At 36.7% G+C, this 71445-nt stretch overlaps 6 protein-coding genes across 8 annotated transcripts in view; 1 reads left to right on the forward strand and 5 right to left on the reverse strand.

Moving 5' to 3' along the window:
• The window catches only part of LOC103430120 (uncharacterized), a 1188-nt gene extending 153 nt beyond the window's left edge, over positions 1-1035 (reverse strand). Inside the window, exons 1-2 of the mRNA XM_008368253.4 lie at positions 410-1035; positions 1-136 (exon numbers count right to left, since the gene is read on the reverse strand). The exon at positions 1-136 is cut by the window's left edge and continues 153 nt beyond it. Coding sequence (XP_008366475.1) covers positions 85-136; positions 410-720 — 363 coding nt within the window. The 5' untranslated portion in view covers positions 721-1035 and the 3' untranslated portion in view covers positions 1-84. The remainder of the gene's footprint in view (positions 137-409) is intronic.
• Positions 1036-7316: 6281 nt separating this feature from the next.
• LOC103413251 (organelle RRM domain-containing protein 2, mitochondrial-like) lies at positions 7317-10425 on the reverse strand. 2 transcript variants are annotated; one of them, XM_070808218.1, is made up of 5 exons: positions 10199-10425; positions 8805-8873; positions 8614-8720; positions 7626-7700; positions 7317-7574 (listed from the first exon to the last, which is right to left on the reverse strand). In XM_070808218.1, exons 1-5 carry the CDS (start codon positions 10350-10352, stop codon positions 7566-7568), a joined length of 414 nt encoding a protein of 137 aa, XP_070664319.1. In that variant the 5' UTR covers positions 10353-10425; the 3' UTR covers positions 7317-7565. The 2 variants fall into 2 exon arrangements, with proteins under 2 accessions (XP_070664319.1, XP_008349953.2); XM_008351731.4 differs by having other exon boundaries at positions 7317-7700; positions 10199-10421.
• A 6598-nt stretch (positions 10426-17023) lies between these two features.
• On the forward strand, positions 17024-21537 carry LOC103423005 (mRNA cap guanine-N(7) methyltransferase 1-like). 2 transcript variants are annotated; one of them, XM_008361072.4, is made up of 12 exons: positions 17024-17421; positions 17896-18035; positions 18126-18194; positions 18275-18346; positions 19209-19310; positions 19481-19537; positions 19657-19795; positions 20060-20124; positions 20245-20358; positions 20534-20657; positions 20744-20805; positions 20915-21537. In XM_008361072.4, the coding sequence occupies exons 1-12, from the start codon at positions 17346-17348 to the stop codon at positions 21008-21010; spliced, it is 1116 nt and encodes a 371-aa protein (XP_008359294.1). In that variant the 5' UTR covers positions 17024-17345; the 3' UTR covers positions 21011-21537. The 2 variants fall into 2 exon arrangements, with proteins under 2 accessions (XP_008359294.1, XP_008359295.1); XM_008361073.4 differs by having other exon boundaries at positions 17087-17421; positions 18147-18194.
• A 912-nt stretch (positions 21538-22449) lies between these two features.
• LOC103423006 (uncharacterized) lies at positions 22450-24699 on the reverse strand. The gene is made up of 3 exons (XM_008361075.4): positions 24079-24699; positions 23194-23380; positions 22450-23058 (listed from the first exon to the last, which is right to left on the reverse strand). Exons 1-3 carry the CDS (start codon positions 24441-24443, stop codon positions 22672-22674), a joined length of 939 nt encoding a protein of 312 aa, XP_008359297.2. The 5' UTR covers positions 24444-24699; the 3' UTR covers positions 22450-22671.
• A 6497-nt stretch (positions 24700-31196) lies between these two features.
• On the reverse strand, positions 31197-32983 carry LOC103448557 (uncharacterized). Its single transcript, XM_008387817.4, has 2 exons — positions 32447-32983; positions 31197-31465 (listed from the first exon to the last, which is right to left on the reverse strand). The coding sequence occupies exons 1-2, from the start codon at positions 32895-32897 to the stop codon at positions 31413-31415; spliced, it is 504 nt and encodes a 167-aa protein (XP_008386039.1). The 5' UTR covers positions 32898-32983; the 3' UTR covers positions 31197-31412.
• A 7271-nt stretch (positions 32984-40254) lies between these two features.
• Positions 40255-42424, reverse strand: LOC103448558 (multiple organellar RNA editing factor 9, chloroplastic-like). Its single transcript, XM_008387818.4, has 5 exons — positions 41910-42424; positions 41032-41129; positions 40880-40945; positions 40624-40800; positions 40255-40535 (listed from the first exon to the last, which is right to left on the reverse strand). Exons 1-4 carry the CDS (start codon positions 42254-42256, stop codon positions 40625-40627), a joined length of 687 nt encoding a protein of 228 aa, XP_008386040.1. The 5' UTR covers positions 42257-42424; the 3' UTR covers positions 40255-40535; position 40624.
• Positions 42425-71445: the final 29021 nt, after the last annotated feature.

Consider the following 71445-nt stretch of genomic DNA (forward strand, 5'->3'; position numbering starts at 1 on the left):
TGGTACACACTCTCTCGCTTCATGATCCCAACCCAGTTTCGAACGTGAATAACTGTCTGTTAATGCAAGTTTCATCCCATGATTTCAAAACATAAAAGGCGTCGGAGAGAACGCCGGAATCGCAAATGAAGCTTGCCTGAAAAAAAATCCCATACAAAATGTAACCATTCAATTTTACAACCAATAATAACGGAAATGATAATTAATTTAATTTATTAAATTTCAATCTTTTTCAAGGATTAAAGTTATAAAAAAATTATAAAAAAAAAAACCCTTATTAAATCTCATTATCTGAAAAAAAGAGTGAAGTATATGGGAAAAATGGGGGTGTGGTTAACATTTTCCTAATAGCAAAACATCCGAAGATTTTACTATTTTGCTATTTACTATATGTTTACTATTTACGTACCCGTAATCTTCGCCGTGGCTGCGGACCTGAACTCTTGTTCGATCCTGACCGCTCTTCCTCTTTACGGCTCTCTCAATCGCAGCTGTTCGATCCACAACCTTCGCAGCAACGTTATCCTCGGAAATTGAGCTCAGCGACGGCGTCCAATCGGACGAATTTACGGAGCTCCCGCGCTTTCTTCTGCGGCGTAGTATTCGGCTGGGTGCCCTCACCAGCGATCTCGTCTCCTCTGAGAGCGGAGCCGGCTCGCTGTTGGATGTTGTGGGGCGAGTGGCCCCGCAGCACGGGACAAACTCCAACAAGAACTTCATGGCGCAATTTTTCTGTTACGATGTCGATGTGCGTTACCTGAGAATTGTGTGAAAGAGGGGCTCGGAATTGTTGAGGTTTACGGTTTGTGACGTTGGCGGGATATCACGTCCGTCATGGTTATTTGGGTTTCAGGCTGAAGAGACAGAAGAGTTTGGAGAGTGGACTTTGTTTCTGGCTCTCCTCTGGTTTTGGTGGGAGAGCGAGGATTTTAATATGCGTTTGGTTTGGGAGGATGTGTAGGGTTTTATCCGAATTCTTGTGGAAAAAAAAATATTGCAATAGAAGATTGTGGAAAGAGGAAGCATAGAAAATACATAGAGCCCCATGATTTTGATCCATATCAATTCAAATCTACTTCTTAATTATAAAATAATTTTTTTGAGAAAAATAAATAATTTTTTAATGGGTAGGAAATGTAAGTAAAATCGTATTTCATAGTGCAGTTGGCATAAAAGGGAGAAAATTTTTATTGTAATCGGAACACAGATAATACATCACATGTTTTTATATAAGTGGTTCAAAATTTTATTTTTTAAGTTATTAATTTTTTAGAACACATATCCCACTATTTATATAATAATAAATAATGTACTAATCCTTATTCCAGTTACATTGAAAAATCTCTTCATAAAAAGGAGTTTAAATGAGTATCATTTATATTTATATTTATATTTTTTTTAATACAGCGATATTTTTAGAAAATGAGATCAGCTAAACCATAAATTAGCGGCCTAATTACCATTTTTTTTTTTTTGTCAAAGCCTAATTAACAATTGAAGAATGAAAAAAATGAGTGGTTTTGGACACATCTCATAATTCTTCTTTTTTCTTCAAAAAAAAAAGGGGGGACAATTGGTGACAAACCACGATAATCCACCTCTTTTTTGAACTGGAGAGGTTATGAAAAATTTCACCCTGTGTATGATCATAGTCAAGTAGACTCACCAACTTAAAGCATCGAACAGAGAGCTCTTGTACCTGAAAAATCAATGAAATTACTATGAGCAGTTGTTTATTTCATATTCAAATTCTCCATATTAAAAGGCACGGCAAATCAATTAACATAATAACATGTGAAAGATTTTCGAAGTTAAAAGACATGTTTATTTTTAAATGACACAACACGTATATTTATATTTATATACATGTAATGAACCTTTTAAATACTTCGTACAATTACTTACAAACAACACGAACATATATAATTTATTAAATTTTGTATATTTGGAATGAGAAAGTGACTTGTAAGTGCCACTTTTCCTATTCAAAATGCGTCAGTTAATATTAGGTTGATTTGTAATTTGCTTTTATCAGTCCTGGACTCGTGGTGGGTAGTAACTATTAAGTCGAGTTATGAGCTAATAAATCAATATATGATTTTGGTTTTCTCAAAAAAAATATAATTTTGGTGACTTAATTTCTTTCCTTCCTTGACATAATCAACCCAACCATATGACCTTATTCTTTTGGCGAAATTCCCCTATTTACAATAAAGCAATTTGTACTGAACGGATTCACATGCCTCCAAGTAGCATTCCAATTCAATAATTAAAAATCATTTAAAGAAAGTCTTACGTATATTTTATTATTGAATGATGACGTATTATTAAAAATGAAACTGTTTCATATACGTCTTTCTCTTAATTACAATGCTACTTAATTAATAGGGAATGACAGGGAGTGTAGAGTGTAGTGCACCTCTATGACGACGCTGTCTATACAGAAAATATGACATTTTCAATTTGATCATGTTTTATAAAACTCTGGTGGGAAGATAAATTTCAAGATGTTCGGGGGCTACATGATTTGTTTCTAATAAAATATTGTGGAAAGAGGAAGTATTGAAAACACATAGAGCCCCATGATTGTGATCCATATCAATTCAAATCTACTTCTTAATTATAAAATAATTTTTTGTTAATGGGTAGGAAATGTAAGTAAAAAGTATTTTAGAGCGCAGGTGGTCGCTGGTTAGGGGTGTGCAAGGGACAGAAAAAATTGGCATAAAGGGGAGTTTCCATGTTGGGAGGGTTGGGTTTGTCTTGCGATGGATGAATTTGTAAGAAATTTGTATCATTTTTAATTTTGTATTTATTAATAATAAAAAAATGAAAAGATGAATGATTCTAGACATTCCATACCTTCTCATATCTAAAAAAATAAAGATATAAAATTACTATGTGCAGTTATTTATCTGATATTCACTTTTTTCATATTAAGAGGATCATACCAATAACATAATAGCATGTAAAAGATTTTTCATATAAAAACACATGTATAATTACTTTCAACCAACACCGCAAAACATGAATTTTTTTTTAATAAACACTCATAATCGCTAACTGTGATTGTGTAAAGGTTCCATCACGTCAGCTTTTCAATTTATTAAATTTTGCATATTTGGAATGTGAATGCGACTTGTAAGTGCCACTTTTCTCATACAAAATATGTGTCACTTAGTGTTAGCTTGATATGTAATTTGCTTTGATGTGGTTCGCAGTCCTGGACTCGTGGTGGGTAGTAAGTCAAGTTATGAGCTAATAAATCAATAATATAACTTTGGCGACTTAATTTCTTTCCTTCATTGACATTAATCAACTCACCCATATGACCTTTCTCTTTTGGTGCAAAACCTCTCTATGTTCCAACATCACAAAATATACGATGCTTCTCATGGCTCCAATTTTTTATACAACAGATATTACTATAGCATAGGAATGGCAATAGTTCGGTTTGGAAACAAAAATATTACATTCACCCTCATAATCATGAAAATTAACCATATTCATAACCGCAAATTAACCATCGGTTACCCACTGGGTAACGGATTTCCATCAGTTGACGGTTATATCCATCTTCATCAGTACAAAAAATATATTCGGTCAGTTGACGCATTATAATTTAGTAGATATTAACATTGATTTTGAATCAAAACTTTTGAACTTTCCCACAAATGCAACTTTTGTATTCTCAAAGTAATGAGTTCAGTGAATAATGAGTGTGCAAATATATGTGTATTATATATAAATTATATTATTTATTATTCGGATTGAATCTGAATATAGATACGAATCGGGAACCTCTATAACCATATCCAAAATCATAACAGAATAATATTCATGGTTTTTCCTCATATCCAAAATATACCTAAATTTGATACCCAAATCCATTCTAGTCGGATGGTTATCCACGGTCATTGAGTTTAACGGTTAAAATTGTCATCCCTACTATAGCATGCTACACAAAGAGAAAAAATTTTGAATTTAAAATGCAATAATTTGAAGAAGGAAACCATATCGACCAGAATGATCATCACTTACTGCTCTAATGGCTTTGTTCAAAAATTAAAGAAATACTTAGAGTGCTTCAACAAGCAATATTACTAAATGCATAACTACCAAAACCTACATAAATAAAAAAAGCATTAAACATGCCCTAAAGAAAGGGAGAGAGGGGGCCATATTTGTTCTGACTGCATCAAACCGATAGTTCCATTTCAACTAGAAATAAAGATGTAATGGTGAAGTGTCCCGCAAATTAATTAATTGATGTCAATCGAGGGGCATGCTTATCCAAAATCCAAAATTAGTGAAATGCCCTATTATCCCAGAAGCACCATTTGATTATCGTCATTTTTTCAACAAATTCTTAAACTCTTGTAAATTATAACACATAATTCAGTCTTATTTTCAACAGATGGATCATAATCTTGGACGTCGGATTGCCACATGACAAAAGGTTACTCGCAGTGCTTTGCCTGCGGGGATAAAGGACCTGGTGGACACTTTTGGTCCATCCACTACAAACTAACAAATATACTACACATTTTGGGTATATTATTAACAACTTGGCTCAATCAACAAAACGTGCCATATTAACTTGTTATTCATCGAAATGCCTAATCAGTTATTTTCACTCTTTTTAATAGGTCTTGTATTTCATAGACCTAATCGCGGTATGATTTAAATTCAACGATACTTTTTTTTCTCAATATTAAAATAAATTCAGTTATGTGTCTAAAAACCTTCATCTCCCATAAGTATATAAAATAAAACAGAATTTATGATATTTTGATTTATCAAGCTTTGTTATACACAATTGTGCAATAGTATTTTAAGTTTCATCTATGAGACTTATATTAGTCAACGATAGTTCGTCACAATGCAAGTGACTAATGCAAGGTTTCTCGAGCCACATAAAAGGTTGTATAATATGCACCTTGCTCAGCAATCCAAATTCATGATCCTCTTCGGATCCAAAGGATCTGAGCATGCGGATCAAGTGATCCGGACTGTCCAAATTTGATCCAATGGCAACAATTATTATAACTTTTAGAGGGGCTCTCTGTTTGTAGCAGTTGAATTAAATTTCGACGGTCCGGATCACTTAATCCGCAAGCTCAAATCAAGTGGATCCGGAGAGGATCCAAATCCGTCCCGAAAAATGCTTGCTACATAGCAGCTGAGAAACGAAGACGCATCTAATACTGTCGTCTTCTTATTCCCCCAATAAATTCCATCCAACAAAAAAAAGCGATTGTTTGTCCTAATTCTATGACGAGGCATTAACTTCTAAATATCCGATGTCTGGTCACTTTCACTGTCACAATTTTTCTCGAGTTGCTTCGATGGCAAGGCGGTGCTCGACGGCCATTTGGCCATTCAACGAAATTGTGTGAATGCTATTGGCTGACTCAAGCCACACCTGCCCTGGTGTAGTTAATGGCAGGAGCAGCTATCAGACTCTGGGTTTGTATTATTCTGGTTAAATTCATCTGCATTTATAGCCACCATGTGTATGCATCTACCAAAACACACAAAACTTATAAAAGTGCCAGATCATACATAATATGACACTGAAAGAAGACTAAGCAAGCAAAGATTTTGTTTAACTCTACAACAATTACCCAACAACTTGCAACTGGAAAAGGATTAGCTTCGGATAATCCAGGTCGACCAATCGCAAGATACCAAACGATCTCAACGGGGCAAGGCAGGACCCACACCATGAAAGCCGACTTGACGGGAGCTAAGATGGTTTGGATGGCCTAGTTAAGCAACTTGGCATCGAGGAGAAACACGAGAAGAGGGACCATTCTTGCTTAATCTACCGACTTGGGACTAACGGCAACAATTATAATGAGGCTGAGGACTTGGCGTCGATGGGGAAGACAATGGGGACCCTCCGCTGAACTGAGTACTAGTGTACTAGTTTAGGCTTAATGCCAATCAGTAGCACTAATCGGATATTGCACAAAGCTGACGATGGAAGCCACATAACTTAATAGTTGCACCAATGGAAAGGCCAATAACAATGAACAGCTCGCATCATAGCGAGACCCCAACCTTAGGATTGAACTCGAACTCAAAACTTCAACTAGTGAACTAAAACCGATTCAACTAGTTCTACTTCTATGTACTAGACGAGACATTAATTCTACACAGATGCCTCAAAACCCTGTCGAGGCATCAACCTCAAGTTCAGAGAACCTGAAAACCTGTCGCACAAATTGAAGATACATAACAATTGGTGAACCTTTTTTTTTTCGTCAAATGTAGAGAAACATTCATAAACAAAGTCCCAGCAGAGAAATTACAAAGAACGTAGCCCTAGAAAGGACCGGCATACAGAAAGAAAACGACACTTACGCAAACAAAGCATGAGTAATGGTTTTTTCCTACAGCAATTGCAAAAGTTGCAATCCAGGAAAAAAAAAAAAAAAAAAAAAAAACCCTCCAAAGGGCTTAAACAGTAGAGATCCAAAAGTGGCTAGTAGAGAAAGCCCAAGAAGCCTAGGTAAGGGATGACCCGTTGCAACTGCCCGGAACCCAGAAGTCGACCAACCACACCACCAATTCCACACCACAAAACAACAGTTGTTCACCCCACATCACCCTTCAAAAACCCCAAATAATAACAATTCTATACCACATATCAACAATATCAAAATAGCCAAAACAAACATGAAAATTATCACCAATTAGCCTGCAAACCGAAAAGAGCAGCCAAACCTCACAACTATATCCATTGCCAAAGGACCAGCAACAACACAGTTCCAACGCCAACGAAGTAGGACAAGAATTCAGAACAAAAGAAGGGGGTGGGGCAAAGCTCCGCACATAACCCAATGCCTTGATTTCGCACACCTTCAACTGAATGAGTGACGATTCGTTCTTTAGGTGAGCAGTGGACACTAGAGCTCAATTGGACTTCTAATTCGAAGGCGGACAAATTGACAGCAAAAGACAATCTTGAAGGCTAGATCTGTAACATGGGTTAGAGATTTGAGGTTCATTTGGGGCGAATGGAAATCTAGAACACAATGGCGAGAAACAGGAAGAATTTGGATGATAATCAAAAGAGGAGAAATCAATATTCCGAAATAAAAAGTTGCTCAGGCCCACAACCTCCAACAATCGCGGATTGAGGCAGACTAGGATCATAGTGGGATCCTCTTTGTTGGGATCTAGAAGATCAATTAATTGTGTTCATTCATTGTTCATTATGCGGTCAGAAATCATTTTCAAATTAAATATAAACAGTATCTAAGCGCTGCCTCTCTCTGACGGTGAACCACCAAGCAAAGTCATTAAAATTAAAGTTCAAAAAGAGGTTTAGAATAGATGATATATCAGAAGAAAATTCGCAACAAGTATACAAAAGCAAACAGTCTTGCAGACTACATAAAAACAGACGAATTATACTACATTTGACTTCTCTGTCTTTATTGGTCAGATTAGGACAATCTCCGCTTCATTTCAGAAATCGCAGGCAAAGAAGACCACCCAACCTCGAACCAAAAAATGAAGTATGATCAATAAATTCCAGCTGTTGATAAATATTATTAACCTGACACGCTTTCTCGCCTTGGATACAGGATTTAATAACGGCTATATGGAGAAGCCATATTGTTCTGAGGTGGTGGAGGCGGCTGTCTTGGTCTTGCGTATTCAGCAAATATGACCCAACCATCAAGAAACTATGCACAAACAAAACAAAAACTTCAGTTCCAAGATAGATAAGTGTGTATAAGAAAGATGTGCCAGAGAAAGGGTCGTATCAAAACTTGGAAACTTTCGTTTTTAAAAGGCCTTAAAAGTTAAAGTAAATTCCCAAACAGGCCTCAATAACATTTGTTTGTTCAATGCATGATAACTAAATAACCATACCATAACCTCTGTATTATGAAATACTTATTTTCACACTCCTAAAAGCTTCCTGCACTTATGAGTTTGGACAACGTGACATTATGGTGGCTAATGATCTTTGGACACTGGACCATGTGCTTTGCAGGTTAGGGGATGAACGTGCAACCAAATTAGAGATATGGAGCTTGCAGATTGAGATTTGATGTATCCTAGAGGAAGAAACCTTTTTTTAGTCTGAAAAAAAAAAGTAAACTTATTTGGTTTTTAGGATAGATGTCATTGAAAGAAAACTAAATATGCTAAAACTGCTTCAGTGCTTGGAATGTTAAGTTCATGCAATCATCAGGGTTCCGACTGGAAATTACTTATATTGTGCTCATATCAGTCATAGAGCTTCCTTCTGAATGGAAGAAAAGTAAGTGCATTCTGTTTGCCTTGAGCCGGTGGGAAGTAACTGAAAACATTTTCAAAAGGAATTTTCTTTAATTAATGTTTTCATGAAGAGTTGGCGAACTATTTTTTAGAAGCAAGAGTTTCAACTTGTTAAGCATCTTTCATTTTTACAGTTCTGAAGTTCGAAATCTCAATATATCCAATGGAAATAGACCACCCAACAAATAAGGAGAACCCTTTTGTTGGGTTGGGAGACGCCATACTGAAAATAGCAGAAATATTGTGTTTTCGTACTAATTTATCGTGTAGTGTCTAATACATCCAAAGATGCAAGGAATACTGTCAACTGACCTTTCCATCCATGCCCTCTATGCCTTTGGCAGCATCTTCTAAGGTAACATACTTTACAAAACCAAATCCCTTAGAATATCCTGATACCCGATCAGTTACCACTCTAGCTGTAAACAGCACAGAATCAGTAATCAGTATTTACAAAAGAAAATATTAAATAAAAGTAACAATTGTGCAGAATAACTACACACCATGAACTACTTCACCAAACTGAGAAAAGGCTTCGTGTAGTTTTTCTGTAGTAGTACGTTTGCTGAGCCCTGAAAACAAACAGATAAGTGACCTAATAAAATTCATAGTACATCAAAAGGGAACTCAAGTGTGATTAAGTCTACACTACTGAAGTCTGCGAGGCACTTATCTGCTAAAGAAAAAATGAAAGAAGTTAATCTAAAAATAAACAGAAGACAGAGAAATTGCTCTCAAGATAATCAATGTACACGGTTCATTTCCGAAAATCTTCAGATGATTTAACAAAAATAAATTGTTGCCTTAAAAAATAAATTCTCACTCCCAGCCATTAATAATGAAAATAAATAAATCCAAAACTAATAATCTTCAAATTTGTACCAAAAGGTGGTCAGAGCAGATCATAGAAGATACATCTGACTGACGGGTCATGTGAAACAAAACAGTAGCTCACTGATGATGAGTCGCCTATTCGTTGTTAGCATCAAGTGGTTCATGGATTTTCAAAATTCAATACCCATTAAATACATCAGTCATTTGCACACTCACAAATTACATTGACCGAGGAGTAAACAATCATTTCCAAAAGATACTATTTATTCCTTCTATTGTACCTGACATAAAACGTATAAGAAAAAAAAAAACCAACCACCTGCTAACGACTAATGTCAAGGAATGAGATAACAAAAACTCGAAAGATATGGAGGGGAAATGCATGGAAGAAACGAGAGATATGGAGGGATATACATAAGTGGAGGAAGGATGGTCAGACAGGCGTAGAAGAAATGTACAGGTACAAAAACGAAATAGTTATCAAACGGTGAAAACTAAAAACGAAATTGTTATCCTTCATTCATCTTTATTTCTTCCCCTCCCTCCCTCCACCACCCTTCTTCAAGCATCAACAGTGAAAACTAAATACAAAGTAGTTACAAACGGGACCGAACATATCCAACATCTAATATGAGTCTATAATTAAGAAGTTGCAAAATTTAACCCTGCAACACTCTGTTTGGTTTGTCAAAAAAAAAAACATAGAAAATTGAAAAACAACAGTCTGTAACTAATTAGGGTTTCTGTAACTAAAAACAAAATGGTAAACTGTAGAAGTAAGCAAACCAATCAAATAAGCGGGGGCGTTCAGTTTCTAGGTTGCAAGTATTAAGAAAATACTAAACAAAACAAAAAGGTTATGATTTCCTGTAATTATTTCTTCATTTTCTCAGCAACCACAAACTCATAAACTCCAAAATCATTGAATAAGCGACACAAAGATGCGATCTTTTTACAGATTAAAGAAAAATAGACCAAAACACCGACGACCCATAAGAGATATATCGGTAAATATGAAGGAAATGTGGGGGAAAACGGGAAAAGGGGGAAGAGAGGGACATACCGGAGACGAAGAGGTTGGTGCTCGGCTCAGCCTGCTCTCGAGCCGAGGGCGTTGCGGAGTTCATTGGGGGAATGAAACTTGTTGAGAGGAGCCGACTCAAGCCGCGAGTGGACCCCGCCGCGGCGGCCGCCGCTGCTCTCAATGTCAAAGCCATTGTCTTTGCGTTCGAGGGTTTATGCCGCAGAATAGCCTAAAACCCATTTAGCTAAACCCGCGATGTTGGCTTTCTAGGGAGAGGTTGAGGCAGATTGGAGAGATGGTTGGCGAAGTTACGATGTTGGCCTCCGTTTCTAATGGGTAACGGTCAAAAAATGGTTAAATTGGATATGGATATTTTCGTCCAACAATTATACAAATTTCAGGCCGAAGAGGCAGCCCAACAAGCAACAACCACTTCAAAGTTGGACTTGGGTTCAAGAATCCAGTACGATCTGACCGACCCATTTGTCTTTCTGATTTACAAATGAAGAAAAATATCATTAGACCGTAGTATTAAATGGTAGGTGTTTTTATGTTTTGAGCTTGCCAACTTCACCAACCAGCTCTCCAATCTCTTCCATTTGTCTACTTAGGCCCATCTCTAACCGAGGGCTGGCCAGAGGGCTCGTTTTAGCCCTCTGGCCCTCCAAGATTCTCCAAGATATTAATATTTTAATGAACAGTACAGGGCCATATTTGCCTCCATCTCCAACCGAGGGCCAGAGGGCCAGAGGGCTCGTTTTAGCCCTATCACAAAAAACCGTCTCCAACCGAGGGCCAAAGGGCCATAGGGTCAAACATAATTTATTATTTAAAAACTACAACTAAAATGTTGTTTAAGTTTCATGTTGTATAATTTTTATGTTGGTTAATTTTATTTAATGTTGTTTCATATTGTTTAATGTTGTTTCATGTTACTTAATTTAATTTAATGTTGTATAATGGCTTAGGAAGTTATAGGAAAAAAATAGAATTTAAAAAAAATATGAAACAAATTTTGTGAAATAGAAGTTATAGGAAAAAAATGGAATATAAAAAAAATATATGAAATAAATTTTGTGAAATAGAAGTTATAGGAAAAAAAAATATGAAACAAATTTTGTGAAATAGAAGTTATAGGAAAAAAATGGAATTTAAAAAAAATATGAAACAAATTTTGTGAAATAGAAGTTATAGGAAAAAATAGAAGTTATATGAAAAATTTTGTAAAAAAAAAATTAAATCAAATGCAACGGCTAGTAGCCGTTTCATTTGAATTTTTTTTAAAACAATCATGTCGGTTATAACCGACAGGAATACACCATTATTTAGTATATTAAATAATAGTATGTATTCATGTCGGTTATAACTGACAGGAATAATAAAACTATAAAAAAAAAATAGCCAGCCCTCCAGCCCTCTCTGATCCCGTGGGGCCCTCCCAGATTCCAGAGCCCTCTGGCCTAGCCCTCGGTTGGAGACAGTTTTAGGGCTATTTTCGGCCCTCTAGCCCTCTGGACCCTTCGGTTAGAGATGGCCTTACGAACCTCAAACTGACTAGAGGGGACATTCGAGAATCTTCTTCTAGCATTGTTTATAATTCTAGTGGTTAAGAAATATTTCCTCTTTATTCTATATTCGAGGTTTAGGATTTTGCATTTAGGTTCAATATGTAGCCACACTATTCTGCCTAACTCATCACTCTCACGTTTCGACAATGTTTAATGAGTTTCAATCACGGAACACCCCTACCTATTTCCCCCCGAAAACAATAAATTGATTTTATTACGAGAATATAATTCGATTGCTTTGCTTTTATAATGCCATTTAAATGAATAACAGATTCTTAGAAAATAATTATTTTTTGAGTACAACATTATTGAAGACAAACTACGCTTTTCGATCAGAGATTCAAACCTTTTGTAACTCTATAAACCCTGGGATCTTCCGCAAACGCTTGCATGCAGATATGAAGGGTGGTTGGGCGCAAAGATAGTGTAATTATCAAACAGCTGCAAAAAAGGAAAATACTGAAAAAACTTGACATTACTTCATCCACATACAGAAAAGACAACATTATGCCTTCACCTGCTTCAAAACTTTTGGCGACAACGTTAAGAACTGGATCACCTTCAACGAGCCTCATGGTAGCGTGCTCCAACGAGCTTCTATGTCATGTATTTTGTAAGAACGGAAATTCATCTACTGAACTGTACATTGTTGCGCACAACTCCTCCTGTCTCATGCTGCTACTTATCATAATTACCATCAATTTTTCAAGGTACCCTCATTTCTCTATATGAGTATACTTCCTCACTCAAACAGTAATCGTTATGCTGTATGTTAAAAGAAAACAAAGAAAATGTAACTTAGGTTTTTCTTATTTTTAATGGATTCATTGGATGTCGAATGGTATGAGCATGTACCTGATAAAGAGGAGGACATAGATGCAGCGCGTAGAGCAATTGATTTCTCATTGGGATGGTAACTTCTTTGTAAATGTTTTATGCAGCATGTTTAGGAGATTCTGAAAATTGTGTTTAAACTCGCGTAACACAGAAAAGTTAAATCAGGTTCCTTGTTCCACTATTTTTAGGCGAATATCCGCTTTCAATGAAGATACTTGTAGGTTAGAGATTACCAGAGATTTCTCAGGAAATCTCAAAATTCCTAGTTGGAACCATGGACTTTGGCCTAAACCACTACACCACATTATATACTCAAAACGACAGGACTCAGATTCGAAAGTTCGTAACAGGACTCAGATTCAAGCATCACAAAATTGATGGCAATCCGACAAAAGTACATTGCAATTTTTTGCAACCCATATTGCTTCGATTAAACTTTCAATTAACTGTGTTTCTGAACAAATGAAAAATATATAATTTCTGGAGAAAAGAACCAAGGAGCATGGCAAGAATGGAAACGATGGGGTTGGAACCGTCGCAGCCTAAGATTGTTGTCCGGAAAGAACACATATTGTAGTTTGTGTTGTGCGAAAAGCCTCAGCAAGCTACCGAATGGTGTTAGTTTTGGGCTACTTGCATAAGTTGTTGGCTTAATCCAAATAGGAGGTGTCAAGTTGCAGGAGATAAAAATCTAATTTTCCCTCACTAGTTTTGCAAGTACCATCATGCAATTGGAGCCTTAATCTACCAAACTAGATCTACATCATAATCGCTCAACTTTGACTAGAGTTTTGCTACAATAGACATTTGAGGTGCGTTTGTTGCACCGGACTATCTCGGACTGGACTAGCTTCAGGGACTAAGCTTGACTGGCTTAGATTAGACTAAATTGGACTAACTTAGTAAAGCGTTTAATGTAGTATCAGACTAAAAAGCTGGACTAACTTCTAATTCTAGTTCAATTCCTAGGCTTCCAATTAAATTACCTATTTTCCTTTTATCTTTGACATTAATACGTAGAATGCAATTAGCCAAAACATCAACCTGGAATCCAATTAATCAAGTTTATGATCTCTTATTTTCTTAGAAACCAAACATAATATACATACATATAATTAAGAAACATAATTCGCCACACAAAATGCATTTGGATAAACAAAGATTGGAGCTTTTAAAAAAATATTTTTATCCTAACTGACCTGCAGAAGATTTCGATAGCTGGACAAAAACTGAAGTTGGTGATTGAACAAGGTCGAAGTTTTACAAGGAAAGAATAAGATAATAAATAGGTGAAAATTTTCATCTTTTTAGATTAATTAAATTTTTAATTCTTATTTTGTGGACTTTCTTTTTCTTGTTTTGGGAGAAAAATGGAGCACTGTCAGTGCATGAAACTCTCTGGGATTCATGCCCCCTCAGAGCAAGTCCACTGTTGGACCTTGCTCAGGGGACAGGCGAGAGGAAATGGCCCGAGGGCCGATGGGTTCGACTCCAGCGTTAGGCAGCCCGAGTGAGGGTGGGAGCCCGAGGGCCAAGCCCATGAGGGATTGACAGCCTTTCAGCCCGAGGGGTGTGACGCCAGGCTGACGTCATGCCTGGCGTCGGTGGTGGACTATGTAGCCTGTACATGCTGTAGCATGACGATGACGACCTCGATTTTAATCCGTACGTATTGTCCGACTTGGACGAAGAAACCCACCACTCGATTCCGAAGAACTGGAACTAGAATGCATCGGGAACTCTTTCTGATGGCTGCATCTTAAATTTTTCATCTCGAAACCTGGCATGGAATATCATCGAATACGAAGTTCTCGGCAATGGGTTCGTCAATGGAACTGTAAATGGAGTCAAGAAGGGCGGAAGAGAGATGGGTTATCTTTGCTATGTCTTTTGAAGTGTCCATCTCTATTTTCTGGGAGTGATTTGATATCCCACATCTCCATTTTTGTCTAGTTTTGTAGTGGTTCAAAATAGAGAAATGGGAAATAGATGTTCTGGGTTTTTCATGATTTTAAATTATGGAGCTCTCCCTGTTATGTATGCTCGACCATTTTTCATGATGTTAAAAAAAAAAGTTTTAAAATTAAAAAAAGTTACCGTTGTGACACGTAGCACAATCTGGAGTGTTGGAATTCAATTGTTTTTAAATCCAACGGCAGAGATTAATTATCCGAAATTATAAATTTATTTAGTATTATTTTGTAAAAAAAATTAATAATATTTTATTGCATATTGCCAGGGCTATTCAAGTGCGATAGTGGAGATACAAAAGGTAATTACTATTCATTATTGCAGTTACTGTTCACAGGGCGGATTGAATAGTGGATTGCCTGGGGGGAGGGCTCCAAGGGTAGAGTTGCTCTCAATGGGCTCTGGTATGTTATAAACGAATCTAAAAAATCTCAAGCATAATAAAGAAACCCTGAATTCGAAAATGAAAACTAATTAAACGGATAACTCGCAAATGAATTAGAATGGATGAGAGATTAGACGGCGATGACAAGCTTCAACATTGAGAGTAGAGTCGCTGCCGCTTTTGCTGCTACTGCTGATCTTCAACGTTGAGGACGATGACAACCCTCCATGCTTCTCTACTGATTTTGTCGACCGATTTTCAATTAGGTTGTGGTGTTTGGGTTTTCGTTTTGGGTTTTCTCTGAACAGCGAAAAACTCGAGACGCTCTCAGTGGGATGGGTGAAGCGAGGAAGGTGAAGCAGATGGGAAGGGCGAAGTGAGGAAGATGAAGCATATGGGATGGGCGAATCAAGGATGGACGAAGCGGTCTTAGTAGCCCGCTCTGCTTCGACATGTCTCGCTAAGAACGACTAACGAAACGTTTAGTCCATTCGAGTCTCACTTTTGTCTTATTAAACTTAGTCTCTACATCTAACAAACAAGAGATTGGAGTAGCACTTAATCTAGTCCAGTCCAATGAAAGCTAGTGAAGGCAAACAAACATACCCTTAGGGATTCAAAAGTGCTAAAAAAATGTGTACATCAAAAACGCATTTTGATTGTGTTTGACATAAATATTTATGTTTTGGTTGTCATAGAAATGACTTTTATATCCAAAGAAGATGTCAAAAATGTCAAATAGACAAAAACAGACATTTTTAGTAGTAAAAGTGGCTCTAACCGATGAGCTAAATGTTGACTTGGATTGAATGAGTTGTTTCCAGCCTAAATTTGGTCCCTAAGATGGAAAATCAATAGAAATAGTCTCTGAGATTGTCCACCATCCATTATTTTGGTCATTCCGTTAAAAACTCTATTAAGTGTCCCTGAGTTCTTGACCGAAAGTTTGGACAATTTTCAAAGCTTCGTAACTCAATCATTTCTTAATCAAATTTGACCCATAATATATCAAAATGAAGATAGGAAAGTGTAGAACAAGATTATACCTATTTGGAAGCCCAATGGTTGCCGGAGATGGTCAAAAAATAGCCTAAAAGGTGATTGGTCCGCGAGAAAACTGAAAAACTCGCCGGAAACTGGATAAATTTAAACGTTCATAACTTCTTCAATACTCAACGAAATCAAGTGATTCAAAAACAAACATCATACTTTTCAATGAGATGAAGAGAATGGTACCTTCTTGACGGCTAATTTGCCTTGGTTTGGCAGGAAAATGACTCGAAAGTGGCCATCGTGAGACCAAGACAACCACTTTCGAGCCGTTTTTAAGCCAAACCACTACGATTTAGCTGTCTAGAAAGATAACATTCTCTTCGTCTCATCGAGAAGTATGATTTTCATTTTTGAATCACTCGATTTCATTGAGTATTGAAGAAGTTATGAACGTTTAAAGTTTACTCAGTTTCTGACGAGTTTTTCAGTTTTCCCGCGGACCAATCCCCTTTCAGGCTATTTTCTGGCCATCTCTGACAACCATTGGGCTTCCAAATAGATATAATCTTGTTCTACACTTTCCTATCTTCATTTTGATATATTATGGGTCAAATTTGGTTAAGAAAAGATTGAGTTATGAAACTTTGAAAATTGCCCAAACTTTCGGCCAAGAGTTCCGGGACACTTAACGGAGTTTTTAACGGAATGACCAAAATGATGGATGGTGGACAATCTCATGGACTATTTCTATTGATTTTCAATCTCAGAGACTAAAGTGATATGTTATGCAAATTTCAAAGTTCATTTTGGCTAAAAAGCTTAATATAAAATCAAACTTTATGACATATTGGATGGACTCATAAAATTTGGATAAACCATCAAATTTAAATTTAATGTTTTGTATCTGACATCTTCTTCAAGAGAGATTTTTCAAAATATTAAAAACACGACTGGTACCCTATATGTAATAATATAATTAATTAAAAACTTAAAAAATAAAATTTAAACAATTAAATTCTGCATCTGGTATAACAGATTATTCTCAGCACACTAAAAATTTCACCTCGTTTAGAGATGCTCTAAAGAAGCACCCGGAACTTTTGTTGACATGCTTCTAACAAAACGGTAAAAGCAAAAGGATTTATTCTGAAGGCGGTCCCAAATGCGAGGTCCACACAACCTGCAGACATAAAATCTGATACATAAAAACACCACTCAAAGCTACCTTTCAATTATCCTTCGTTCCTTGTCTCTCTCAAATCTCACCTCACTAATAAATAATTATTAAACACAACAGATATAAACAAAAATAACGTTGCTATCTGTCCCTGTTTCGCTTCCCTTTGCTTCTTGTTATCAAAGCTCTAATTGTGTGCCGGCATTCGGTTCTTCCTCGCAGAGTAGTGTGCCGGTGCTATTTCGATTCTTGCCCATGAAACGAGGGTACTCGGAATCGTCCTCCACCTCTCTCGGGCCTCCCCAATCGAGATTCAAACACAACCCAGAAGGTAAATAACATAAACCCTTTTGTTTTCTGGTTCCGATTTTTTATTCCTTGTGCTGAATTCGCAATCTTTTTGGTTATTTTGGGAGTTTTTGGATCTGGGTTTTGTGGGTTTTTGCTGATAAAGTGAAGGAATTTGAAGAGAATTGTAACAGTTTGAACCTTTTTTTCTTATTTGTTTGTGTTTTGGATTGCCAGTTTACCCTTTATTCAATTATTCTGTGTGCCTGATTACTAGGGTGATTCATTCGAACCTGGGATTTTTAGTTCCCCAACTTATTTTGTAACAGAGGAAACTGAGAAGAAGGGAATGTGACTATAATTTTGAATTTTCTAATTCTTACTATATTTTATAGCAGAAACAAAGGAAAGCAAATATGTATGTTTTCTTTTTTGCCTATGTGTGTGTGTAATAGCCAACAAAGGACAATATATCTTCATGTTTTTCTAATCATGGTTTATTACTTTGTGGTCTTAGGTGATTCAGAATTCTTGGAGGATGAAACCACAAAAAAATTCGCACGTAAAGTGGCCGATCATTACAGTGCAAGGACGAATCAAACTCTAGAAGAACGAGAAGCTAGTCCAATCATCCATTTAAAGAAGCTTAACAATTGGGTTTGTCTTTTAGTCTTCTAAATACTCCAAAATGGTTTGATCACACTCCTTACTTTTTAGTTGATTATAGTTCCTTATCCTGTTGACCAGATTAAGAGTGTTTTAATCCAGCTATATGCTCATAGAGGAGATGCTGTCCTGGATCTTGCATGTGGCAAGGTATTGCTGGTTCATTTGTATATTTTCTCTTACCCTTCCTTCCACTAAACGTTCTCTTTTGAATGTATTCTATTGGCTAGGGAGGTGATCTCATCAAATGGGACAAGGCTAAAATTGCGTATTATGTTGGAATTGATATCGCTGAAGGCTCGGTAAGTACTTAAATTTGGTTATACTTAGCTTATTTGTTATCATTTTTCTTTTTGATAAAAGCTTTGTTGGGTCTGTTTAAGCTCTTCATCGTAGTCAACTAGTTATCTTTTAATGGAGTAGAAAAATTGATTCGAGGACCATTTTTTGCTGTATTTCTACACAGCCACTAACCTACATTTCAGGATGTGTAATTTTGCATTAGTAGTAATAGACTTCTAGTTGCCTGACATTATAGCTTTTGTGAATTGTCATCTATTCTATTCATCAATGTTGGAAAATTTGCATTAGTACTTATTGACTAATATTTGTCCTACATTATTGCTATTGTGAAGTGTCCTCTATTCAATTCATTAATGTTTGGGAGAAATTTTATTTGCAATAGTTATTTAGTTTTTATTTGGTATGGAAGGAAAGTATTTTCCTTGTCAAACGAGGTATGAGTTTGGCAGACTGTATCATGTGGACAAATCCAGGTTAGGATGATATGGTATTGTTCCGTAGGTGAGTTGAGACTTGAGAGGGTTTAAGGCTATTTTTCCGACCTAAGCAACTTCTGTTTTTTCTTTGCTTGTGATTTACTTTTAGTTTTTCTTTTATTTGCACCATCTCATCATGTAGTGATAGATTTCCCAGTTTTTATGACAGTAAAGATCTTTTTGAATGTCATCCTTCTCTTTCATGTATGAAATATTCTTTATGTGTATGTATTTGTCTGATGAAAAATGAGTGACATTTTTTCTCAAGACCTTAGCAAGAATGTTGGAAGTCATTTTTGCTGTCTGCCTCTTGCCTACAGTGTTATTATTTTTAAAAGTGAGCCGTCATCAACCATCTTATTATTGTGTTCAAATATTTGTACAGATAGAAGATTGTCGTACCCGTTACAATGGCGATGCCGACCATCATCAGCGTCGTAAAAAGTTTACATTTCCTGCGCATCTTATGTGTGGAGATTGCTATGAGGTAATTGCAAATTTAATAGCTGCTAACTAAGCCATTGTTTTGTTCCTAGGGAGCTTGCCTTTGCTTCACTCTATCAAAAAAGAAGCCATTAGGAAGCAGCATATGTGGAAACGCTGCGTGGTGCTTGTATACCATATGATTATTAATGCTATGCATTTGCATGGTTTCAGGTTCGCCTGGATAAAGTCCTGGCTGACGATGCCCCCTTTGATGTTGTCAGTTGCCAGGTGAGCCTCTTGGGCACTAATGGCTTTCTAGTTTCTACCTTATACTGTATAGTAATTAAAAGATTTGAGGGGAGGAAAGCCTTTGAAACAGACCCATTAAAACACATTTTATTTTGCAGTTTGCCTTGCATTATTCCTGGTCTACTGAGGCACGTGCACGGCGAGCCTTGGCTAATGTATCTGCTTTACTGCGACCTGGCGGTACTTTTATTGGAACAATGCCCGATGCGAATGTGATTATCAAAAAGCTTAGAGAAGGTTTATTTTATTCCTTGTTGATTCATTTCCTTTGAGAGTCATGTTAAACTGTGACCTAGGAAACGGAAACAAATTTGACACTCTGATAACTGCAGTCATTTGTCTCATAAGCAATATTTTCTCTCTGGGCGAGTAGATGGTGAAATTCATTAGATATACGTATTTCCCATTTCATTCTCTTATGTTTCGCATTAAGATTCTTGGGCATAGCAGACTACTTTAACCATTATTTATCGGAGATCCTATTTTCGTTGTGATGTCCAGCTGAAGGATTGGTCTTTGGTAATAGCGTCTACTGGATACGTTTTGATGATGACTTTTCTGAAAAGGTATGACTTTACTCAGATGCTTTGTTTTTCAATTTGGCTATTCTCCAACCTGAGACATTAGAATCTATAAACTATTTGTAATTATTCCTAATTTGACAAATACTTCTTGTATGGCTGCAGAAATTCAAGTCTTCGAGCCCCTTTGGTATCAAGTACAAGTTTCACCTGGAGGATGCTGTTGATTGCCCGGAATGGATTGTCCCCTTTCATGTTTTCAAATCGCTGGTTGAAGAGGTATACTATCTTCTTTCATCCTCTTGAAATTGCTATTAAGGTTATCAGCACAAACGGTGACAGAAGTGCATTCAGAAGCACACACTGCTATGTGATAGGAGCTATCTGAAACGTTTTCCTACTTGTTAGGCTAAGAATCTTCTCGTATTCATATGAATGAATTCACCTTTTGCAGTATGATATGGAGCTAGTTTTTGTGAAGAACAACCACGAATTTGTTCATGAGTATATGAAAAAGCCAGAATTTGTGGAGTTAATGCGGAGGCTTGGTGCATTAGGCGATGGTAACCAAGATCAAAGTAAGTTTGTTGCCTATCAACTGTGAAAATATGGTTTCGGTTGCTTGTGTCTGATAATGCATCTCATTCCGCTTGTCAATATCCAGGCACACTATCGAAAGACGAATGGGAAGTAGCTTATCTCTATTTGGCATTTGTCTTGAGGAAGGTGAGCGCACGCTCGTTGTACCCCGATGCGATCTTTCATTATTGTGTTGCTGTTACCATTATTGTAGTCTGTTTGCATTTGCTGTGTGTTAAATCTGTGTTGTTTTCAGCGAGGGGAACCTGGTCGGACACAAGTAAACGGTAGAAGAGACAAGGGGAAGATGAACATATCAAAGGAGGACGTCATGTACATAAGTAATGACTAGTGCAACACCAATGATGTCTCGAAGATCCATTTTTTCGGCAGAAGAGGAGAATGATCGGCAGCACAGGAGAAACGTGTTTGCCAAATGGGAAAGCCCAAGAGCCCGAATCCCCACAATGTTCGACTGGCTACTATTTTTTTTTTCCTGAGTACAAGGATATATTTTTACACTAATGAGAGGAGGAGAATAGTTAAGTCACACAATGGATAACCTAATTTGGTATCGAATTCGTTATCCATGATATTCGAACCTAAGATATTTTACTTACAGGGGATGAGAAATACCACCAGACCGTAGTGCTGAGTGACTCAACTAGCTACTATCAGCTTTGTAGATTTACAAAGATCCAAGATTTAAGATTTGTAACTTTCATCGTAATCAACGCTCCGTCGGAAATAACAGTTTGTAGTTATAAGAAATGGTTTTAACCACTCAGAAGTGAACCCCAGCCAAATGTATCAAATGAATTACATTGTTTACTCTTTTTACCTTGTCTTTTATTTGTGGCGTTTAACGACGTTTATCTATTCGCATGCGATCCTGTGTTCGATTCTCTCTCTTGGTCAATATTCGTTTTATCTCTCTTGGTCAATATTCGTTTCATAAAACTGAAAACAAAATTATATTAAAAAACAAGGAACATGTGATGAAAAAACTGTTTGAATTCACAGCGCAAAGCCAAAAAGAAATAAAACTTCAACCAGTGCAGGGTCTGTTTGGTACTCTATTTGAATCTAACTTTTTAAACTTAAAAACAATTTTCAAGTTTTAGACCTTATAAACTTGTTTGATATGACTATTTTAAAAAACTGAACTCAAGACTGACAAAAAAATATAGTCTATTCTCTAAAAACATAAAAAGTGAGTTTTTAGAGTTTTAAAACTTAAACTCACTCATTTCTTTTCGCTCCCTCCTCCTCTCTCACTCCAAATCTATCCCTCTATCTTTTCTTTTTTCCCTCTCCTCTTTTTTTACCTTTTTCGTCTCTTCTCTAATCTGCTCTCTTCATCCTCTCGGTTCTTTCTCTCACCCATCTTTCTCTCTATCTCGTCCGATCCTCTCTTCTTTCTCTTTCCTTCAATCATCTCTTACTTTCTTTCATCCTCTCTCCTCTTTCTCCCTCTATTGCAACCCCCTCTTTTTAGATCTCTTTGTCTAGTTGAAGTTATAAGATTTAAAATTTTTAAAACACAAACCAATCAAGTTTTTTAGTCTTAAAGAAAATTGTTTCAAGAAATGTTCTTAAGAAATGTTTTGAGAAATAATAAAAAATTTCAAATAGAATACCAAACAAGTCAAGATCAAGCATTCTAAACGCATAACTAGTCAAGATCAAGCATTCTAAACGCATAAATCATAACGAAAACCTTACAACAAAACATTCACAGAAAGTTGACCATAACAATAATCCGAGCACCGAAGCTGCATAAGCTGTACATGCTATCTAACTAGCTTCTCTATTTGATTAAACGATCAGTTAAATCATTTATCAACAGAAAAAGAAAAAGATGTACTTACACTAAAGAAATACACACGCAGCCTGCTCATCTGATGGCAATACTTTCGGCATCAAATTTGTTTTTATTTATTCCACAACGCTCATTAGGCAGAGATAAAACACATTTGGGATTGTTTTTTCGGCAGATTCACCTAGAATTAACTAGCCACGCTTCAGCAAGACCACCATAACAACCATAACTGCTAGTCCCATGAACGCAGATGCTACAACTGACTTTGTATTCCCTCCATCTGCTTCAGTCTCACCTGCAGGGGGTTCGAAAATGTTCTGGATGAATGACGACAAATCGCTGACCCACTTCTCCACTGTCATCTTGATTTTCTTCACAAAACCACCGAGCATATCTTCCAAGCGGTCAGATTTCTCTGATTCGTCTTCAAGCTTCTTGTGTGAAACTGGATAGGTATCTGCTGCATATTCTTCCATGTAATGATTATAGTTCTTGTTGGCCATAAATTGCTTGACCGCAGAATTTTCCATCATAGCATTCCAGATATTCGGGTCACTTGCAATTGAAGCAACAACATTCTGGGGGAATGAAACCGAGAAAATAAATTAAGTCCGCTAACAAATTATACAAAGCCATCCATCTTTACATTTTAAGAAGAAAAGTCACATGCCAAATTTCATGTTCAAAGAAAGGCAATGGATGGAATCAATTACCTGAGCTTCAGAACTTTGACTCAGCATTTCAAATGCCCGAAGAGCATGTTTCGGCACTGAAGTCCTAGTAAGAAGTAGGGATTCCATCTCCTCAGGTTCAGGGTTTGTGATCAGAGACAGTCCAGCCACATTATCAGCAGCAGACTGCTCCCCAAAATCAGTAGATTTGGGTGAAGAAAGATATACCCTGAAAGTTCATGTACAGTACGCGTGATAGAACGAATGTTCGTCTACAGATTATACATATAGATCAATAAAATAAAGGAAAGCTCTTTAAATCTAAAAAATTTGGTGCCTCATAACGGTCCAACCGATCACGCTTATAGAAGGGGAAAACTTTGGACCTCCCAAAATACGAAATCACAAATACAAGCAAATGTTCAACGAAGACATCTACGGATCAATCGACGTCATGTGGATAACCAGAAATTGTTAATTCCATTCAAAAACCAATAAACTCAAAAAATCTATTTTCTTCACACCGAAACCATTTCCATAATTAATTTCTTCCAAATTTTACCCAAAAAAAGTACATAATTTCTTCACCCATTCATATACAACAACAAAATCGGCTTCAACAATTCAATAATTTCATTTATCCCAAATGAAAAATTCCCAAAAACTAGAAAAGCACAATCTCAAACATTCGCTTTCTATTTTGCAATTTCTAATTCAAATAAATCAATTCCACAAGAAATGTAAATTTCCAATAATTGCGGAAAAGTAAATTTTCATAATTCTGCAATTTTCTCTCTTACTTTTCTCGTTAACCAAACAGAGCATAACACAAGCTACACAAAATAGAATGGAAATTCATTGGAAAATATAAACAATAAATAACACAGTTAAATTAATTTATCATTTTAATTTGTGGAGAAATTATACTTATCGAGGGCGTCTTTCAATTCAGCGGTAGCCTCTTTGGCCTCCTTGAAGCTCGGCGCAGCGTCGAAGACAACCCTCGGCATCGGCTCGCCGCCCGACATCACCAGATCATCTTCTCCGGCCCCGACCACCTGCCAGTCGACAAATTCGTCGCCCGCGTCCCACGCAGGCTTCTCAATCGCCGCCACTTCAGCTCCGCCGTGATTCTGAGCCGTGAGGGTCACTGCCACGGGAATTGAGGCCTTGCGGACCGAATGGCCAGTCGGCGAAGAAACGCCCGGCGCGCCGCGGAGCATGCCACCGTGGACAACGCCGCCGATCCCGGCCACCTTTGCCACCGACCTCATGACTCCGCCACCTCCCATAATTTTTTACGGCTGTGAGAGTGGTAAAACCCTAGAAAGTACAAACCTGAAACCTCTCGCGCTTTCTCTCTCTCGCCGATTGATGTTTATCGGAGGATAATCGGATTTATACGAATTTGTGGAGGAGAGAGAGTGTGTGGGGAGAGAGAGAGAGAGAGAGAGAGGGAAAGAAAAGGATTATTTATTTATTTTCTTTTTTGTGAGAAATTGAATGGAAACGTAATCTGAAAGAAAAATAATGGAAATGATATGAAACTTTGAGTTTTAACGATAAGGACAAAATAAATAGTAAAGTAAATAGTTAAATTTTTAGTGTAAAAATGTAATTTTTCGTTAAAATAAACAGTATTGACAATTTTTTATTAAAGTTCCTTTTGCGAGGAAATTTCCGTATTACCTCGACGCAGCACTGTCATCTTTAATGATCGCTGTTGGGTTGCCACGTGGATTATTAATATTATTTTCGTTAACTTGTTTTTGGTTGCCGTTCTTTTAAAGTATCTTCGATTTTTTATTTAATTAAAACTCGATATTTTCAATTTATCCAACTTTTTTTAGGTTTTATGTTTAATTTTAAAAATAATTTAAACCAAGAACTAGAAACTGAAAAACAGAGGTCGTAGTTACGCGAATACTCAAATGAGGACAGAAAGAAAGTAAAATTTTATCATCGATTCGATGTACGGCATGCATTCAATATTAAAGGTAACGTTTTTATTTGGTCAAAAAGTTCAAGAAATTCAACTGCCTAAAACTCTGGTGTATATTAGTGACACAATGATTTGGCGCATAGTAGAAAAATTTGTAGATGAATTATTTTTTCTTTGTTAGAATTTTTATTTAACTTCTTTTAATTTTATATAAAATAGGTAAGATTTATTGTGTGACATGCAAGAATGATGTTTAAATAGAATTATCTTAATTTCTCAAATTTAGCATTATCATTATTATTCATTTAAGTGTGCAAGATTCAAAGTTTAGATCATTTTACATTCAAGTTTATGGAACGATTTATCTATAAGTTTAAGCACTCTTTAGGGTTTGAATTCGATATCAAATTAGGTTGCTCATTATGTGATTTAGCCAAACTTCCCCTCCATTTAGTGTAAAAATATCGATGTATTAAAAAAAAAAAAAAAAAAAAAAGCTCTCTTTAGGGTTTTCTATATAAAAGATAGAAGTATGAACATCAGTTTTTTTTTCATTCCGATTTTCATTCATTTTCTATATATATATATTGGTATTCACAATGCAGCATCCTACTCACATGGTTCAAAGAAATTATGGTCAGTTATTGTTCGATTTTAATTCAACCATAGAGGAGAAAGTATGATAAAAGAAGTTAAATGACCACTCATTTGTAAATTAAGATCGAACGTTAAGTGACCATAATTTCCTTAGATCATAAAATTTAGATGAACGGAACCATCAAAATAAGTAATTTTTTTTCCAGCTACAACAGATACGTATTTTTAACTTCTCCATTTCGAATTCAACTCTTTGAGGCCATCACCATTGAGGCCTATCCCCATTGCCCATTGTGCTTTTCTTTGAATCGCTACTCATTTACCCGCACTGGGATTTGCCTCTGTTGACAAGGATTTCATTTTATCTCCCAAAAAATCAAAACACCAACGTTTTAAATCAAAACAAACTTACACAAGCTAAAACAACTAGGAAAATGAGGCCCATCCCAAAGAGTCCATTGCCAATGAAACACTCCGAACTAAAACTATTTCGGTAGTTGAGCCAGTCATGTGGCTTGTATTTTATGGGGATTAAGGTTTCATCAGATGTTTTTCCTTTTGGGCTTTCTGCTTTTGATGTCTTCTTGTATTCGTTTGCTGCTGGTGCCCTTATCTCACCTTACCATTTTTGTGGATTTCACATCTGCAGTGGTGAGTTGTGTAGTTCATGGGTCACATTTGACCCATCCTTTGATCGCTTGATGATGACGTTGGTTGCTGGTTCTGGTAAGATGCTACAACACCATTCTCTGCAGATCTCCTGTCGAGGCTTCAATCCCCTCTTTGGTGTTCAAGCTTTGGCGACGACGGTAATAGAGAGAGAGAGCAGAAGTTGATAGGGCTTCTTTGTGTTTTGGTTTTTTCTGTTGTGGGCTCCAATTTCTGTATTGGGCTCTAACTTTTGTTTGTATAGAGGGTCCATTCTTATGTTTAGTGCTTACTTTTGCATTTGGGTCATTCCTCTATTTTGTGCTTATGTTTGTATTTGGACCTCCTTTTCTATAATATTGCTTTGTTGGTAATGAATTTAGCTTTTCAAAAAATAAAAAAAAATTCAAAACGCTTATCCTAGACATTTTCAAGTTGGTTAAAGCAGTATACTTCACCTTCCATATTCAAGTTTAAATTTTGAGGTTTGGTCTACCTAGCAAACATGCACACCTTCAAGTTTAAATTTCAAAACCATTATCATTTTTTTAAGGTACACTTTTGATGCGGTCTCTAGCTATCAATATTCTTTGATTGAAACCTTGTTAGTGTTTAGTTTTTTATTGAGGTCCCTGACATTAATGTAATAATGTAAGTTACTATATATTTTAAATTGAAAACTAAAAATTGAAATTTGTAATTGTTTATATTAATGAGATTTTAAATAAAACCCATAATTTATGGGATTAAAAATAATAAAATATAAATTATACTCTCTATTATATTGTGTGTGTGTGTACATATATGTATGGGTACATTAACCAAAATTAACAAAAAAAGTTATTGTACCAAAACATGGATACATTCTCAAATTAACGAAAAAGGAATGTACCCATATAAGTTTAAACATGGACTAAAAAATTTGAATGGATTTTATATTAAAAAAAAGGTACATTTTACATATAACAAATTGATATATTTGAGAATGGGTACATTTAAGATTAAAAAAATTAAAAAATTATATGAATGGATACATTTAAGATTAAAAAATTGAGAATCTTTATATATATATATATATATATATATATATATATATATATATATATATATATATAAACTAATAGGTACAAACTTAATTTAATTTAATTTTTTATTATTTTGGAAATGTTTGAATTGAAAATTAATTAGAAGTAATTAATAGAGGTGTGAGTATTAAACCCTAAATTAATTACTAATTTTTATATTAAAAAATTATATAATAAACATGTAAATTCATTATCACATAAATGCTAGGGACTTGAATCAAAATTTGAGAACTAATAAGGTCTTAGTCAATGAACAGTAAGAACTAGGGATCGGATACTAATTTTTCCTTTTTTAATAACAATACTTGAGTAATGACCGGTCAGTACCCAATAAATTGACCTTGTTATGTGGCACAACAAGAAAATAACACATGTCTTTCTTTCTTTAACTCACAAAACAACCTGTCGGGAATATTTTTGCTCACTACCCTATGTATCACCATTAAATAAGTTTTAATTTTGAAATTTATGTAGTGGATAGACACAAATCTCACAATTGAAACTCATTCCTTGATAATAAATAGGATGATGAACATTATCACCACTACCGCCACTTGAGGTGGTGAGCTAAAAGGCACCCATATCCCATCAACTATTTTGGTAGCAAACATGCACTCATTCTACTGAACCAACACCTTTATTCTCTCTCACCCAAAATTGCCCAACATTCTGCTTTCACTCTATCGAAAGTGAGACTGGAGTTTTCTGCCATACGTAGTAAGAAGCTGGAGAGCATCACCACAACTTTTGTTGCTCTGGTATTTCACTTGAAACAAAGCTAAACCAGCACCAAGAACCCAACCCCAAACCGAAATCGAAAACCTAAATCGCAGAAAGCGAGTTTATGAATTGGATTTTTGGTTTCAGATCAAAATTGAACAGGAATGTATGTTGCTGAATATGTTGATGAAGGAGTTATTAGTGACAAGTAAGACCATCTTCAAAGAAGATGTTATATCCTATGTGGAATATCATGCAATCCAATTTGAAAGTAGAAATAAGCTCCAATTGATATGTTAATCTTATAGATTGACATATGAATTCTTTGTTGTGATCAATTTTGAAATATGAGAAAAGGTGTTGTCAATTAATTTTTTTAATTATTTTATTGTGTGGTCTCATTAATGCATCAATCATAAATCTTGAAAATTTAATTTAATTGATTTCTTTTTAAAAATGAACCCTACAAATATCATTTATAACAAAACTATATATATATATATATATGTTGGAGAAAGAGAAAATTTGATATTACCACGTCAATCATTAAATAAAGGGGTGTGCTATCCACACACCCCAAATTACTTCTCACACACCCTTGTTAATTTTTATCCTTTAATTTTCTTCAATTTATCCGATCCAACGGCCGAAAATTGGAAGGGTGTGTGAGAAGTAAAATGGGGTGTGTGGATATCACACCCCTAAATAAATATGTATATGTATCTTTCGAAATCTCCATTAAAAAATGCTCTAAACCGTCAGATCAAAAGAGGAGATGGGCTTGGGTTGGTGGGGTAGACGAAGAACCACGGTAGGATATGTCATGGCAGTTTGGAAGGGAAGGAAGAAGAAACATGGTGTCTGGTTATAGGTTCAAAAAGAGTGGTGGATGTTTGGTTAGCAAGATATAGTTTGATATTATAGGTGTTAAAGTTTTAGTGGCCTCGTGAGATTGTCAACAAATTGGATAGTTCGTTGAGTAGTACCCAAATATTAATTTATTTAAAGGTATTACTAGATTAGATGTTAGATTAGAGTGTCGACGGGGTTTGAACTCACGTCGTAGTGTAAGGGCAATACTTATCTTCACCATTGTGGCAGAGGGCCACTTGCAAAGCTATTACTAGATGAAATTGTGTGTGTAAATATAAAAATTTTAAAAAGAAAAAAAAAAGAAAAGAAAATTGTTATTAGCATTCCAAAATTCTTATTCTACTCTCTTAGCAAATATATTTTTCCTTCTAATTATAGAAAGCTTAAAATGCAAAATGAGATTTTTTTAGTACTAATAACAATTCTCGAAAAAAATATCTGAAGTTTGAGAGAGAGAGAGAGAGAGAGAGAGAGAGTGGGGGCTTTTTTTATTACTATTTTTAATTAGTGATACTATGATGGCATATAAGTGAGGATTAAAAAATAGCAAAATTTGATTTACATACATTACTGCCCAATATTTTATTTTGTGATAAAAGATCAAATTGCCATTTCACCTTGTGCTGTGGAGATATAGGGAGCGTTTGTTACGCCGGACTATCTCGGACTAGACTAGCTTTAAGGACTAAGCTGGACTGGTTTAGATTAGACTAAGCTGGACTAACTTAGTAAAGCATTTGGTGCAGTGTTAGACTAAGAAGCTGGATAATAACAAATTCTAATATTATATTATTTAATATATAAATTATTAATATTTTATTATGATCTAGGTGACCGGAGATGACGAGAAGTCTATCGGGAGTGGTTGTTGAGCATGACGAGGACGAGAAAGGATAGTCTTAGCTAGTCCCATGGTTATTGGGGGGTCTCGCTAAGACCTCTTAGTGAAGGGTTTTATCCATGCTAGTCCCCTTTAGTCTCATTAATGTTAGTCCCATCATAGAACAAACACAGTATTAGACTAACAGCTAGTCCAGTCCAGTCCAGTCCCACTTAGTGAGGACAAACAAACGCCCCCTAGGTGTTAATAAATGGTTAAGATTTAACATTAGGAAGAGAGTAATACTAGGTAGAACGACTTTTTAGACACATTTGTAAATTATGTGATATATCACTAATAGTAAATAAACATATTATTCAATATTTACGAATCCAATAATTAACAATCATGTCATATGATTTAAATTGATGGTCTTCCTAGTATTACACAAAAAAAGTGATGTTAAAAATACTATCTACTTAAACCATATTTTATTAACTCATGATGTTTTGGTTGATGATTGAATTATTACTTTTATAATTTAAACAGGAAATTCAATTATCAACCACCACATTATATAGTTTGTAAAATAAAATTCAAATAGATGATTTATCTGCCATTAACCCTATCATTAATAAAAACAAAAAAACAAAACAAACAGAAGAGTACAATTAGCCTCTATAATTTTGAACCAGGAGTAGGATGTCGATTGACAGTTTCAAAGTGGCTCACTTACTACCAAGCAGATGGAGAGTCGGCAGATTCGGCGCAGAGATTAGTTTAATAGAAATACCATTTACAAAAACAAAAATTCTTTCCTTGCCAAGTCAAACATGAAAATATAATATAATTTACCCGAAGGGAATAAATGAATTTGATCTTTTGCTTCGCTTAATCAAACAGATTAGACGATTTAGAATGAAGATTCCGGGGATCCTTCGTATCCGTTCATAATATATCGTAGAATCAGAAATCATTTTAAATATTTTTATTTAAAATTAAATATAAATAGTATTTAACGAAATTTACGATAAACAGACATAATTTGAGGATCCGGAGAGGATTCTCATTTGATGAATTAGAAAACACACCTATTTAAATTATATTTTATAAACTATATGACGTAATTATTGATGATTCGATGACGTAGTTATTTTCTATTGGCAATACATCACATAATTTAAAAACTTGGACTACCCCCACTTAATACTACGGTGTAATGATATCCTTCTTCGCTTGTAAGTGAGAAGTTTTATATTCAATTCTCGTCAAAAGCTATTTGAACTACATCATTACTGGACTATTGTAATGCTTGCCCCAGTTTTCCAGCTAATATTGTTTGTTCAAAAAGAAAAAAAACTTGGTCAAAAGCTAGAAGATTAATGAGAACCGTTAATCTGATTCCAGGAGTTCACATCTTTACAATCCCCTTGCTCAAAAGCCTCTAATAATATCAAGCCAATTAACCATGTTACACTTAGTGCTATTTAAAATATTAAAAATTGCATTAATATTCTATAGAAGTAGTCTAGTAGAAGACGACATAGTTGGAAACAAGTTGGCATCTCCACTCTCCCTATCTCAGACCCCAAAAGCCTTTCGCCTTCCTCACATGATTCTTCAGCACACCTGCAAACAGTCACATGAAAATTGTTAGGCGCTCAAGGATCAAGACCACCATTTTACATGCAAACTTTAAAAGTATGTAATATTTATTGCAGACGTGAGTTTGGTTAGTACATCGGTATAGTATTTATGCCGTATATACCTGCTTAAAAATGTCTTCTTTTTTTTCTTTTGAATAAACGATATTATTTACATTAAAAGGAAAATTGTGAGTGTAGCCTCACAATAGAGTTAACAATAATGTGATTCAAATTTACCTTTAACAAAAATTAAATATGAAATTGAAAAATATTATTGAACCGTAATACTAAACAGCCGCCTAAAAATATCTATAAATCCTAGTATTTTAGACTATCGGTTGTATAAAATATATATATATATATATATATATATATATATATATATTAGTACACTTATAATATGAAATGCTAGCTAGCTAGAAGCCTAATCAATTCCCTCAAAAGATCAACCAACAACAAAAGTTTGTTTCTTTTGTTTTTATACAGGAAATTTCTACCAATATTATCATTTTTTAATTGTTTATAGGGAAATTTTGATACATCAGGTGTAGGAACAGAAAATAAGGGCAAAGAAAAAATATATCTTTTAAGGAATAAAACAAACAAAGAACTACAAATAAAAAACAAGTCCTTCCAACATATGAAACACTAACATGCACAATATTTATCACCAGAAATGAGACATGACAGATTAAAATCCTAAAAAAAAAAAAAAACCACCCAGAAACCAACATCAATAGAAACTGCAACACATGTTACAGATTAACTGCACAAACAGAACTTAAAAAACATAATTAAATGAAAAAAAAAATAGAAATGAATTAAGATCAGTAATTTCTACACACCCTACTCTTCACCCTAGAAACTCTTGTATATATCCATCGTTTGATTGAATAAATAAAAGGAGAATCAACGACAAAAATAAACAGGGCTGTGTGAAAATCATTTTCCGTGAATTGATTACCTGATGGTTTACAGTCAGGGGGATCTTCAAAGAGTGATAAAGAAAGCTGTTTGTGAGCAACCCCAATGTCAAAGAGAATGAGACCTGATTTTGGATCATCAACAATGATGTCTTTGACCGGCAGCCAAAGAAAGAGCTCCTCCTGAGACAAACCCTCGACCCCAATGAGGCTTCCATAGCTGAGATTTGCCCTCAGAACACTCTCAAAGAAAACCCTGTTCTCATATTTTGTGAGGCATGGGGCATCAAGGAAGACCTGGAGCTCCCCGTTGTCTGAGAGAGTGTAGGACTTGACCTCCTTTGGGAGGAGGCCAGGTGGCAGCCCCTGGGAGATAAGGAGGTCATGGATGTTGGTGGAGGAGAGAGAGAGGGGTAGAGAGAGAAAGAGGAGAAAGGTCCATGGAAAGACTGTGAGGAAGAAGAAGGAGAACTGGGTGTTAAACAGGGACATGGTGACGGTTTGGATGGAAAATGCCTAGAGAGAGAGAGTGTGTGTGAGAGTGTGTGGATTTTAAGGGATGATGATATGTATTTGGGAGAGTTGGAAAGTCGAAAGACTGTTTATTAAAGGAGGACCGGTGTCTGAATTTACTATTTTGCCCTAGGTTGGTGATTGTTTTGAAGTGGGGGTGGGGGCAATGAGCTTAATTATCTTGTACTGTAGCACCTAATTATGGAGTTAACTTAATCATTCGCTGTCTTGCTTGCTCTTGTACCAAATTGTTTCGTAAAGTTGTATCTAGTATATCTACATTCTACACCATAAATATATTATATTATATTACATTTTCTTGTCACCTACTAATCATGTATTCCATGTCAGTCTTAGTTGTAGTTTTTTAATTCAACTTAAATTATTGTTTAATTACATGTAAGCTTTTTTAGGTGCAACTTAACTGAGGTACATCTTCGAAACTTGTTATGACGTTCTTGCCTTAATTTTTCTTTGTTGGCGAGCGAGTCTTAGCAATACTGTCATCTGAATGACTGAGGAAAAAAGTTGGAGATAGAGAAATTTGAGTGAATTCGGAGAACATAGGTGAATTGATTTTGAAATAGAGAAGATAAAAAGACAAAAATGATTGCTGATTTCAAGTCGAAGATGAGATTTATGGCCGTTTAGCACCCTGCCTTGCCCAATTGTTGGATGACAAAAATCCAACACCGATAACGAGATTTTTCTTCGAGGCCGAGTGGGGAGTTGTCCGCCCTTGCCATTGAATGGGTCTGCTCTTGTTAATTCACTTTGGTTGATATATCATCGTCTAGTTATATTGTTCAAAATATTGTCTTTTCGTTTTGTTGGCAAAAAAAAATTAAAGAACAAAGTATTTTCAAGTTACAAACATAATCTAATATAGTCGAACAAAGTTATAAAAGAAATTACAACGGAAAGAGGCAAGTAGCAGTGCTCTCAAGATTAAAGAGACTATATAACGAGTGATACCTAGATTTGTAACAACACCCATAACAAAGTTAGCTTCACGGAATGCCTAATTTCATATCGTATAATAAAACTTTAAGAATCCTATAATTTTGAACGAAATGAAATCCAGCTAAAGACTAAAAAGTGCCAGAATAAAAGACAAATGTTGCCGTCTGTACAGTCTTCAGACTTAATAATCATGTATGAACATTATTGTTCTTATTAAATTTGCTAAGTATCATTTAAATACAAGAAAATGTACCATAAAAGGTCTGTAAGTGGTCCAAACAGCTCAGCCAACGGACCTCCTGCTGGCCATTTTGTCATAAAAATTGACAACAAAGTATGACTATATATTATTTCATTAACTATTAATTAAAAAAAATTAGAGCATTAGTCTTTAGATTATGACTTAATTGGACTTTTGATCTTTATATTTGTCACACTTCTATAATTTTCGTCTCTTAAAATTCTTTATTTTGGACGAAAGTTCTAATGATATTATACAAAAGGATTATTAATACACATTGTGATAAGTACTTGGTTCAATAATTAAAGCTCTAATTAGATCAAAATTTAGAAATTAGTACTCCAATTTTCTCGATTAATTGATAAGTAACTCAAGGTAACAAGATATTTTTTTGTGTGTCTAAGTCCAGTAGACGAAGTGTCATAACACAATTAGTTGGAAAAAAAATTTCAAGTCACCAAACTTGTATTATGACACTTAGTGTACCAGGCTGTGTTCCCAACACATTGAAAAATTTCTCCAAAGTGACATTCTTTTGACATTAGAGTTCATTTGCGTTTGCATAGAGTCCATATAAAGTCAATTTTCGTGCCAACATCATAAAATATTATGCTAAAACATGAGGTAATAGAGAGTTAAGAACTTTCACTTTTGAGAGCGTCCCCGTAGTATTTCTCTTTTTACATTTAGTTGTTTTACCTGCAAGAGAAATGTTGTTGGGACTCTTTCAAATGTGGGACTCTCTGCTACCTCATATTATTCGCACAATATTTTATAATGTTGACATGATAATTCACGAAAAAACTATAAGATGGCAGAGGGAGCACACGAAGAAACTCATTGAACAGAGACTTCCGAATTTAAACGGAGGTATATTAATCAAAGTTAGACCGTGTACATAATCGAAGTTATAATAGCGTGCACATATTTCCATCCAAAAATAATTGAAAGAGTTTTACTATTAGCGTGTAAGGGTATTTCAGACATCCTACAATCCCATAAGAACAAATGGAGTATACATAATTAACCAGATAGTAACGGCTCCATCTGTGCAGTGGAAAAGTCAGAATCCAGGAAGTCCCTCACATGAATTCTGCAACTGGAGAAAGGATGGTGACTAATAAGTGCGGACTTGCTGCATACCCTTTTCTTTTCCTTTACTGTTAAATTAGAGTTGATCTACAGAAGAAGAAAAAAAACATGTTTAGGGAATTTCATTTGATGTCATGTGGCTAACGTTCCAAATATCGCTAGGTGGTAGTCTCGCGCCTAGCTCACTTTTAAGAATATACTGTATGTGGTAAACATCATTCATTTGAAACATAACACTTGTCTTCCGAACTTTTAATTTATTTATAAATTGACTTATATAACATTTATTATGTTTTAACTTAAGATTTTTACTTACGACATTAAATTACCGCTCAAGTTTTTCTGCACATTTTGTGTACGTGAAGAAAATTCAAATTCTTTCAAAAGAAAATTCAAATTTTATATTAAAAAAAAATCAATTACAATATAAGAACTAGTGAAACTCCTTATATTTCTTACGCACGATTCATAATCTCAACACTTTCTCGTACTTTTTACATGTGGATTATATCAAAAAAAGAGAGATGATGATGATTTCCTATTGTCCATGCACAGTGAAAAAAGAAACCCGCGTTGAACAATGAACAAAAAATTTCTACGAGGCAATGATTAAAAGTTACCTGGTAAATGCTCCCCCTGGCCCCACTACGAAAATATCCTGTCAGTGATCGTCTGTTGTGTTGCCAATGAATAAAATTTAGTGTGAGTATATGCAAGTGTTTGCTTGCAGGTCCCATGCATGACATGAGCGTCACTTCTTCTATATTATTGAATCCGATCCTCACTGTATCATCTTTGTGAGGATTCTAAGAATTCGTGAATCATATCTGTTCATCATATATTATGCGGTCATAAATTATTTTTAAATATTTTTATTTAAAATTAAATATAAATAATACTTGACAAATAATGATCGCACGATGTACGATGAACGTACACGATTTACGAATTCTCAAGATCCTCACCTAAAAGATTCGAAGAGGATCCTATTGGTATATTATTGATCCTTGATGTATGAATTGAATTGGGTTAAAATCCTATGTTACATGTAGTACGAGTTTTATGCAAAATATATTGTTGAAAATATCTATTAAATCTTATATAACCGATAATTTTTCATATTTTTTTTATTCTCAGTCATTTAATTTTTGTATCACTCAATTGAAGTCATCCCAAAATATGAGTAATTGTGTTTTACAGGGGGCATATAAGAGTAGATTTTGATTTAATCAAGTTGATTATAGTAGTGTGTTTTTTATGTATTTAAATTTGAGTCTCCCTATCATAATTTAATAAATTTAGTACAAAATATTATTTGTATACAAAAAAAAAACGTAGGATATGTCAATACTTTGATAATCATATGTAGTTTTATTTTAATTTTATTAAAGGATTAACAGAGTGTGTCTACGCCATGGCAATCCACTCTTTCAAGATTGGAGAGACTCACAGAGACATTTCAGTATTCTCCTAACCATTATCTTTTGATTCACCAACGTGGATTAAGAGTCGGATTCAAGACGTGCCATATGAAATACGAACCTGAAATTCATCCCCAATCATTGAACCACCCTGTGGTGGTTGATAATCGTATATAGTTGACGATTCCTTTTATGGAACTCTATTAAATCAACCCCATGTTAACAAATTGATTCAGTGAAGTTGAAAGTTTATCATCTTCTCTTTTTTTAAGGAAATCTAAAGCTAGCTTTTTGAACTCATAGGTTAATCTGGAATGCCCCTTATGTAGTCAAAACGTCAAAGCTATTAAAATTGTGTTGCAGTGCGAAGAAATTTAATAGTCACAAATTTGGAGGAGGATTCTCTCTCATTCTCTCATTTCCTATTTTAACGGTTACGATTAAGTTACGTCAACATTTTATATTAATTTTTTTTATAAAGTCAATAAGATAAAAAAACAATGTGTGAGAGGAGGGAAGAGAAGGGAAGTGAATGAGAATAAGAGGGGAGAGAATCATACTTCCACAAATACATTAGAACTTAGAGTTCCACCTCGAAATCAATTAACCGAATTACAAAAATAAATATAATTTATTAATAATAAGTTCATGCAAGATTTCTTAATTCTCTGATATATAATATTTATTAACTTTACTAAATATGTAGCTCGACAAAATTATGCGACTAGCCCCCAACTCTACAGGGACTAAGGACCAAATCCTCCTCCTCCCTTGAATATTGGATGGAAGTACCTCCGCAAGGAACATATATCAACTCTTCCCACTCAACAGGCATTTAGACGCCCCTTGGATACTTGTCTTTGTTTGACAAAAATACAACCATGTAACCCTACCCGGGTTAATTCATCCACCACAACCATCATAAAGTTTCACCTTTCGACAACTTTTATACTGTTTTCATGGAATGGAGATTTCATGTTGAGTGATTTTCAACGGTAGATTGCTTGTTAATTAGCCCGTAGGCCCCGGTGCCTCGATGGTGCCCTAGTGACAGAATCTATTGTGCGGCTCACGTATACGCAACACACTCATAAGGATAAGGATGTGGAAGCAGTATAGCAGCCGTTTTACATTATGTTTGGATAAAGAAATTTAAGATTATTAAGGAATTTTAAAATGACAGAAATTGAAATGAAGGGATTTTATTTTCTAAAATTTGTGAATTTTGTTGTTTGGTTAACTTAAAAGAACAATGGAATTGAAAACGGAATTTGTTAATTTTAAACTCCCAATCATAGAAATTGGGAAATGACACCTATTTACATGGAATTTTGTTGTTTGGTGCATGTCAATTTATAAATTCTGATTTTTATCCAAATTCCAAATTTATTTCCGTCATCCAAACATAGTGTAAAGGAAAAAGGTTAAGTCCCATATGGAGAAAAAAATATTAAGATAAGTCCAACGAAGATGTGGTTTAACCAAATTGGCTATTAAGATAGGTCCCATATGGAGGAATTTTTTAGTATGCATTATTGGAAGTCGTTAAATTCCTCATTGTACATCCAGGAGTACCATTCCTTACATACACCGAAATATAGTATAATTTTTATATTTTGGCCAACTTTATCCTTATTTTCTTTACATTAAATTTAAACTTACAAATAAGAATATTTCCAAGAGAGTACGCAAATTTGACTTCTTTAAATACAAGTTTGTTGCAGTTGAAGACTAAAGTTTGTTACTTGACAATTTTACAGTTCAACAAACTCTACAAATATTAGTGTTTTATTATTTTCCACCATTTAACTTTCGTTTTTAGTATTTCATTATTTAATAATTGGAAAAAGTTGAGAAAGACAACTTTTAATAATTGGCAAAAAATATGTTTGCTTCCTGGGATAGCAAGTCTTCAGGGGGTAAGGAGGTCGTCTAAACCTCATAATGGCCTAGCAATAATGCAGTTAAATTTGCTTTTAGAGAAAAATAAACCTAAAACCTCTCATTTATCGGTAAAGATAAATACTACTAGACTATAGTATTAAGTGGTAATCCCACGTAACACTTCAAATTTAGCAAAAATCAGCTGCGGACTCATGGACTCAAAAGAGGTTTGTTGGTAGGACCTACAGGCCTTGCCTTTTAAGTTTTCATCATTTGCATACCTGGAGGACCGGACTCTCTCAGCTTTGTCCACCCAAGGAATCCACCATCTCATACTCCTTCACAGATATCACAGGTTTGATCGTTTGTGTTGTGAATTTCTGATGGCATCTTAGCCTATCAGAAATATGTTCCTTTTGCTTTCACTGCATTGTCTTTTCATGGATTTGAAGATCTTTACTTCTTTTCACAAACAAATCAACATTTTAAACAAAAATTGTGGTTTTGTAGTTGCCCTTTTAACATACTTTCCTCCTTTTTATTCACTTGCAATAAGTTGGTTTTTGACGAATTTCGATGCTCGAGCTTTCTCTGTTTGTAACTTACTGCGCCCAATTTCCAATATCATAGTCAGTAGAAGTGAATATGTGGTCACACGTCATTTGATTGGATATTAGAAGTAAAATACAATTAGATGTACTTTTAATGTTTTAATCTCAACCTTTGATATCAAATAAAAAAAATGAGTGATCATATATATTTGTTCACCAGGTGACCAAGAGAACGGATTGCTTCAATGTATCCGTAAACCCCAGCTATTCTAAGATAAGGCAAAAGCCACGAGCATGTAGTTCAAAGGTTAATCCACAAGCCACGAGCAAGCAGATATAACTTGTTAATCCATATCCTCTCCGGATCTAAGGATCCTGAGCCTAGGAATCAATTGATCCGGCCCATTGAAATTTGATCAAACGGCTACAATTATTATAACTTTTAGTGAGACCCCCTGTTTGTAGCCGTTAGATTAAATTTCAACGAGCCGGATCAATTGATCCCTAAGCTCAGGATCCTTAGATCCGGAGAGGATTTGGATCCTTAACTTGTGACATTCTTTTTGGTCAAATATTAGCTTTTAGTTGCATACACAAATATTGCGCGCAATGAGAATCGAATTTTGAATATAATGTACATGTAGCAACGCGATCGAATAATGGTTTTCTTCGCAGTTGCTCGATGCTAGCTATCTTGAAGAAGCACGGGCTCGATGAACGTGAACTATACAGAAGGTAGAAAAGACGGTCTCAGTTGAAGAAATCATGCTCCTGTGAAGTACCAAGTGAAGATAGTGGTGGAGTTCCCGCCACGGAAGAATCAATAGACATGACTACCATGGACACAAGTTTAAGCACCTTATGCTTTCTACCGGATGATGTTCCTCAGCCAGAATCACTTCTAGACAGCCTTGATTAAGCAAATTGTTCGCGATCTTATGAGCATTTCTGGAAAAATAATAAACAAGAAATCCTTTTCAAGAAAAATCACACTGATGAGAGGATACAATCAACCATAGCGGTATGAGCATTTGGTGCTCAGCGCCCAGATGCACAAGAACACCCGCAAGGATAAGGAAAGATAAAGGGAGATGAGCTTCGTAACCAGAAGAGTTAAATCGAAGAAATCAGAAAAGACAATGCAAGATCAGAAAATAGAATCATAAGATTAAATCAAACATCCGTACAACTAAACTCAACTATATAGCTGAACTCAAATTCTTAGTGTCGATGCAAAAACAATATCACAAAGGTCATCCTGGACCTACCGAGTAATTCACAAACACTGATGTCTTTGATAACAAGCTCATATGACACCATTCCTTATCCAAGCAGACGACAAGAAGACTTCACCAGAAAAATCTAAGCACAGATACATGCACCCCTGGATGAGTTCCTCCATTGGATAACCTTCACTAGTAGTTTCATAAAGTACTATTTGCTTTTGTAGTCCCACGTTCATCAACTGTGGAGTTATGGAAATAGTAGTTAAAAACAACTTGAAAAGAACAAAACAAATGCTTGGATAAATGGCATTCTGGTATACTGATTACCTCATCCAGATGCTGATTCTGATGGAGTTGCTTCTTGTTTTGGTTTTCTTCGTTCAGGAGGAGGTCCATCTCTTCGTCTTTCATATCTTCTGCTCTCAAATTTTGATTCTCTCCGTTTCTTTGGTTGATAAACGGGGTAGTTTCCAGGAATTATCTCTCCATTAACATATTTATCACCTATAAATAACCCCCAAGATGAAATCATTATACTTATTCGTAAGCGGTAAAACAAACCCTTTGTTGCAACAAAACATACCTCCATAATCCTTGTTTTTAACATCTATATATGAATCTGGCAACACCCAGAGAACACCAGGCAATCCTGCATCAGGATGAACCAAGTCAGCTCTACAAATTCACTGTTACACGAGAAAATCGCAAAAAGATGCACCCGACTACAATGCCTACCTTTGAATTTTTCAGATGTTTCTTCAGATACAGTACATTGGAATCCAGTGTAGGTGGTGGTGCTAAAAGCATACATGTTCTTCTTTGCTTCTTCCATGCTGTCACATAAAGAACCATGGGAGGTTGTGAGATTAATAACTAAGAGACTCTCACTAAGTAGGTAACCTAGCAGAGTACTAAAACCCACATGTTCAGGTTAAGTTAAACAATCCTAAGTTAACTAATCCAGCAGAGCCTTGACCATCATCAACCAAAACTAATTTGAGATGATTCCAATTCATTGTCCCACACCATCAAGTTTTTAGCTTTACTATAATGAGATTTACAATACGAGAATGAACTTGATTTCGTAAATAAAAATGTACCAGCGGTTAACTCAAAATTAAAAGATAGCTTACTATCTAGTGTATCCAATAAATTACAAAAACTACTTCCAAAATAAAGAGAATCTCTTGCTCAATGCAAAGTAATGAACCAATACTACAATTACCAAGCCTCACCGCATTACTTAGTAATTATTTTCGAGTTCTATATAAACATAAACAGATTAAGAACCTAGTCACCTATATAAACATTCCATTTCCTTGCAACTATTGAACAAATTTACGAAGCATACTTCACTCAACTTGTTATTTGGGCTAAAAATTTTCTTTTCGCGCAATCGAAACTTATTTCCGCACACGAAAAATCCAACAACTACTCAGAGTGGAAACAAAACGATCCAGAAAGCCTTATACTTGTCCATATTTCACTAAAAATTTAGCACAGGTGTAAATTTTCCCCCAAAAAAACAGAACCCAGAACCCATTTTCCATTAAAACAATAAAAAACTGTAAAAATCATAGAAATTGAAGGACAATTAGAGGGTGAAGAAGTACCTTCCAAGAACAGAAGCGAGAGTGTTGAGGTAGGTCTCAATCATTTGCTCCCTAGTTGGGGCAGGGTCCTTAGGGAACTCCATGACTATAAGCCAGTGGTTATAGTCACAGCCCGGTAACATAATCGTCTCCCGCTGCTCATTGCTGCTGCTTCTCCTCGACGAGTAGTCACTGTCGTTCACAGCTCGAACGCGCAGCTTAGAGGGAACGGAGCGAGTCAAAGGCCGAGTATCCGAGTTGAATCGGAGCGTAGAGAAAGAGGGTTGGGGAGAAGGAGGGAAAAGGGAGGGCCTTGGGGATAGTATTAGGGCTTTGGATGAGAGAAAGAGGCTCGGCGCCATTGCCATTTTCGTAGTTCGCACCAGAGGGACGGAGAGTTAGCGTAGATAAGGAGAGAGAAAGGGGGATATTTTCAGGTATTATATTGAATAGTTTTTTATTTTTTGGGCTGGGCCATGGGAATTGGGCTTTTTGGTTGTGTAAGGTCCATCATAATTTTTGAAGAGCAAGGACAATAAATTTTGCTTGAAAAAAATCTTTAATAAAGGAAAGTTTTTGTCTACGGTCAATTTTAGGTTCAAAACTATGGGACGAGGGCATTGTTGAGAGATTAGGATAAATTGTTTTTGGCGTTTACAAATAGTAATAGAATAAGTGAGTTTTCAGTGTATATATCATATCGTTTGTCAAATAAAATTTTGTTTCTGCACACCATGATTTTCCGACAATTCACTTGTTCTATTACCATTCCAATTATTCCATGCTATGAAGCATTAAATTCCATGTTACGAGTATTGGACGACCTAGATTAGTTTGGATTATTACTTTTATTGTGATCCCGTGAATCTAGACCATCCAATGCTCGTAACATTTAATGCTACGTAGTATGAAAGTTGAACCTCATCTTCTTTATCCAACTATAGGAATTGTCTCATTTGAAACAAACCCTAGTTTCTCGCCTACCTCAAAACGACGCAAGCACCTAACTTGTCTCTACACAAGTAACGCATATGTCGGAATAAGAAATAAAGGATAAGACGAAGATTATATATGTTGAGAAGTGTTTGAAGCTATAAGATTAAAATTGAAGGTGAGTTTGAGAAACTTAGTTCAAATTTTTCGTCTCTTAATGTGAATTTTTAGCATAAACAAATATCATTGTAATAAAAAAAAAAATGTTTGAGTTCTAATTTGACAAAAAAATAAGCACAAATCTAGTTAAAAATTGGAAGGGAAGTGATTTTAACACACCCTTTTTAGCTTCTTAGGCTTTTAATTTATGGATATCAAATCAAATAAATCAAACAAAATTGACGGTCAATATTAAACAAATGCGCATTAGAAGTTAAAGATGGTGTTGGAAAATGGCTACCCAAATTGGAATTGGCTTCGTTAAACTGGCTAATAGTATTGGGCTACAATTTACACACAAGTTTCTTTGGGCTGGGTCTGCTGATTATGAAAGCCTCTGAATGTGCCGAAAGATTTGACCAATACATCCAAATGACCCAAAATATATGCTGTTGTGTTTGACATCATATACCAATGTTCCAATCTAGTTGTGTTATAATGCCACAATAATGAGCCTGCTGACCGAGGATGTGAAGAAATGTCTCATATAGGAAGTTTATCGAACTTTGCATGTACTTATAAAGTGTGGACTATTCTCTATTTTACTAATTAATTATTTAGTAGAATCTCAATTTTCTTCATTGACTATCTTAATCTACAAACACGAAATAAAGTCATTGTTTTTTCCATCATAAAAATAAAAAAAATATTATTGCTATATTTAAAATTTTTGAAGGATTGATTCTTGACCTATCATAATTCTAAATATTATCCCACTTTACCGCACTACGTGAAAATAATGACTTCTTAATACACAAAATCTCTTTGCACATGAGCTAAGGAAATTAATTAAGGGAATGTGCCCACACCCTAGTCCAACTCCTTATACGTCCATGCAAGGTCCCTTTAGCAAGACATTAAATAAAAGCATCAACATGTATATAGAATTATAGTAGATGATGAAACAAACATGCATCAATATAGTGGTGGATCCAGGATTTTGGACTCAGAGGGTCCCGATAATAAAGATAAAAAAATTTATAGTGAAAAATGTCTTCTTCACATAACTATTGATCTCTCATTTTGTTGCGGAGTAGACCTTTAATGATATTCATAGCAAAAAATGTCCTCTCCATTGAAGTAGTTGCAACCAGTAAAACCAAAGCCCAATGAATAACCAAATATACATATGCAAACGTTTGCTGCAACCCTTTCTTCCACCATTTTTATTAGCAAGATTGCTAATTCCTCTTAATTGAGAAAAATCATTATCAAAATGCACAAAATGAATATAAATATCAAGTTTTTGTTTTAAAAGGGAGAATATAATATCAAGTTGAGGAAGGATGGGGTGGGACTGCAGGGGACGTGTTGGGGGTTTGGGTTTTTTATTTTTATTTTTTAATGATACAAAGGTAAAATTCATTAGTTACCAAGAAACGTGAAAAAATAAGGACCCAAAAAAGTAACACAAAGAAAAAGTGGGCCAAAACGCCAACCATCTCACCAAAAGCCTAAACAAAATATTAGGCCCACAAACAAACAACAAAAATCGAACAAAACCAAACAATTGGCCTAAACAAGCTTTATGGGCCGAGTCTTAAAACAGAAAAAAAAAAAAAAAAACCTTTCTTTGCTCGGTCGTCTTCTCCAGGAAGACGCCGTCGCTGCAACCTACACCGGCCGTCGTCTTCGAGTACAAGGGGTCCCCATAAAATTTCAAGGCACGATTTAGGGTCTCCGAGGGGTCCTGGGACCTCCCAGGTCCCTCTTTAGATCCGCCACTGTCAATATAATGACTAGAAGTAGTAGACTGCAAGTATAGTTAACTGCAGATGAAGACATGGCTGGCAAATGGGAGGAGATCTTCTTACTCTCATCACTAAGTATGTTCTATGCTTTATGAATACGGTTTAGCACAATGGGAAGAAGGATGTGTGTGAGAACAGGGACACCTCTTTTTATATGTTTAAGGTTTCTCTCGATCTAGCCTATTACAAGAAGGAGATACTAACCAAATCATTTAAGATCACTTGAGTATCAAGTAACTTGATATGCAAGTTACTTGAGAGCTAAGTGACTTTAACGGTAATCCATTAACATCTAGAATAAGATTTTACGTCTTCTGCTATCAATGTGAGATTTATTCTCAATATCATTACTTTAGTCGGATGAGAGTGTAAGCATTCCAAGCTAACTACAGCACCCAAGAGGACAAAACTGAAGATAATAATTGAGAAGAATAATTAACTGCATCATTATTCAGGTCTAACTAGTTCAGTCGTGTCTTGCATGATTAGTTATATATCCACTAATTAACGTAATACAAAATTAATTCTTAATAATTTATCTTTGAAGACCCAACTGTTTGCTTTACCAACTGCAACTAGTAGTTTTTAGAACTGTTTCATAGTAGGAAGCAACCTCCAAGTTCGCGTCACCATTTCCTACTAGTCAAATTATCTGCAATAGTTTTTAGTGTCCTTGATCTTCGTCAGCATTATCTGTTAACTTGTTTATACATTTTATGTATTACAGTTTTAAAGACGTAACCATTGACACATGAACTGTAGTAGTTTATTTTAGTATAATCTTTTGATGGCGGTTGGAAGACATTGACATTAATGATCTTAACATCTTAACACAACGCTAAACAACAATAATTAGCCCAATAATTGAACGGTGAAATAGTTTATTCATATCTTATGTCGAAGATGAATAAATTACATTTCACTATTAAAGAGTTTTTTTGTCAATGAAAAAAAATATAATATGGACATTTTACATCTCTTATGGATTTCTTTGCTTATTCAGATATAGTTTCATTTTATCAATGATATGTGACAGCTTACACATTTATATGTGTAGCAATTATTATTATTATTTTCCAAAATAACAATTATTCTTAAAGATCTTAACAAAATGTAGACTTTCCTGGCTAAAGAAGGTTGAAAAACTGCAGTATGACCGGAGAAAGCTAATTATTTGCAACAACTATTTAGACTTTCCTGGGTTTAGGGTTTATTAATTTACTAGTTTAATTAGGGTTTCCTCATTAAAGTCCGAGGACGCCATCTTTGAACATGCGACATGTTTTCTTTCCTTTTTTCGCTCTACATTTAGAACATAAAAAAGATTATCATCAGATTCCTGTAGCTTATTTTGTATAGAATGTCCCTAATTATTATTAGTGATATGAGCTTTCAACCAAAGTTATTTTGTTTAATGAATTTTTCTCTTCCATATGACTTCAGTCTTCAGTGGCAGGTGAAGAGTAACATAAGACTCATATTAATATATTCAGTTGGTTTGATTGTTTCCCTATCCGTCTTAAAAAACCGAACAGTTTATTCAGGTGGTTTGATTGAACACGTGAATCGAAAATTTACAGATCTTTTGATTAAAAGAGGCAACTATGAGATGTTGAGGCTCATGTCTAGGGCCGGTCGTGAGATTTTAGAAGCCCTATGCGATACTCAAACGGAAATCCTTACATAGTCTAGAATTTTGGTTGCTATATTTTCTTTTATATTTCATTGTGTATAAATTAACATAGCGTAAAATAAAATAAATAAAAATGAAGCATGATGTGGTGGCTATGTACTCATCTGCTTCCCCAATGTTTTTGGGTTCGAACCTCCTTAGTTTTTAATACAAAAAGCATGGTGTGGTGACTATGTAGCAAACATATTACCCTACAAATATTGTAATAGGACCATTCTTGCTCTTGTTATCAGTAGAGTTCATCTCAAGAAATAATTATGTGTTAAACAAATTACATATTATGATATTAGTAGCATGCTTATGATGAATTGTCGGTTTTTTTAGTGCATTTTTGCTCACCTTCTAAAGTAAGGATGTTTCTCACCCCGCCTCGGTTGATTGTCGTTAGATTTGTTAAAATTTTGAGATTCGTGTCTTAAATTAATTATACTAAATTAACCCAGCGGTAATCAATAGGGTACTTTAGGAGTGTGACATTTAAACAATGACTAAATAAATGACTAAATGATGTCATATAAGAAAATAGTGGGCTTTTAAAGATTATATCTTCAACTTTTTAAGAACTTTAATTTATTATGATATTCCTAATTATAGATTTATTAGCAAAAGTGAGCTTTTATAATGAAAGAAATTAACTACATATAATTAAAACAAGAAAAAAATAGTGTAGCAAGAAAAGATTTTGTTTTTTAGGTAAAGTGTAGCAAGAAAAAGATAGTCTAACTAAAGAGGCCCAGAATGGTTACCCCGAAAAAAAAAACAACTCATAATTAAAAGGCATGTGAAGGTCGGGGTCGAATTGATGCCCTGTAACTAAAAACATCAGCGTTTGCCATCTCCGCCATGGGAATTTTGTTAACTATGTTTACGTTTTTGTTATATATGTATTTACTATATAGGATATTAAAATTTCGGGGCCCCATTGAAACGGGGGCTCTGTGCAGTTGCACACCTCATACACCCTCAAGGGAGGCCCTGCTCATGTCAAAAGAAGTAGAAGAACACCTAGGAAGACTTGGAAATAGACTATAATAAAATATATGGAGTACTTTTGTTAATCTACAGAAATGTAGTGAGAGGAAGAAGAGATTCAAGAAATTGTAGAGAGAGAAGTAGAAAACATAAACTTTCAGTATGTTGCTTTTCTTAATTCCTAAGCAATCTCACATACAACATTATTTATACCCTTCTCAATATTCTTACCAAACTGCCTAACTAACTTTCTAATCTGAATACAAGAGGCAGTATCTCAGCCACACAATATATGTCTATCATCCTCCCTCAATCTCATGTTTGGATGATCCTAACATGAGATTGTTACAATGAAAAAGAAACAATGGGGAGCTGAGGCCTTTGGTTAATATGTCAGCAAACTGCTCCTTTGAGGACATAAACTGCACCAAAAGCTTGTTCTTGGAAACCAGCTCTCGAACAAAATGCACATCAATTTCAATGTGTTTTGTCCGTTGATGTTGTACTGGGTTGAAAAACAATGCTATAGCAGAAAGGTTGTCACAGAATAACATAGGAGGTGCAGATATCGGAAAATACAGAAATGCAAGGATTTGTTGAATCCAATCAAGTTCTGCTGCAGTGGAAGATAAAGCACGATACTCTGCTTCAGTGGAAGATCGTGACACTGTTTGCTGTTTCTTAGAGGACCATGATATAGGGTTATTCCCTAATAACACAACGGACCCTGTTGTAGATCGCCGATCATTGGGATCTCCAGCCCAATCGGCATCACTAAACGCAAATAGTGCCAAGTCCCCTTTAGAGTAGGTAATGCCAAGAGTCATAATGCCCTTCAAATACCTCAAAATCCGTTTAACTGCAGTGAAATGAGAGACCATGGGATGCTGCATAAACTGACAGACTTGATGCACAGAAAAAGCTATATCAGGTCACGTGAAAGTTAGATATTGAAGAGCACCCACCACACTCCTATATAAAGTAGGATTAGAATAAGGTTCACCATCATCCTTGAGTAATCTGTTATAAGGTAAACATGGTGTTTCACAAGGTTTGGAGTCAAGCATTTCTGTTTTGACAAGTAAATCCTGCACATATTTCTGTTGTGACAGAAATAACCCATTGGCAGTCTTGGAAATCTGAATTCCCAGAAAGTAGTGAAGAGGACCTAAGTCCTTGATGTCAAATTCAGAAGTTAAAGCACTGATGACTTGCTGAATCTCAGTGGTTGCACTGCATGTGATGATAATATCATCGACATATAACAATAAGATCACAATATTGGCACCAACAGTTTTCACAAATAATGAGGAATCAGAATAGGTGTTATGGAAGCCCAACTTAGGCAGAAAAGAAGTAAACCTGTCATTCCATGCCCTCGGGGCCTGTTTTAATCCATAAAGGGATTTATGCAATTAACATACCAAAGTTGGATTCTGGGGATCCGTAAAGCCAGGTGGCTGAGCCATATACACCTCATCCTGTAAGATTCTATGGAGAAACGCATTCTTGACATCTAGTTGCCTAAGTGACCAATTAAATTGAGCAGCAAGTGCTAAAACAATCCTCACTGTGGTGGGTTTAACAACTGGACTAAAGGTCTCACTGTAATCCAAACCAGGTTCTTGACTAAATCCCTTGGCAACCAATCGAGCTTTATGCCGTGCAATTGAACCATCTGAATGTCTCTTGAGTTTGAAAATCCATTTACACCCTACTAAATTCTTGTTTGCTGGTAAAGGAACTAAGCTCCATGTTCCTTGAGTATGCAAAGCACTGATCTCCTCCTTCATTGCTTGAAACCACACAGAACTCTTGAGAGCAGATTTATATGTTTTGGGTTCACACATATACAAGTCAGCATCCATGGAAGTAGCAAGTGTAGACAAAAGAACCTTCTTTTTGCTGATACCACTCTTACTCCTAGTCTGCATAGGATGTATATTCAATGGTGGTATGGAATGAACCACTTGCAGTGTAACATGACTATGATCAAGTACCACATGGATGTGATTAGTGTTTGAAACTGCACCAGTAATGGACTGAGGAGAGGTTGGTGTATCAAGGAAAGGAGATGTGGTTGGTGAGAAGGATGAAGACCTTGGAGCAGAAGGGGAATGAAATGGAGACTTAGGAGGAATAGAAGTATTAGATGAGGGTATAGTGACTACATGTTGTGAGGTGACCACAGGAAGAGATGGCATATCAGTAATGTGAACAGAATTGGTAGATTGAGATGTGGTTCGTGTCAACAAATCTGTATAAGGAAACTCATGTTCACTAAACACCACATGTCTAGACACAAAGAATTTATGTTGGGAAACTGCATAACATATAAATCCCTTGAATTTGGATGCATACCTTAAAAACACACATTTTGTAGTCTTAGCTTGAAGTTTGGTAGCAGTATAAGGTCTTAAGAAAGGATAACAAGCATAACTAAATGTTCTCAAGTGATGAATCACTGGAACAGCACCATATAAAGCTTCAAAAGGAGACTTGTTCTGTAGAATGGGAGTAGGCATTCTATTAATGAGATAAATGGCGGTTTGACATGCAAATGACCAAAACTTTGAAGGTAGTTTAGCTGTTTGCAACAGAGTAATTGTGGTTTCAATAACGTGTCTGTGTTTTCTCTCAGCCATGCCATTTTGTTCAGGGGTATAAGGACATGATTTTTGATGGGAAATGCCCTTTTGGAGAAGAAAATATTGAAGAGATTTGCTAATGTACTCACCACTACCATCACTTTGCAATATTTTAATGTTTGCAGAGAATTGAGTGAGAACATAAGCATGAAAAGCAATAAAAATGGCACAAAGATCTGATTTATTAATCAACGGGAAAATCCAGGAATACCGGGTACATTCATCAATGAAGGTAACATAGTACCGATATCCATCCACAGATTTACAAGGTGCAAGACCCCAAAGATCACTATGCACTACTTCAAAAGGAGTTACAGATTTATTGACACTTAATGCAAAGGGAAGTTTACAAAATTTACCCTCGAGACAACTTTGACACATAACAGGATTTGATTCTTTTGTAAATGCAACTTTGGACTTATGCAACATGAGAGACACAATCGAATTAGATGGATGTCCTAATCTATTGTGCCAAGTAGTAGAGGTAACCAACTGACCAAGTAGGGCTTTATTTTGAGCAATGCTTTGAGAAGCGGCATGATACACATTGGCTAGAGATGAGAGTGGGTAGAGTCCATTACTGCACAACCCTTTATAGAGTACCCTCCCTGTGGCCTTGTCCTGGATCCAAAAACAGAAGGCATCAAAGATAAGCTAACAATTATTATCCAAACAGATTCGATGTACGGATAGAAGATTCTGTGTTAATTTGGGAACATATAACACATAATTCAATTTTAGAGGATGTATAGATGGTTTTATAACAATACTACCAATGTGAGATACAGGCAAACCTTCACCATTGGCAGTTTGTATGACTTCATTAGTGGGATAGGGTGAGGCTAGAGACAGATTGGAGAGATCAGCAGTCATATGATTCGTTGCGCTAGAATCAGTTATCCAGACTTGTGAATTAGATGAAGATGTTGCTGGATAAGATGTGTGTGTCACCATAGTATGAAAAGCCTGCATTGGTGGTTGAGACTGAAGTTGTTGTTGGGCATGAAACTGGGATGAAGACCCTTGCTGTGGATAAGAGGACAGCTGAGAATATGGATGCCCTTGTTGTGGATAAGAAACCATCTGAGAGTGAGATGAACTATGGCCAGCACCAATATAGTTGGGACCATTTTCATTGTAAAAACAGAACCATGTACTGTGATTAAACTGGCCACAAATCTGACATCTTGATTTCGCAGGAGAATTTGATGGACAAAAAGGCGCAGAATGACCATCACAGTTGCAAAGCTGACAGGATAGTAGTGGTGGAGTAGAAGAAGTGGATTGCTGCTGATGAGGAAAGGAACCAAGAACACCAGGACTTGGAGTTTGGAGAACATGAGTTTGAGTGGGAAAATATGGCCTGGATGAATAACTCTTGTTATTTTGATGAAACCGGCCCTTCCCCTTGTTTTTGTGAGCATTGAACTGCTTGAATCCACCAGATACAAAATTAGATTGAGTAGGTGCTCTCTGAGGTGAATTATTGGCAACCATTGCAGTCATAAATGGTGTATTGACAGTTGACTCCAGAATAGCTTCTTCAGCAAATAATTGTGTCCTAAACTCTTTCAGAGAGATAACATTCTCACGCCCCCTTATTACTGTTTTGAATATATTATACTCTGGTGGCAAGCCATTTAACGCAAGAATGACAATATCTTCATCAACAAAATACACCCCAGCAGCAAAAAGATAATCTCTGGCCTATTTGATTTTCTGTAAGTATTGAGCAACAGAATCAGATCCCTTTTTAATTGTTTGTAGATTGGACTTCATCTGAAATATGCTAGTCTTGGAGACTGTGGAGAACTGTTCTTGCAATCGAATCCAGAGATCCCTAGAGCTTGTACTGCCAATAGCACAAGACATAGCCATTGGACTCAAAGAAGCAGTAAGTAACTGCATTAGGGCTTTATCATGCATCATCCAAATCAAATACTCATCACTAGCAGAAGAAGTCGTTGAATTTGAGGAATTGACACCAGAATCTCCAGATTGTGAGGAATGTCGAGGAGGACAAGGGTGAGTGCCGTCGAAAACCCCTAGAATTCCATTACTCTCAAGTAGTAATTTCATTTGAAAATGCCAATTGAGATAGTTCGAATCATCCAACTTAACATTCACAGATGTAGAAATTGACAAAACTAGAGCAGTTATTGGAGATTGAAGAAGCTGAAGTTGAGAAGCTGTTACCATCGTTGCGGAAGTACACGTTAAACAGCAATCAAATATCTGCGGAAACTCACTGAGACAATGTACCAAACACCTGGAGTGCAATAGTTGAAGAAGACGAAGACGCAACCAGATCGTAGTTGCAGAGCACTCGGAAACAATAAAAACCTAGAAATCAGAGAAGATGAAGTCAAATCAATCAAGAAACTCGTGCAAGAAGCAAGAATTCAGAGGAAGACGAAGTGTTGGAGCTGCGGAAGACTCGGATCAAAGAAGCTGATCAAGCTCTAATGGCGATTGATACCATGTTAATCTACAGAAATGTAGTGAGAGGAAGAAGAGATTCAAGAAATTCTAAAGAGAGAAGTAGAAAACATAAACTTTCAGTATATTGCTTTTCTTAATTCCTAAGCAATCTCACATACAACAGTATTTATACCCTTCTCAATATTCTTACCAAACTGCCTAACTAACTCTCTAATATGAATACAAGTGGCAGTATCTCAGCCACACAATATATGTCTATCAACTTTGAGCTAACGGCAGACTTGACGCAAAATAGAGTGCAGTAGCACTAAGAATCATAGAGTCGATCTCACTTAATAGGATAAAACTTGGTTGTTGTAGTTGTCGTATAAATTAAATCATGTTATAATTTTTTTTTTAGAAAAACTAATGAAAAAAACTCGAATACTTTGAGTTTTAACGATAAGAACAAAATAAAGGGTAAAGTGAATAGTGCTAGGATTGACTTTTTAGTATAAAAATGTGATTTTTCGTTAAAATAATCGATACCGGAAGCTTTTCGTTAAAATTTTATTTATTTTTTCCTGTTTGTTCTAACATGGAACACCCATTTACTTAATTAATTGTATCCTATTTTTTTTATATTAGCTGTGATGAAACATGATAGCATCATGTTAGGGGTTGTCAAATTCAACAGTGCTAGGTGTTAAAAATACTATGGACTAGAAAAATTATGAGCTTTCCCAACAAACCCAAACATGATAACAATAATAATAATTCTTCCTACTTAATATATATATTTAAATCCATTTTTAAACACAAATATTGAAAAATAACTACAAGTATATATCATGAAACCGCAGTACTGACCTCAGGAATAATTTTAGTGGTTGGCCAATCCAGAAGAATGCTTCCATACTTCTCTACAATGTAATTTTAAAAAGAGAAAACCATTGTCCAAAAAGTTGAAATTAATAAAAAATAATTAATCGGGTATTAAGTTATTAACCAATCAAAACCAATGTATGTTTGAATGGAGTTAGGTAGCAGTGTGGTTGCATTTTTTGTTGTTTCATTTGTCAACGATTTAATGGTTTTAGTTCTGTTCAATTCACGCTTCTTGATTGAGAGAAATGTTAGCGTCAATCGTTCACGTGCACATGAAAAATTGATAGATACATACAAACGAACAAGCTGAATCCCACAAATTGACAATTACCAACAACTATTTCCCAAATATTTATGATGAAAACAAAAGATTAGGATTCAAGAAACAACTATAACCCAAACAACTTACATCAAAACCCGAGTAGAAGAGAAAAGAAGAACAATGTTCTCTCTTTCTTCTCTTGCAACTTTAAAAGTAATAGCAACAAGTAACAATAAGACTGTGGATGACCGAAGTTTTGGGCCCGACCCGACCCAAGAGGGCCCATGGTGTGAGCCCGGCAAGAAAACAAATCAGATATGTCTCACGTGCGAGTGGTGGAGGGTGGGGAAAGTCGGAGGCTTTTGAAAGGGCCCACAGCCCACGTGTGAGGTGACATGCCACAACTACAATGGCTAAAGTTGGGCTGTCGCCATCCTCAGTCGGACGCGACGGTGACATTTCGCGTGAAATTTGGGCCATTTTTCGGATCCTTTTAATTAATTTAAGTTAAATTAATTGGCCCTCGCCTCTTTGCCTAATCATTTTAAATATTATAATGATTTTGGTGTAGTGTTTTGTTGTCACACACCCTCGTTTTGCTGCTTTGGGGGGTCCTTGTGATTTAAAAATCATTATTTTCATGTACTATAGTTGGATTTCCGACCCCAGTCACCTTTCTTCAAACTTTTTATTTTGTCTAGCGATTTTTTTAAATAAATTTGTTCTACGTTCCCTGTTAGTGTTGGTTATGATCCGTACACTATCTATCGATCTTATCTTAAGTGGATCAATCGCTTTTTTAGATAGGAACCAAAAAATTGAAATAGCAGTAGGTATAAAGTAAATTGTCCAATGTTTCCAAACCAGTCCAACTTCGTACCTTTCCAACATAACTCGTATATCTCAGAGATGTTGTGTTTCTTATAGGATTATTTATTTTTTGGTCAAAATCCTAAATCTGATGCATTAGTCAGATATGCTGCAATTTAATAGGAGCAAGCTAGAAGGAGATGAAGAGAGCACCCTAGATTAGGGTTTCGCTCTAGCTTAGTTCAAGTTTTTGAAATAACAAACATTTAGTGCTAACTTTTAAGAAGTTTACCCTACTTAATAGAAATTAACCCTCAACAAAAATTAGCTAACTCCATTGACATATCTCTTAGACAATACTAGTTTGTCACTCACACATTATAATCGTTGAAAAAATAAGTTATATCTTAATTCTGTAAATATTTCTAGTTTTGTTCTTGAGAGTGTGTAATGTGATTATGCCACTGTGAGTGAGCTAATTCTTATAAAAATGGCAAAGTTCAGTATGCGGCAAATAAGGATGAATGAGGCCAACGAAGGCTGATTGAATTGGTAAGAATTGTTCTTTTCACTATACCAAAACTTAGGTTCAAGTCTCGATGTCGGTAGTCTCTCTTGATGAGCGATTTAAAAACCTAAAAAAGGGCTATGACCCCTCTGTAAATTCTCGAAGAGATTTGTAGTATATATAAAATGATCTTGAAATGAGGTAGCCTCCCATCCGGCTAAACTTTTTGTTAACGAAAAAAGAAAACTATGGATGAATGAGTGTTTTGTAGGCATACGTGATACCCTAAAAACAAATTTTGCCACTTGAAATTGTTTGATTATTGAATATTGTTACGTAAACAAAAAATCTTTCATTTTTTTTTTAAATGGGTCGTTTCAATCAATATTGTTAGGTTTATATTTCATGTCATGTCATAATTAATCGTACTATTTTGCATGTCCATATAGGACACGTACTTACAAAAAATGACTACTCATGTAAGCATATAATTAGGGTTGGTTTGAGATTGTGGTGCTTAAAAAAAAGCAGCTTATAAAAAAATTTGAAACATGAAATGTGTTTGGTAAAACAAAAAAAAATGTTTTTTTTTTTTAAACTACTGTCATTGAAAGTAGAAAAACATAGAAAAACAGAAATGTTTTTTTTTTTCAAGCATAGTAATCAATGCTCATTTAATGAAATTTTCAAATAACAAGTATACCCCAACATGTTTTACAAAATTACAATTTTTTCCTTTACATTATTGTCTTTAACAATTATTATAGCATAGTAAATACCATATCTTTTTTAGTTATTTAATATATTCAAAGTAATTTATATAAAAATTTATCAAACACTTAGACATTGCTTTTTTAGTAAAAACACTTTTATATAAAAAAGTTTACCAAACATTTAGACACTTTTGTTTTATTAAAAACACTTTTACATAAAAAAAAGGTTTACCAAACACTCAACAATTTTATTTTACAACTGTTTAATCTCACAGCACAACAGAAATAATTTTTTTTAAAGCACAGTAATACCAAACTAGCGCTTAATATGACACATTTTATCTCCTTGCATTTTTTGATAAATACTCTTATAAGTTAATAAACAGATGATTTAAATTTCTCTTTCGTTACTACAATTTGACCTTATTTTGGTATATTTATTGACTGCTTACGATCATTTTCACCTTATTTTGGTATATTTTATTGACCGCAATCTCCATCACTGTTTGATAAATTGTCGCAAAAAGCATGGTCCAATTTCTCTATCAATATCCAACTTTCTCCTCTCTCGTTCACCTCTCGTGCCGTCACCCTCAATCATATCTCGTTGTTATATGATTGCTTTGGTACTCTGCCCTTGAACTGAACAAGAATGCTAATTGAACGCTAATTGATAGCTAAGTGTTGCTCTCGGAAAGGAATCATCTCTGGATCCCTTTCACCAAATCCTCCTCATCAACTAATCGGACCTTTGAACTTTCTCCCCTCTCATTCACCTCTCCTGCAGTCACCCTTAATCATGTCTCGTTGTTATATGATTGCTCTAGTACTCTGCCCTTGAATTGAACATGAATGCTAATTGAACGCTAATTGATAGCTAGGTGTTCCCCTCAGAAAGGGATTCTCTCTGGATCCCTTCTACTAAATCCTCCCCATCAACTTATCCGGGGCCTTGAAATTTGATCCAACAGCTAAAAACAGAGGCTCATTTTAAAAGTTATAATAACTTTAGCTGTTAGATCAAATTTCAAGGGCCTAGATTGGTTGATGAGGAAGATTTGGTGGAAGGGATTTTGAGAGGATCCCTGTTCCCCTCTGCTAGTAATGATGTACGTACTTGTGATTTGCTCTATTTTTGTTTGGAAGCCTAGAAATTTCTCAAGTGAATTGTTAATGGTTTGCGATAAAACCATCCAGATAACTCGGAGGACAAAGACATTCAAACTTGAATGTAAAGAGTAGACACATTGTTTGACTAACCTAATCAACATATCTTAGAGTTTTTTTTTTTGTGAACAATATATCTTAGTATTTGTTTTTTCCTCGGATATATCTTTGGAGAAAATACAAGATTTTCTTTTTCTTCAGACTAGGAAAGTCTACTAGATACAAGTAGTGACGTTTACATTCCTTGCTATATATTAAACAATCATAACAGTTTTGGTTGTGAATTTCCTTCCTACAATAGAGCATCTTCAACGTTATAAGGATCGACGCAACATGTTGTCTATTCAATTGTCTTATAAAAAAAGTTTCTAACTACAATGAATTAGGCAAACTAAGTTAGCAAAAATGTTTTTTATTTTTTTAATCTAAAAGATATAGTTTTTTTTTCTCTTAGCTTTGTCATCCTTCTCCATATAAAATACTTTATAAAAAATGAGATACAGGGCTCGATTTGCCTATTTTATAGTTTGCTTATTCAATTGCCTAACTATGCTATTAAAGCTAGTTTTTACCTACGTAGCTCATCAGAATAAATAGTCCTACTCGATCGCATGTGCCACTTTGCATGGACGAGAGGCTAAAAGAAACACCATGGATCTCAACTGTTCAAACAAAACGGCCAAATCAGCCCATAACTTCTTAATTATCTTAAGTTGGATAATTCGATAACAAGAGTTAGGAGTTAGTCAATACCACCTAAAGAGAATTTCCAAGTTAAGTTGTGGTATCACCATTCACTAAAAAGTGCCATCTATGTTTTCCCAACATGGCAACACCAATCAAACTAGACAACATTCATCCAGTGGCACTGCCTGTAAGAACTTTATTGATTAGGGTTAGCTCAATACAAGGATTGCATGCATGAGAATAAAAATCGACAGAACATGTATTACATACATCATTGATCATCAATCATATACTGATATATGTATATAAATTGAATATATACTAAAACCCAAATATAACTGATTCACTGTTCATAAGCATAGTGTGCTTCTTATTGGGTCCCAACTAAGTTTGTTTTATTACGTTTCTGCCACTGTTTGAGAAAATGTATATACAATTTTTTTTTTCTACTTCCCTCTTCCCTCTTCCTTCTTTCCTTTCGTTGCCGCGTTGCGACTCACCGTTTGAACGACAAACCCAAAAATCATCAATTTCATCTCCTTCTCCAAACCAACACAACCATGCCTTCCATCAATCTTAATCCGCACCCGAACCCTCGAACCTAATTTGGTTTTGACATTCCCGTCGACTTTCATAAGTTTTTCGGTCCCAGCCGGCCCTTCAACCACATCTATTCAACTTAGGAGAGTCCCACAACAACATTTGAGTTTTGCATGCTCGAATTTGCCCCTCGATCGAGGAATTCCATAACCCAGCTTGTTGTGGGTTTTTTCGACAAAGATTTGAGTTTTCTTCGATTGGTTTCAAGCATTTTTGACCTTTTTTGGGTCCTGCGAAGGTGTTATTCTTAGTCTACACCCTCATATTAGCTTAGGTTGTGAATTTGGTGTGCAATGGTTGAGTTTTAAAGCTAATCGAAATCTCTGTGTTTTTCGGCAATTAGAACTCTCTGGGTATGGCATCTCTAAAAGATTCTGGCTTCTCTATCTAAAAGTCCTCTCTCTCCTCCTTCACCAAACCACGATGCCGTTTCTTCTCACCGTCGATGTCGCCCACCTCGCCCAGCTCGATTCGCCAACTCCGAAGGAGACTCAGAAATCCAAAAGAAAAGGATTAGCTTGGTTTTGATCTCTTAATTTGCATTGTGTATATTTGGTTTGATCTTTTAATTTGTGTTTATGCAAATTTTATTAGGTAAATTACACAGAACTACCTCAACTATTGGGTCATTAACAGTTTCATACATCGTCTTTAAAAAGTTTCAATGTCATACCTTATCTTCGAATTTGTTGCAATGTCATACCTTCCGTCAGTTGTTTGTCAATTCTTCTGTTAAATGCTAACGTGGCTTGAGACGGGGTCCACTTTCTATTAAAATATTAATAAAATAATAAATTACCCTTAAAAAAAATAAAAAATAAAAAATAAAAATCCCATTCATCTTCCCTGACCATCCCTTCTCCTTCTACCTTTCTTCCCCCTCCATTCTCCCTCCCTTCCTCCTCTGCACATCCATCATTCCCGCACCCCACCTCGGACCCTGCATCTCTTTCCTTTCTTCCCTAAACCCAAACCCAGATCCCACCCACCCATTCCAGCAATCCCATCCACCACACCCAACCCAAACCCAGGGCCGATGTCCTTCCCTGCAACCCAAATCCAAAACCACTCCCACCTCTCCTCCGCCATCTTTTTGACTCCCCCTCCCTCCGTTCATCTCCTCCCCTCATTCCGTTCATCTGCTTTCCTTTCTTCCTTTCTCATCTTCCCCAAACCTAAACCCAAATCCCACCCACCCCTTCTAGCAATCCCATCCAACCCTTCCTTCCCGTCGAAGTCGGACTCATCTTTCCTGTCGAAGTCGGACTTATCCTTCCTGTCTAAGTCGGACCACCTCAACTGGTTGTTTTTTTTATTTTTTATTTTTTATTTTTTGAAGTTTTGAATGGGAGGGGAGGTGAAGAAAGTGGATGCGAGGGAGGTGGTTGGGAGGCTTGGGAGGGAGAAGAGGGGTGGGGAGGGGTTCTGGGCTTAGAAGGAAGGTTTTGAGGGGCGGGGTGGGGGGGGCATGGGGACCGACTAGGAAGATGGGAAGGGAATGGGGGGTTTCGAGGGGAAATGGATATGTATTTGGGGTTTTTGGGTTATTTATTTATATTTAATTTTTTTAATATTTAATTGAATTTTTAATAGAAAATGGGTCCCGCCTCAAGCCACGTCAGCATTTTAATGGAGGAATTGATAGACAATTGAAGGAAGGTATGAAATTGTAACAAATTCGTAGATGAGGTATGACATTGAAACTTTTTAAAGATGAGGTATGAAACTGTTAATGACCCAATAGTTGAGGTAGTTTTGTGTAATTTACCCAATTTTATTTGAATTAATTTGGGTTGGGCAGAGGATGCAAATAATTATTTGAATGAATTAATTTAGCTTGGTTTGTACATATTTCGTTTGAAGCAACCCCCACCAGATTTCGTTTGAAGTAACCCTCACCAGATTTTGTTTGAAATTAATTTGGGTATTTTTAAAGAAATGAATGTTTGTTGTTGGTTGTCTTTAGATCATGGATTTTTCTTTATTTATTTATAATATTCAAACTTCCTGAGATTTGGATTTATATTTGGTGGTCTTCTGATTCATGTTTGTATTTCGATTTTGGAATTGCAGGTTTGTGAATCGTAAGTTTAGCATTTCATGGCATATAGGATATGAACTTATGTTGATGAATAGTTAGATGGGATTAGAGGAGACGATTGGTCAAGGAAATTAGGATTGAATTTGGTTTGCAGGGAATCAAGAGGTTCTTGGTGAAACCTTTTGTTTGGATCAAAACTGAAACTTTGGGCCCAGGGGAGGTTGGCCCAAAGAGCAGCCTAAAAGGAAGAGACCCAGCCGAAGTCTAGAAGACAAGAGAGGCCCAGTTCTGACTAGGTGCAGGCCATGCAGACTACTTGCTCACCTACCCAATGGTCAAGTGGTATAGACCAGCCAGCTAATCAGCCCAAAAAGTACTTTTTAATGGCAGTACAAGTAAATAGCTGATGAGTCACTATTCTTCAAACTACATTCCGGCAAGATTATTGCTACAGGAGGCCAAACCAAGGTGGCTATAAAAGGAGAAGGAGAAGTCAGAATTAAGGACACTCAAAACAAACAAATACAAGCACAAACTCTGCTTAAAGCCAGATTTGCCTTCAAAACGAAGCTGTAGTCAACCCAAGCCCTCATCCCTTTCGGGATAAACCTTTTGTAATAGCTTTGCTACCCGGTTCATCGATTTTCTTTCTGCAAACTCATTTCCCAACCCCTTTTCTAAGCCTTCAAACCTTCTGTTAACCCACAAAGATAGGAAGTTGCAAGACGATCAGCCTTACCCGACAAGGTTAAACCTTGCCCGACCTTCTTTGTTTTTGTCTTTTTTCATTCATTAGCCTAGCAATATGTTGTATACTTCACGTTATATCCAAGTTATTTCTAGTAATATGGCTATTAAAAGGCTCTCTCTCAACACTTGAATCCGATTTGAATATGTCTTCACAGTTCAAACCAGATCTAAGTTCTAAGCCCTCGGGCATATAAGATTTGATCATTCTAAAAGTCCTTGGCCTCAAGGCATAAAAAAGAACCTGATGTGAACTTAACCCATCCACGACAAGCTTTGATAACAAGAAGTCCGAAGTTACTTGGGGCGCAAGTAATTGACCTGCTACTTAGTTTTATTTCTGTTATATTATGATGACCATATAACGTTCGAGTATGAGATGAATTCTAATAGGAAGCCTCAAGGCCTATTCAAGGCCCCACAAAGGCACTTATTTGGATTCATCATATTTCTCGGGCAAGAACATTGAGTATAGAAGGGGTTCTGATAGGAAGCCTCAAGGCCTATTCAAGGCCCCACAAAGGTACCTATTTGGATCAATTCTGCTCTTTGAGCTCAGGTAATCAGAAGTATAATGGTTATAAGAACCATATAACTCACAAAATGAACCTTATGTGTTTGAGTACTAAGTTAGTTACGGGAAGCCTCAAGACCTACACCTAAGGCCCTACAAAGGCACCTGTCAATACCTAACATAGGCTTTCGAACACATATAACTAAAACCCAAACATCCACTCTACATCTACCATGCTGAAGATGGTAGTGGCACGCCTGAGCAATTCAAAGTTAATCTTGATCGTGAGTCTCAAGGCCAACATTCAAGGCCCCATAAAGGCACATTTCAAAGTTAACTCTGTCCTTCTCTTTCAGCCTTGCCCGACGAGCTTTGCCCGATAAGCCCGCCAGTAAAGTAGAAGCCCGACATAAAGCATCAACCGGCGCCAACCTCTCGGGGAGCTGTGTGCTCGTCGGCCAGGAAGCATTCCCCACGGAAATTCCCGCCACGAACATAGTTTTAGCACGCCCGGTGGGATTTCATTTGTGTAGATCTTGCATGCCCAAAAAGAAAAGCCATATACTTTGTAGAAAGGAAACGAAGAGCTATTCTTCTCAACTTTTGCTATCAATGACGGATCAATCAGGAAATCCTTCTTCCCCATCAGGACAGGTGGTCTTAGAAAGCCCATCTTCATCCGAGAAGTCGGAAGGAAAAGAGGAACGAATGAGGAATTACAGGCTACTATGATACAAGTACTGATAAGTATGGAAAAAATCTCTTTGGAGACCAAGGGGGAAGTTAGTAGACTGTGTACCTTAATAGGAAATTTACAGAGAAGGCTCGATCTGGAGTTTTCCACCCCAAAAGGCGCTTAGGAAAGTGGGATGAGCCAGGTTACCATCAGAAGTGAGCCAGTAATTCCCCTATTTCCACTATTAGAAGAAGAAGCGGATAGGGGAAAGAAGAAAGCAGTTCCTGAAGGGAGTCAACCCGCGATAGAGCCCGTCCTCGGGAAAGAGTTTCCTAGCTTCCCGTTGTTAACATTTAATAACAGGAAGCAAAGCGAGCAGGAAAGGACAAAGTATGGGATGCCCATAACAACGGGAGAGTCCAGCCAAAAGGAAAGCTCCGCGGCCCCAGACAAACCTTTTCCTTATAGGCCACCCCCATTGGCTCATAAGGGAGGGGGAACCAACTGGAGGAAGCCTGAGTCAAAGAAAGAAGCATTCATAGGCAATGACCGAAGCCCGAAGGACGAGTCTGCCCTTCTCTTCCAGAATAATATAGCTACTCAACAACTAAAAGATGAGTTGGCCGAATTGAGGAGGGCAGTGGTTCAAAATACTCAACCACGAGCTCGCCCAGTATTCAGGGTTAACTATCAAAAACCTTATCCTGAATACATTGATGAACATAATCCGTTTCCTCTTAACTTCAAGATGCCCGCATTCCCAACATTCACGGGTGAAGACAGCGGTGTGTCCTCCAGAGATCACATTTTCAAGTTATTTAATCATTGTGTGGCATATGAGGACAACCTGAACTACAAGTTAAGGTTGTTTGGGAATTCATTAGCAGGACTTGCATCCCAGTGGTATTCTCTATTACCCCTTAACTCTATTGCCAACTGGGGGCAAATGGAGATGGCTTTCCATGAACAATTTTACAGAATAGAACTAGAAATGACTATTAATGATCTGGTTGAAGTCAAACAGTACGAGCATGAGTCCACGGATGACTTCATGATGAGGTTCAGGAAGACAAGGATGAGGTGCCAATTCCCTGTTAACCAAGCTCAACTCATATCAATTGCTCAAAGGGCTCTGAAATTACCTTTGAGGAAAAGATTTTACGATACATAATTTAATGAGCTACAGGAATTAGTCATTGCTGCCACAAGATATGAGAAGTTATTGCTAGAAGAACAGCAAGTGAATCATACGTCTAAAACTCCTCCATTCTACAAAAACAAAGCTACAATTCATTATGTGGAGGTAGGAGAAATTGGGCCAGAGCAGGAGGACGATCATGATAGAGAGGAAATCAAGGTGTGTGTTGCTGAGATGACTACACCTTTCAAACCATTAATGGTAAAAGGATTAGTTCAGCCCATCAAGGACCAGAAGATCGTGATGAACGATGGAGGCTTTGTCCCGATAAAACCTCTCAAATATCAGAGCTATTCGTTCGATCTGGCTAAGGCACCTGAGATTTATGAAGAGTGATTGTGCCCGACGGTACAAAAAAGATGCCCAAACCAGAAGAGCTGAGGGGAAATGAGTATTGCAAGTTACACTATACCTTTAACCATTCTATAACTAATTGTGTCCAGTTCAGAGACTGGGTACAAGACCTTATAGTGAAGGGAAAGTTGTTACTTGACAAACCACAAGCTAATATGATGGTTGAGATCCATCGCAGATCGTCAAGACACCCTCGCTCAAATAAAGAAGAAAGTAAACAAGGGGGCAAATAGTTGCCCGAGAGAAATATTTTTTTTTTTTGATAGGGGCCAGAAGCAAAGCGAGCAAAAGACAAATACATGTTCATTCCACTAAGAGAGGGGTTACAAGTGCTCCTAGTCTAATAAATTTACATCTTCACTCAGGGTGATTATTCGGGAGTGATATGTCTGCATAATGGTAAAAATCCTACTAGGTTCGGCCAGGACAGTATGGCTGCTTGCAAGCTGAGATCTAGAATGTTCCAACTCCGAGTTTGTCTTCTTCACTTCTTCGATTTGATTTTCGAGGGAGTCCAGAAGAGTTGTTTGCTCAGCCTTGAGAACAACTAGTTGTTCCTCTAGCTTTTGGATTTCAGCAATCACCACTCAAATTCTTTCTTTCGTTAATGAACCATCATTCATTAACTTGTCCACTTGAGCAGAAGTGTTTGATTCCTTATCCTGGAAACACCTTACATGATTGGCTTGTCTTTCTGCCTTCTTATGTTGATCTCAAAGAGCCCTCAAATTTTCAAAGAAGGAGAAGAAGGAATCATGTTGGGTTTTTGACAGTTGGCCGGCTTTGAAAAGCTTACTTGTAACCTTTTCCAGATCATGAAGGGCCTTAAGGCTAAATGAAGCGGAGAAATCCTTCCTTGCCCATTCTTGAAAGACTCGCTTCTATTCTGGAAAACCTAGAGGTGAAGATTACTTCGAAGATTTCAGCCTTGTCTCAAGCTGCCCGAATTTTTCAAACAGTTCGGGCAACTTAGCTATTTTTGGAGCTGATGGGGGACTTCGCACTCCAGTTTCCTTTAGTGAAGTAGCGCCTACTGATGGGGCAGTTTTTGGCTCTCCGACCTTCTCCATTCCGGGATGAACAGTCCCAGCACTCCCAATAGTCAAATGAGGTCGGGGGAGCTTTGGTTTACGAACCAAGCAAGGAGGCGAAGTTTCTCCAGGAACTTGCTGCAAAGACCAAAAGAAGATCAGATGGTTAAATAGACAATTTGAAATGAAGGAAGTTTGGGAGGAAGAAATATACCTGACTAAGCCTCGGAGTCTCACAAGGAAGAGTACCAATCCCCCTACCACTACCACTGATGGGGGAAGAAGAAACTGCACCTGAACCTTCACCAATACCCTGGAAGTGTCCATGAAGGGCATCAATGGTTATTAAGCAGATGGTAAGGAAAGAGCAAAAAGGAAATATCTTCTTACCAGAGTTCGACCCTGAAGAGATGAAGGAAGTTCATCAAGAGTAACTGTCGGGCAGTTAAACACTTACAAAACAGTTGCTTCTAAAGTCACAGGAATCTCAGGAATTATGGGTTCGTCATTTGTTCTTGTTGCCACTGACAGATTTTGTGTTGAAGAAGGCTGAGAAAGAGGTAGATAGAGGTTAATATCAAAAAAATGTACGGGAGATCACTGTGAGGATGGCTACTCACCAAATTACTGTCCTCCTCTACGAAGTGCAACATTACCCCCGTGGATGGATCAAATTGAGAAGAGGGAGTTGCCTCAAGGATAGAAGGAGAAATCAAAGGAGAACTTTGACTAGGCAAGGGGGCAGATACCCCGACCTGGTTGAAGTCAGAAGAAAGAAATGATCAAGCATTACCCCCAGAAATCATAAAGTTACCTAAGGATTGAGAAAGGGAGTATACCTTCGGAGGGTCAACCCGGGGGGGGGGGGGAGAGGTTCGTCTCTTAAGTAAGTGGTGAAGAGACCTCGGGCGGATGGAGCTTTTCGTTTCTTGCAGCCTGATTCAAGTAAACCTTGTTCAGGGTTTTTTTTTGTGAAAAACAGGAAAGATTATGTAGACATACAAGTAAATTATACCTCAAGTTCTTTAAGGGTTAGGTTTCTCAATTCTTCAGCCTCTTTATACATTGCAGCTCTTAAGGGTTCATCCTTGGAGGCAATGGTTGGTTTCTTGGATGCTTGAGGTCCTGTATTCAAACATAAGGAACTAGATAAAGAAGAAAGGTAGCAGCCTAATAGAAGGAGACACAACTTACTTGAAGATTTTTGCTTCTTTCTGCCTGCCTCAACGACTGGAGTAGGTGGGTCTGAGGACTTAACAGTTTGAGCGGTTCTGGTTATCTTACTCTTTCTAGCAGGAGTAGGAATTCATCGTTTAGTCTTGGGGGGGGATGCAGGATCAGAATCTGAGTTCTCAATCACGACTGCTTTCTTTCGCCTAGACACTTGGATGGTAGCTTCAGATGCTTCTTTTTCAGCCCCTGAATCTTCTGAAACGTCCCCACTTCCTCCAGCTTCTCGCCTTTCAGCCTCTGCTGCGGCTCCATGAAGAACTGCTGCATCAGCTGAGTCATCCTCGGACTCAGTAGGTACTGATTCAACATCCACTTGGGCTGCAGGGTTAAAAGGAGAAAAAGTTAAAAGGGTTTAAGGGAAATATTGTGGAATCAAGATGAGAAAATGATACCTATCAGAAGAACCCGATTCTTCTCTTGAATCATCTCCTTCCAATTTTCAAGTTCGCCCGAGCTAGGATATGATTTAAGGGAAAGTTGACCAAACAGGCGATCATGAGTCTCTTTCAAGTTTCCTCCATATTTCTTGGTCCATTTGTCTTCCCATCAAGAAGAGAAGAGTGAAGTACATTCAAAATTAAGGACGATGGACTTTCAGGCAGCTTGACTCATGACTTCAAGGCTGCGTTGGGCAGCTCTAAAGGTCACCTCAGAAGGAGATACTAAACGAAAAGAGGTGCCACAGTGAACAGAGTCGAAAAATGGGATGGGGATGGTTTGCCTGAAACCCAATTGCCTGCTGCAAAAGTTAGGGTGATATACCTCCAACCCTCGATCATACCGATTGCCCCGAACTCCCCAGGCCATATCTCTCGGTTGAATGCAACTAATAAATTTTTCCCTACAAAAGGAGGTGGCATCTTCACCAGGAGCATCTTGGAAGGCCTGATTGAAGAACCAAGGATATCTTCTCAAGACTGATGCACCCAATTCCAGATCTAATCGAGTCCTACAAACCTTGAAAAAATAAAAGCAGGCAAAGGTGGAGTGGTCAGTAGGAGCAGCTTCAGCTAGGATTCGGGCAGGGGCTACACCTTCCGGGAACTCTAGGTTGGCAGCCCGAAACTCTGGAAAATACCATTGGAGCCATGTTTGTATCATCCATATGGGTCAATTCAGGTTAGTCTCAAATGGCTCACCTTGAGTCATTTCGAAGAGAAGATGGTAAATATGAGAAAGAAGGAATGAACCTGTTGCCACATCGTCGAAGTTGTGAAGAGCTTCCACCAAAGGGATCCATTCAAACTTTACCCCTTTAGATTTGTTGGGGAAGATATGTTTATTGAGCAGTATAAAAGGAAATACATATGCTCTTGATCTCTATCAGCACGGGAAGAACCTGCTCCAAAATTTTCTTTTACAAAATGGATGAATCCCTTGAACGAGATTCCATAACTCTTGAAGGTTGCAGAGTTATATTCCAGGGAGAGGAAAGATGTGGATGAACTTGAGCTTTTAGCAATTGAGGGGAGAGCCCAGTCTTGAGTAACGTCTACTATCCTGCCCGACGACCTTAGCCCGAAGACTTGAGCCATGTCAAGAATAGTCGGAGACATGGGACCCATGCGGAAGTTAAATGTATTGGTGCCCGAATTCCAGAAAAGAAGAGAGGAAGCAAGCAGTTCGGGCTTGGGAATAATGGTGGTTTTTGAGAGCATTATCAACTCATAAATACCATTATTCATCAATTTCTTCTTAAATATTGGCTCTAGTTCATCAATCCATTGGGCCCAAGCCGGATCATTCATCAATGGAAAACCTCGGCGATATGACGACCACTTAGATGAGGAAATGCCCGACTTAGCCAAATAAGGATTTGGAGAAAACCAGTTATCCTTGGGCATATTATCCTCTATCACTGCAGGGACCCGAGAAATCCATGCAGGACCCAACGATTGTACCCCATGTGCTTCAAAGAAGAGCTCAGAATACAAACCTGTTCGAGGGCGATGCAGACCGTTGAGTAAACGGTGCAAAGTGGCGATACCTTCACCAGATTCATATGATGGATATATTTGGTTGGATCCTGAAGCCATTTGATGAAGTTTGGAAAATGGAACAACAAGGAAGAAGCAGCTGAAGGGTTAGGAAGTTTTCGATTACAGGAAAGAATGCAGGAGATTCGGGAGTGATGAGATTAACTGAAGAAAGGCGGTGGTTGCTTTTGAAAAGTGTGCAAATCCCAAGAACGAAGGACGTGGGTATTAATAGAGATATATTCAATCAAATATTGGTGCCTGGAATTCCAGTCTGAATATTGATTGAAGGGGGCACTATTTGGATCAAAACTGAAACTTTGGGCCCGGGAGAGGTTGGCCCAAAGAGCAGCCTAAAAGGAAGAGACCCAGCCAAAGTCCAGAAGACAAGAGATGCCCATTTCTAACTAGGTGCAGGCCATGCAGACTACTTGCTCACCTACCCAATGGTCAAGTGGTATAGACCAGCTAGCTAATCAGCCCAAAAAGTATTTTTTAATGGCAGTACAAGTAAATAGCTGATGAGTCACTATCCTTCAAACTACATTCGAGCAAGATTATTGCTACAGGAGGCCAAGCCAAGGTGGCTATAAAAGGAGAAAGAGAAGTCAGAATTAAGGACACTCAAAACAAACAAATACAAGCACAAACTCTGCTCAAAGCCATATTTGCCTTCAAAACGAAGCTGTAGTCAGCCCAAGCCCTCATCCCTTTCGGCATAAACCTTTTGTAATAGCTCTGCTACCCGGTTCAACACCTGCTGTAGTATCGATTTTCTTTCTGCAAACTCATTTCCCAACCCCTTTTCTAAGCCTTCAAACCTTCTGTTAACCCACAAAGATAGGAAGTTGCAAGACGATCAGCCTTGCCCGACAAGGTTAAACCTTGCCCGACCTTCTTTGTTTTTGTCTTTTTTCATTCATTAGCCTAGCAATATGTTGTATACTTCAAGTTATATCCAAGTTATTTATAGTAATATGGCTATTAAAAGGCTATCTCTCAACACTTGAATTCGATTTGAATATGTCTTCACAGTTCAAACCAGATCTAAGTTCTAAGCCCTCGGGCATATAAGATTTGATCATTCTAAAAGTCCTTGGCCTCAAGGCATAAAAAAGAACCTAATGTGGACTTAACCCATCCACGACAAGCTTTGATAACAAGAAGTTCGAAGTTACTTGGGGCGCAAGTAATCGACCTGTTACTTAGTTTTATTTCTGTTATATTATGATGACCATATAACGTTCGAGTATGAGATGAATTCTAATGGGAAGCCTCAAGGCCTATTCAAGGCCCCACAAAGGCACCTATTTGGATTCATCCTATTTCTCGGGCAAGAACATTGAGTATAGAAGGGGTTTTGATGGGAAGCCTCAAGGCCTATTCAAGGCCCCACAAAGGCACCTATTTGGATCAATTCTGCTCTTTGAGCTCAGGTAATCAGAAGTATAATGGTTATAAGAACCATATAACTCACAAAAGGAACCTTATGTGTTTGAGTACTAAGTTAGTTATGGGAAGCCTCAAGGCCTACACCTAAGGCCCTACAAAGGCACCTGTCAATAACTAACATAGGCTCTCGAACACATATAACTAAAACCCAAACATCCGTTCTACATCTACCATGTTGAAGATGGTAGTGGCACGCCTGAGCAATTCAAAGTTAATCTTGATCGTGAGCCTCAAGGCCTACATTCAAGGCCTCATAAAGGCACCTTTCAAAGTTAACTCTGTCCTTCTTTTTCAGCCTTGCGCGATGAGCTTTGCCCGACGAGCCTTGCCCAATGAGCTTTGCTCGATAAGTCCGCCAGTAAAGCAGAAGCCCGACAGAAATCATCAACCGACGCCAACCTCTCGGGGAGCTGTGTGCTCGTCGGCCAGGAAGCATTCCCCATGGAAATTCCCGCCACGAACACCCTTTTCTTGGTTTCCTTATATTTTTCATTGAAAAGGTTTTTACTATTTTTCTGTGTGAGTTCAATTGTTTAGATCTACCCAAATCATATATTGCGAGGTGGCTACCTTATATTTTGTGTTAGGCTGACTATTTGCATATTTCCTGAGGTTATCAGTAGGACTAACTACCAAATCTTTTGTATGTAAATAGGATGTACATACACAACAATTTATTATATTTTCCATGAAAATAGTACTACATACAAAAAGTTTGTATGACTTATAATCCCGCAGCATCGCGCGGGTATCGTTTGCTAGTAAGTAGCTATACACCATGTGGAAGAAAGTTTACGAAGTTAACAAGGTTACCTATGGATGACAGGCTTTAGGATGAAGGTGACGAGTCTAATAAGTGTAGAGAAGACCCTAGTTCTCAAAGAAGGCCTTCTATTTACATCCAACTCATCAGACCGTTTGGAAAGTAGTCTGTTATCTTTGGGAGTGAGAATGTTCCTGGCCACCACCGCAGTGGTCATATCATTCTTCATCATAGAGTCCTCAACGGTAAGAGGACCAGTAGGGGATAAGAAGGATGAGCGCCATATGTTGTCTTGAAAAGGCATGGCTGCCTATTCACCAAAGTTCAAGTCAAAATGATGGTCAGATGGGCCAGACATTCTCAGAAATGATGAAAGAGAAAAGAAGTGCAATGAATCTCTGAAGTAAGGGGAAAATTCCTACAAGCAATAACTCTTTGAATGTACTTCTTGCACACTATTGGTGCCCTTATAAAAGAAAGGGCAATATGATCGTTGGTTCAAAAATCGAAGAGGCACCACTCTTCGGATTCCGAAGAGGCACCACTTTTTACATGCAACATCAGCTCCTCGGGTACCACAGTTAACTTTGCCAAAGATCTTTGACAAAGTTTAGACACATAAATTTTGAAGGTCAAGCTACCCTACTATTACCCACAAGGGTAAAGGAACAACACCACTGCTTGATAACTAGAAAGTCCCTATGTGTGTCAACCTCCGTGCTCCATGGCAAGGCAAACTAGCAAAAATGCCCAACCTTTACTCACATTTGAGAAAACACTCCCAACAAGATTGCTTGCTCAAAATCGAAGAGGCACCGCTATCCGAATCTTGAGAACCAGACTCCCAACAGGGTTATTTGCTCAAAACTCGAAGAGGCACCGCCCTCCGAATCTCGAGAGCTAGACTCCCAACAGGATTACTTGCTCAAAAATCGAAGAAGCACATCTCTCCGAATCTCGAGAGCCATACTTCCAACATGATTACTTGCTCAAAAATTGAAGAGGAACCGCTCTCTGAATCTCAAGAGCCAGACTCCCAACAGGATTGCTTTCTAAAAAATCGAAGAGGCACCGTTATTCGAATCTCGAGAGATAGATCCCCGACATGATTGCTTATTCGAAAACCGAAGAGGCATCACTCTCTAAACTTCGAGAGCTAGATTTCCTTGGATAAAGCCTGTCTGCAATCTTCAAACGCAACATCAGCTTTTCAGATACCACATACCACTTTTTCAAAGTGCTCTGACAAAATTAAAACACGTGAATCTTGCAGCTCCCACTACATTGCTATGACCGAGAA

The sequence above is a fragment of the Malus domestica genome, chromosome 11, assembly GCF_042453785.1.
Source record: "Malus domestica chromosome 11, GDT2T_hap1".
Taxonomy (NCBI): Eukaryota; Viridiplantae; Streptophyta; class Magnoliopsida; order Rosales; family Rosaceae; genus Malus; species Malus domestica.

Coding starts and splice junctions, on each gene's coding strand:
- LOC103413251 (XM_008351731.4), bottom strand. CDS start 10,352: ATGGCTTTGACATTGAGAGCAGCGGCGGCCGCCGCGGCGGGGTCCACT. Junction 8,874..10,198: donor CACCAACCTCTTCGTCTCCG/GTATGTCCCTCT, acceptor GTTTGTTTTCAG/GGCTCAGCAAACGTACTACT. Junction 8,721..8,804: donor GTTTGGTGAAGTAGTTCATG/GTGTGTAGTTAT, acceptor TGCTGTTTACAG/CTAGAGTGGTAACTGATCGG.
- LOC103448557 (XM_008387817.4), bottom strand. CDS start 32,897: ATGTCCCTGTTTAACACCCAGTTCTCCTTCTTCTTCCTCACAGTCTTT. Junction 31,466..32,446: donor CCCTGACTGTAAACCATCAG/GTAATCAATTCA, acceptor GACTGTTTGCAG/GTGTGCTGAAGAATCATGTG.
- LOC103423005 (XM_008361072.4), top strand. CDS start 17,346: ATGAAACGAGGGTACTCGGAATCGTCCTCCACCTCTCTCGGGCCTCCC. Junction 17,422..17,895: donor ATTCAAACACAACCCAGAAG/GTAAATAACATA, acceptor TTGTGGTCTTAG/GTGATTCAGAATTCTTGGAG. Junction 18,347..19,208: donor TTGATATCGCTGAAGGCTCG/GTAAGTACTTAA, acceptor ATATTTGTACAG/ATAGAAGATTGTCGTACCCG.
- LOC103448558 (XM_008387818.4), bottom strand. CDS start 42,256: ATGGCAATGGCGCCGAGCCTCTTTCTCTCATCCAAAGCCCTAATACTA. Junction 40,946..41,031: donor AACATCTGAAAAATTCAAAG/GTAGGCATTGTA, acceptor ATCCTGATGCAG/GATTGCCTGGTGTTCTCTGG. Junction 40,801..40,879: donor TAAAAACAAGGATTATGGAG/GTATGTTTTGTT, acceptor GGTTATTTATAG/GTGATAAATATGTTAATGGA.
- LOC103423006 (XM_008361075.4), bottom strand. CDS start 24,443: ATGGGAGGTGGCGGAGTCATGAGGTCGGTGGCAAAGGTGGCCGGGATC. Junction 23,381..24,078: donor TTGAAAGACGCCCTCGATAA/GTATAATTTCTC, acceptor ATGAACTTTCAG/GGTATATCTTTCTTCACCCA. Junction 23,059..23,193: donor GTCAAAGTTCTGAAGCTCAG/GTAATTGATTCC, acceptor TCATTCCCCCAG/AATGTTGTTGCTTCAATTGC.